Below are 72,089 nucleotides of genomic sequence, written 5' to 3'. Positions count from 1 at the left end.
TTTCAGCCAACCTGCAGTCCTGTATTAATTATAACTGTAAGGATGTGAGGATCACTGCAGTAATCTCATAATATACATACTCTACCCACACACAGAGAAAATCAACAGCAACCCCAGCAGTGACTAATGACTAACACCCACTTGCTTGGTCTAAAGAACACAGTAGCCACTTTAATTCAATGGATATGGTGCACTAATGCGCATTGCTTTGTTGAGTGCAGAAAAAAGACAGGCTGAACACTGGAAAATAGCTGAGCTTCTTAGACCAGAAACCTAAAGCTTTCAAATGCTCATAATCATTCACTAAGTAGTGTCATATCAGTGGGGACCTCAGACCTGTCACTCATGGTTTTACCATTACATTGATTTTGTCTGACACATTTTCATCTAGGTACCCACAATTACAGTTAATAATACAGGGTTCAATAACTGGACAGAGTTCAAAGTATTGCATTTGAGTTTTAGCACAAGACTCTAGTGGATTAGAAGTTAGGCAAACGTTGTAATTGTAAGCTACATTATATTGCCAAAAGCATTCACTCACCCATCCAACTCACTGAATTCAGGTGTTCCAATCCCTTCATGGCCACAGGTGTATAAAATCAAGCATCTAGGCATGCAGACTGGTACTGTGATAGGATACCACCTGTTTAACAAGTCTAGTCATAAAATTTCCTCACTACTAAATATTCCAGTCCCACAGAGTTGGAACAGAGCTTCCACAGAGTGGGAACAATAGCAACTCAGGTACAAAATGGTAGGCCACGTAAAATCACAGAGTTGGGGTTGGTGGATGTGCCACCACTGGACTCTAGAAGAGTGGAGATGTGTTCTCTCGAGTGAATATTCACAATTCCATGTCTGTCAATCCAATGTACGAGTCTGGGTTTGGTGGTTGCCAGGAGAGTGGTACTCGTCTGACAGCATTATGCCAAGTTTGAGTCCAGGGTTTGGTCCAAGTCTGCCCCTTAGTTCCAGTGAAAGGAATTCTTAATGCTTCAGCATACCAAGACATTGTGGAAAATTTTATGCTCGCAACTTTGTGGAAACAGTTTGGGGATGACTCCTTCCTGTTCTAACATGACTGTGCACCAGTACACAAAGCAAAGTCCATAAAGACATGCATGAGTTATTTAGTTGTGGAAGAACTTAATTGACCTGGACAGAGTCCTGACCTCAACCCAACAGAGCACCTTTGGGATGAATTAGAGCAGAGACTGCGAGCCAGGCCTTCTTGTCTAACATCGGTGTCTGACCTTTCGAATGCACTTCTGGAAGAAAATTCCCATAAACACTCTTAAATCTTGTTAAAAGCTTTTTCAGAAGGGTTGAAGCTGTTATTGCTAAGAGTGGCCTGACAGCATATTAAGCCTATGGAATAAGAATGGGATGTCACTCAAGTCCATATGCATGTGAGGGTATGAGCAAAAACTTTTGGCAGTATAGTGCATATCTGGGTTTCGAACGAGAAAAAGCAATGACTGCCAGTACATATATGTGTCTTAAATGTACCAGCCAGTTTTTTTTTGGTCTGTATTTACCACTGCAAAAATACATCCAAGTGAAGCCCTAAACATCTGACTGCTGGATTTGAACAGTCACATTAGCTTGTGTTCAAGCGTCTGCTAACTCTTAACTACATTTAAGTGTGTAAATAATATACTGAAAATAAATCCAGGCTCTTAATAAGGCTGTCTCAAAAAAATAAAGGTTCAAAATGACATATTTACAAAAATAACTTTTATTTAAAAGCCATAACTGGAATATAAAATTTCAGGGACTTTTGACTTTTCTAACTATATTCTTCTAACCTCAGAAAAGTTCCTTTGCCATTACAACATTCAGGATTTGATGTGCAATGTAAAAATGAAATGAAAATTGTTTAAAAAGGAAGTTATTTAACATTTGACCCTCACCTCTTAAATTATGTGAGAAATGATGCACATGCACACGAATCATTCGATATGAAGGTGAGTTGCTTGGAAAACAGCAACACTTACTGTAAGACACAAAGTGTTCTCAGATGTGTTTGTGGTTAATAAACTTAACAAGCGAATGTAGGAAGACACACATTATGCACTTACATACATAAAGCAAGTACTGTATGTTAGTTGTATGAAACACATTTAAAACATCATTGTTTAGGAAAGAGCCTATAATTGGGTCTGAGTGTATTGACTAACGCCTGCATTACGGATAGTTGATGCACCAGTTGTAGCGGTCAAAGGTGAACTTGCACTCCTGCCCAAACCCTCTGTTTCATTTTTCTGCTTGAGAATCATGCATCCATTTGTCTATTACGAGCAAATGTTTAAAGAGATAGAACCACTACATTTAGTCAGCTAGTCCAGCCAAAATTTGACAGCTATTTCTACCCTTTCTCTAAAGCAGTTCAGCTTGTTTAAAGTATTAACCTATGCTGATATATTTTGATGCAAGGATAATAAAAAGCGTTTTTTGTTTGCTTGGATGTCTTATTGTATAGTCAACTTTAAGGATAGCGGTAAAAACAGGTTCTATTTGTCTGAAGTAGATTTCTTTTATATTTCAAAGAAAACTTTTAGCATTTTAAGAACAGAGTTTACAAAAGAATGTCAGTGAGCAAAGAAACATTTTCTAATTACAGCATAAATTAAAGTTGTCAGCCTTAGAAAAGCTTCCCAAATACTACCAGTTCAGAAATGTACCTTATATTACCTTCTAATTAATTCATTTAAAGTTAAAATGCTCCACTTAAAGAACATAAATTTTGCCTGACTAAGCAGCTGCATTATGTTGTATAAATTAAACTTGATGAAAGGAAGATGATTCACATTCATTCACAAACACGTGTTCAAATATTCTAGTTGTTCCATTTGTGCAGCGTGTTCTTTGATCTCATGAAAATAGATCACAAAGCTAAGACTGTTGTTTACTAGCATTAACAATTAGATGGAAATATGCCTCCTCCATGTGTCAAAAAAAAAGAGGAGAGGTGGAATTGCCATTTTGTGTACTATCACGGTGGAAAAACAAACAAAACTAAAACTGCTAAGATGAATAAAAACGCTATGGTACATAAGGGTGTATACATTAAGGTATTCTGCAACACATTTCTTTTGTGAAAAAACATGAGTAGTAACTGTCCTGTTTGTGGTTTCGTCCAAAAGATTGATTCTAAAACGTCAGTGTTGTGCTATTGTATGTATAACGACTTCTAAGCTGTACATTACCCTGTTTAGCTGGTGTGAATCACGCCTGAAATGACCTCTTTCATTATCACAGCATAATTGCAGTCAACAACATGGCATGATTAATCAAAGTGTTTCTCTGAACCAGCTGGAATTGCCTCTCTCTCATTTAGAGGAGCACATCCAATCATGACATCACAGGCACATCACAACAAATTAGACGAGGAGGTTTCCATCTAATGATGTTTATCGCTTGATGTGTAGATGTAGGGACTTAATCACATTTCCTTCACTTGGTGTGAAACTAAGTGTTTATCCTTGAGCCCGGCTAATACAATTGGTTTTAGGGATGCTGTTAGTGCATCATGAGTGGAAACTTATCTACAGAGAACGTTCAATTACATCCTGACAAGTAGGGAGGTTTCTCAAACTCCACGCAATGCTTTTCTCCTTTAACCCAATTAAAGGATTTGACGAAAACACTACTTTCATTATTCATCATAAAGCATGTCAGCCTTGTCAAGTAGGACTGCTCACAACCTGATCTAAGTGCTGTTAAACAAAACATCACTGTGAACAGTGAAACATGTTAGAAACACAGATACTGGCCGCGGGTGCTGCCGGCTTGTTTTCCCCAACCCCTTCCAAGGATTTAATCCTGTGAAGATGGCCTGCTGAGATGACGGTAATTAAACTCCACATTTCCATTGATCTCCTTCATCTCTTCCTACATCCTCCCTACCTCCTCCCTCATTCCAGTTCTTATCCCAAGGAAGGATCCTGAATAAGTAATGGCTCTTTCTGAGTGTGGGTGTGTTAATTGGCCTGTCTTTATGAGCGTTGAGTGTTCGTGCTGACCTTTTGCAGAGATAGCCTTTAGCCCAGGGCCATAGGCTTACAGAGAGACAAAGTGAAAGCTGTTAGCCATGGGATTATATCGAGGTGGTAGCACAGTTTTTCTACTCATTGGGGAAGAAGTCCGACCTTTGAGCTTGTTGTGTTTAGAAAACATCAAACAACCAATAAAAGCTTAGTTTAATTTGTTTTTGATCAGGACAACAAATGATCACATCCATTATTGCATGTATGTGCTTGCTCACTGAGTTGATTATTTATGCTACGTAAAAATACTAATGCTATTGCTACAAAGTTATCAAAATGCTAAGAAATTACTTTTTCCTATTGGTTGGCATGACTCTATAAATGAGGAAAAGCTGTGACTGTAAGGTACATGAAGGGTTTAACATGTTGACATGTGAGAGATGATTTTTAAATGATTTTGACACACACAGAGAGGAATATATCACTCCTTGACAGAAGGCATTTTGGACCATTTGTCAGTTTATTTTTGGGCTAAATTTGTACAAAAATATTTGCGCTTATGTGGGGTGCTTGAGGGTTCTCCACCTCATCATCCTATTAGGCATCAGATTGTATCATATCATCAGATATGCAGCCTTAATATTCTGAAAACTCTGGCAAAGAGAGGACCTGAGCTGTCCATTGATCACCAATGCTGGATGGGGACAATGCTGGATAGACCTGGCACTAGGGATGGGTACCGGTGTCCGGTGCCATGATGGCACCGGTTCTGACATAAACGGTAGTAACCAGACCGAAAAGCAGCGCACATTTCGGTGCTTTATTTTGGTGCTTTTTTTTTTTCCCTGAGCCAATTCTAGCCAATCATTTTACGTTTCCGAGGATAGTAGGCGGGCCCAGGTACGTACGTTCTTTTAGAGCAGAGCTACAGATTAAAAATGCCCAAGGCGAAGCGGTCAAAGTCTGGCTGTACTTCACAGCAAAAGATGCAAACTCAGCAGCCTGCAACAAGTGCTTTAAGCTGATACTGTGATACTGTCAAAGGAGGTAACACCTCGAATCTGATGAAACACCTGGCGAAGCGTAGCGGTTTTTTTAAAGCCGAGAAATGCACCGTATTTCATAGCTTGCTGCCAGACCTCAGACCGTGCGCATCTACTGCGGGTGTGGTGCCTGTTATCTGACCGGAGATAGCAACATCCCCCAAAAACCCGAAGAGTAGAGTCCTGGCCCCTAGCCCTGCCAGTGTAGCAGAAATGATGATGATGATGATGGCAGCAGCAGCCGTTCTTCCCTGCTTGAGTAGCTTAATGTTGTTCGTGTGTAATTCACGTTGAGTAGGCTAACCACGTTGTTACATTAATGCATGTAAGGTGAACTAGCAAACACCGTCGTAGTTACATGCGGCTGTCTTCTTGTTTGATGGCAGATACTCCCTTCACCCTGGCCAAAAAGGCTAAAATGACCAAAGAAAAAGTGGAAAACAGTTAAACATGAGAGGTTTTAGGACCAATTTTGTGTTTTTTCCATTGTTTAAGCACTGCTTCCAGCCAAGAGTGATACCATATATGCCCTATAGCTGAAGAAAAGGCTTTAATTGTTATCTTTTTACAAAAAAACAGGTAAACATGAGAGGTTTTTGGACCAATTTGGTGTTCTCCATTCTTTAAGCACCGGTTTGAGCACCGTTTAAGCACCGGCACCGTTTCAAAAGTACCGGTTTGGCACCGGTATCGGATAAAACCTAAACGATACCCATCCCTACCTGGCACATGTAAACATATTTTAAGGGTGTTACGGGAACACCTGGCAGAGGAGGCTGGAGACATTGCTGAGGCTGCTGCAAGGAACTGCAGTTGGTGCTTGTTGTGGTAATACCCAAATATGTGTATACCAGAGGTGAAGGAAGTCATCAAGCTGAAGAAAGAATCCTATTGGGCTTGGTTACCCTGTGAGACTCTTGTAAACAGCTGATGGGTACTTGCAGGTCAAGTGGAATGCAGCTTGGGTGGTAGCTATAGCAAAAATTCAGGTGTGGGGGGAATTCAGGGAGGCCATTGGGCAAGACTTCTGCCTTGATGCAATTCAGGCAAACCGTCAGGTGACTCAGGAGGGGAAAGTGGTTCTGTGATACATGGTGTATAGTGAGGGTGGAGTGCTGCTGACCTCAGCTGAAGATATAGTTAGGTGGTAGAAGGAATGCTCTGAGGACCTCTTTAATCTAGCTTGACAAGCCTTCTATAGACGAAGTGGAGTCTGGAGATGAGGGGAATGATTTGCCCATTACTGACTGCGAGGTCAATGCTTCAAACAATTCCTTGATGACCAGGTACCTGGGGTGGACAAGGTTCACCTGGAGTTACTGAGAGGTCTGGATAGAGTAGGGCTGTGTTGGATAAAATGACTTTGCAACATCATGTGGAGATGTTGGGTGATGCCTCTGGATAGGGGGAAAGGCCATGCCAGCGTACTGGAAAGGAGAGTTTATCTGTTAGTTGGCCCTTGGATGCAATAGGAACAATGCGGTTTTCATCCTGGTCATAGAGCACTGAATCCGGTCTTTAGCCTCTCAAAGATATTTTAGGGTGCGTGGGAGTTATCCCAACTAGTCTACATGTGTTTTGTGGACATTCATCTGCATCCCTTGGAGTGTCCTGTAGAGGGGTGCTTCAAGACTATGGGGTGTCTGGCGAGTTGCTAGGTGCCTTTCAGGCTCTGTACAACCATTGCAAGAGATTGGTCCGCATTTCCAGAAATAATTCAGACTCATTTCTGGTGGGCGTTGGACTCCACTGGGGCTGCCCTATGACGCCAATTCTGTTCATAATTTTTATGGACAGAATTTCTGGACATAGGTGGAAGTTGGAAAAGGTTTCCACTTTGGTGGCCCCAGAATTTCAACTCTTGCTCATAGGGTGTCATCTTATTGTTGGGGTTTCTCTGTATTGTTGTAGGGTCCTTATCTTACAATATTAAGTGGCTCTAGGCAACTGTTGTTGTCTTTTGGAACTTGCAAATAAAAGTGAATTAAATGGATGGATGGAAATTTGTTCAGTTCATGAATTTGTCTATAGAGTCTTTTTTGTTGGCTGTTATCAGCAATGCAGATTAAAATTCAAGCACTAAGCTCATTGGTGCTCTATGTTCAGAATATTAGAAGACCAGTTGCTCATTCAGAGATCATGTTAGTGTGAGCAAAAGTCCCTATTTCTCTTAGATAACTGCATTGTATATTGTATTTGTTCTGTCTGTTGTAAAATGCCAGCTGGAGTCACTAACATTTTAAATGTCTTCTATAAAAAATATCCTTAACTCACCCTCTTCGTAGAGTGTGCCACTTCTTGGATAACCAAATTGAGATCCCTGGGGCTAAACCCCTTGTGATTTTCTATCAATTTCATAGGCAAAGCTGGAAAAGTGGGCAGATGTGTCATGCCATGCTCAGGGCTACCCAGCTTCCTCTTTCATTTCCTGCTGAGGGCTACTTTGAAGCCCCTTGTAGATGTGCAAGTTCCTTCAAATGAAATTGACTGCCTTATCTGAAATTCATTTGGACAGAGTACCTGTAAAATGGATAAGGAAGATCTGCACTGTATTTCTGGGGGGGAAAAAAACAAAAGACGTATATTTATATGTTCCAGTAAGAGGCTTTTCTCTTTTTTGATTGGAAGAGAAGATTTCTGAAGGAAATGAATAGTTTAGCCTAGACTGGTAGATTACAAACAATCAGGGAAATACAGCATGTTTTGTTTTATTTTTTATTTTTTAGGTTAATCACTGTACAAGGGCCATTCTTTCATGGGCCAGCAATCTTAATGCTCGTGTATTATCTTTAAGCTTAAAGAAGGAAGATCTTGATTCTATGCAAGATTGATTATACTCTTTCACAAACTTTCAATATCCTACAGAAAACTGTTATTGTGAAAGAATTACAAACAGACCAGATTTAAACTGGAACATGCCACATTGGACACGCCATCAGGCAATCAATCTAGGTCTGTACCACACATTACTGATGCTGTACTATGATACCATCTATATATATCTAGAGAGTAAAAAGATCTCATTATATGATTTCACATTATAAACGTAGTAACTGAGTAACACACAAATTTTAATTTTCGACTGAGATGGATTGAGAGATTTTGACTGATAAAGCATACTGAAATAACTTTGTGGTATATTGTGTTACATTTACTGAAAAGAAATGACTTTCGATGGTAATTGTCTTGAGAAATACATGAAATCTGATTGTGCTGGAAAAAGCACTGCATCATTGTACTCCTTGTGGTGCTTTTCCTCAGACAAATACAATGAGAGAGAGGAGAGAGAGAAAGAAAAGATTAAGGTCCTAATCCAATCTAATTCAGACAATGACATCTCAGCTTGTGAACAACAGAAGCTTCAAAACCGCTTGGAATTTAGTGGCAAATCTGAACACCCTTAATATTTTGATATGGAAATGAGTTAACCATTGTGTCTTAACCATTTCCTCTATGCCAGCTGTGGTAGAATCTTAGTGGGATTTACACATTTTAAAAAGAAAGGTGTCTTAGTTACCTAAAATGCCATAACCTGAACATGTCATAAACAGTTTTTTGGGGTTCAGGATAGGTTACATGCAATAGAAGAAGAAAGCAGTTGGCATAATGCTGGTAATAGAGATTCCACTGAGGGAAATGAGGCAAATTGCTTAATTCAATTAAGAGATTTGTCTAATTGACTTTATCTATCATGGAATCATATCAGATTTAGAAATAATCAGGAATGAGAGGGACTTTAAAAAAGAATTAAGAAAGCTTGTTTGTCAGCTGACCTTGTAGTTTTTTAATCTGACCTATATTTACTTGCAATCCAAAGGAGAACAATGTGGCATCTTTATGTAAGACTGACTTGCTGCTTTTTCAGGGCAAGTCAGGACAATTTGTCCTGCTGAGTGACTGTTATACAGTAAAACAAAAAGGCAACATAAAAAGACATGTGTTTGATCTCAAGGGTGGTTGAGTAGGTTGTATGCAGTGACCCTGTACTGTTATATATGACTAAGAATAAATCTCTGTCCTTTATGAATAAAATATGCTGAATAAGTCAGCCTGAGACAAAGTTCTCAGTAAGTACAGGACAGAGCTACTGTATGTGCTCATGTACGGCACATACAGTGAGGAGTGACGGCAATTAAAAAAACAACATTTAATTGTACACCTTCCTTTTTGGATAACACATTACAAGGTGAATGAGTCATTCAACGACATTGACAGTGAGACGCACAGAGATTTTTTGAGTGAAGTCCTTTAAACCTTATTGGATGGATTTTCATACAATTTAATACATTTATGATAACTGCAAGAATATTAGTTACACCTGACTTTTCTAATAGTAAAATCACCAGTTCACAATTATTTCTTCCAGTCCTTTGATTCATGACTCACTACCTACAACATTTATGACACTTCCACCTGCTTCAGTTGCACATTGGTAGTAATAAGCAAATACTAGCATGTTAACATTTCCTCATAGTCCCACCTCTGTGAGCTCTGAGGGAGTGTTACATATTCAATCTTTTCTTTGCTATCAAAGCTATATGCCCGATCTGTGTCTTTTTTGCTGGCTTTCTGCCTTTGATAAAAGGAGGTGTCTTCTGTGGGCTGCTGCTGTGAACACTTTCTCACTACTGACTGCCTTTGTGTTGCAAAGTTGTTACCTCTCAGGACCGTGAGCAGCATGTTTTCCAAGTACCCCAACATCTCATGGAGAGCTGGTAGTTCTGAAGGCAGAAAAGTGCCAATTTCACACCCATTTTGTCTTCCCAAAAGGTTACATTTGCTAAAGGTGAAGCGAGGATAGATCCTATCAAATTCCTGCCAGTGAGAGATTGAACCCACTCCCTGAGCTGGAAGGAGCCATAGTGGGCCCTTAGATTTTCAAACTTTTATAGCAGCCAGGCTACAGCAAGGTATCGTGACTTCTGATAGTTCTTACCTTAAGTTTTAAGTGGTCCTATGAGGTTGGATCTCATTTCTTCAGAGCCCATCCTGAATTCTACTAACACCTCTTACCAGTTTGCAGTTATGTTTGATACTTTACCCAGAGTCATATCATGATATTGGGAACAGAGATTGACATAAGCATCTTTGATTAGATGGGCCTGATCATTGTTTTATTGTTTTACTGTGTGAAGTAAACAAAAACCTTGAAGGAACCTTATTAGGATGTCTAAAAGATTTTAGTATAAGAGAGTTAAACTTGGTACTTTACTATAGGCCTACCTCAAAGAATGGTAAGGTAGACGGGCAAAGAATGATGAGCTTTTTGGAACATTCCAAAAGGTCCTGTGCTGGAGGGGTAGCACACAACAAAGGTTACCTGTCACCCTGGGATACCTTGTGTACCTTTCCTGGTGGCTGACAATGGAGCGGGACACCAGAGCGTTTTTCACAGCCCACCCAGTGAGAGGAAAGCAAGTGACCCATTCAAACTAACGCTGCCTTACCTTTCCTCTTGTGAAAAAAGTAGCACATCACTGTTCATGACCAGCTTTCCAGTAACTGATAGACAAATTTTCTAATTATGCTCAGTGTATTCTTCATTCTATACTGCACTAAGGTAATGACATAGCTAAAGTTCAGATCAGAAGAGGTGCTCTGGCTTCATGTCCTGGCGGCTGCAATGCTGTGGGCTTCAGTTTATCTCTCCTTTCTTTCTGTGAGGGGTTTTCTGTCCACCCATCGGTTCCTACACTCTGTATAAGAATTTCTTTGATTTATGTATTATTCACATTATTTTATTGTATAATGCCTTGGTGCCACTGGATTTTAACATGTCTCACACTCATACAGTTAGACAGATGGTGGGGGTCTGGTAAGGAAGTTGGGGGGAAGCAGACAACTCCACAGGAAGAATCTTTTGTCTCTTCGATGACTCTGGGAGGTAGCAAGGGAGTGCGAACCTTAAGGTGTGAAACAGCTGTGTACTGCCTTTTGTTCCTGGAGAAGGTATTTAACTGAGAGCCATGTTAGGCTCGGTGAGACTCTGCTGACCGTCTGCCCCACGATCATGCAGGCTCTCCACCAAGCTAGGTTTTCTGTTCTTTGTTTTGATTAAACAATGTTAGCTACCCCTCACCGCTTGTCTGCAGGCTTTATTTAAATGGAAAACTTCCACAAAACTCACAGACTTATGTACAGCCTGAGAGGGAATACAAACTGGATTCTACTCCATGGTGTTTTGTCTCCCAGACTCCTGTATATACTCCACACACTTGGAGTAGGCCCACATTGCTCAGCTCTGCTTAAGGTGTATTGCAGTTATTCTATTGTTATCATTGTCAGGCACCTGTGCCCCTTTCCCAGGAGCATGGTCTGAAAGGCACTAAATTCCTAATCATATATGTGGAGGTGGAATTGTACATGATAATGTGCTAAAATGGCCCTAGCATCAGAGACTTGCCAACCACCTTTAATCAGCCACATTTATTTACAAGGCTGTCCAAAAGGGACCTACTACTGTGAGTACTGGCTCATTCCCTGTGGTAAAGCTTAAGCACCTTTACCACAGGGAATGAGGGGGGGCTGGGAGGAGGTGTTGGCAGTCCGACTGGGATCTGGGTTGCGGGGCCTCCCTGCTGCTGCGGAGCCGGGGCGGTCTGCTTGCCTCCACCCCGGGGGAAAGGGTAACATCTCCTGGGTCTAGGTGCCGTTTCCCCCTCTGGGGGCGAGGGTACCTGTACCCGGGGTATAGAGTGTGTTTGGGGAGTGTGATTGTGTGTACAATGTCCATTTGTGTCTATCTTTACGTTGGGTGAGTGCTGAGTATTTGTATATGTGTGCATGAGGGTGGGAATGCATGTTTGTGTCTGTGTGTGCCTGTTTGTCTGTGTCTATATGTCAGGTCGGGTCTTAGACTCCACCTCTCTGGGAACACCCAGGCCCTCCAAAGTGTGGAGGTCTATCTCCCCTCACCACACTCCCTCCCAGTGACTGATGCCCTCAGGGGTTGGTGCGTTGGTGGTTCTTGGTGTCCGGGGCTGGGCGCTCAGGTATGTACCAGCTCACTCCCGGTGGCTACTTGGCGGGGCCTGGCGCCTGTTGCTTGGTCAGGCCTCTTGCGGGGCGTAGGGGGCCCTCGGGCCTCCGGCCTCTGGGCCTGCGGCTCGGTTCACTCTGGCACAGCTGGCTGCCGGCACAGCTGGCTGCCGGCAGAGCCGGCGGGCGCGCCAGTGCAGCCCCCTCTGGCTTCTGCTCCATGGCTGCTGGGTGACCCCTCGTCTGGGGCTCTCCTCAGCTCTTCCCAGGAGGGTGGCACGGATGCCCCTCCGGTGGTCCACCTTGGGCTCTCGCACTCTGGGGCCTCTGGATGTCTGGGGCCTGGATCTCCTCCATGCCTGCTTCATGCCCTGGGGGACGGGGCTATGGCTCCCTACACCCTCTAGCAGACCATTACATGGGGAAACCTTTTGAATACAAGCGCACTGATCCACACAGGTGTGCACACGGGTGTTCACTGTTCATAGACATAAACTACACCTTTCTTGGCTGCTACCTCAAAGCACATTGTGTGCTGTCGGTCCTGCATGCTGCACCACAACATTCAATATTTAGTATTTACTGCTGTTTACACTTAGCTCGATTAATGCGATGGTGTTGTGTTTATTATGTTGCTCTCTTTATTTGCTTGTTTTCTCTTCTTTTTCTCTCAACAGGTGATCCAGGAGATTTTTTCTTTCTTTCTCTTTTTAAGTGCCCTTTCTCACTGTCCCTCTTCCCCTCTGTTTTTCTTTCCCTTCATCTTTCTTTCTCCCTTTCCTATCCCCTAGTCATGTCAGTCCCGTCTGTAACAACTGAAAATAAAATAAATAATAACAACAAAGGTCGATCAAATGGACCAATACGGCAAGGCCGTGATGATCCACTTGGTAAAGTAAATCCATTGGGTATCGTTGTTGGCCTTCAGACAACAATTCTGACGGCTAAAGAACCAAATGGGACAGGCAAAAAAAAAAAAAAAAAAAAAAAAAAAGGTGCTTAACCTTGTAGCTTCCAGAGTCTGCGGGACTATCCTGTGTTCCATGTGTCTTGTGTTGATCCAGTTTTCTGTCATCCCCTCGTTTTCCTCTTTCTTTACCACCACTTGCATGGATCATTGATGACGCGCTTTCTTACTTGTACTTTCCTACATCTTTGATGCTCATTTCAGGAAAAGTTGAATGCCCGGAAAAGTTGAAGAGTTATGTTCTAGATGATGTATTCTCATTTCCCCAATGCAACATCTTAAATTCTGCATTTAAATTTTCACCATCCAGTGAAACCTGGCAGGAGCCTAAAGGTGCTGGATATCTGATAGTATTGCACTAAGACAGTGTTTTTCTGTCATCCCAGAATTTTTGTATAAATGCCATTTGCCTGGTTAATTTTGGATCTCTCATTCTCTCACTCTTACTGCCTAGGGCTGCATACAAACAGCCATTTTTGCTTGAGAAGAATGCTAGCAATAATAAAACCTGGAAATTCTATAAATCCTTGTGAAAGTTGCTTTAGTAACTTCCTTTTTTTCACCTTCCTTAGCGGAGAATTAACTTGAGCATTCTTTATAAAAGGAAAAGAAATAATACTGTTATTTCAGCATCCTTGAGCCCAGGGTTAGATTCGATTTATCATGTTCTCTATTGGCTCCTGTTTTGTTTATATTTTTCCAGTTTAACTTTTCATTAATATCTTGAACAAGTAATTTTTAGTTCCAGCATTTTTTTTAATTTATTTTTTTTGTAATTAGAGTTCCCGAGACTGTGATTAGACTTTATTATTTTCATTTACTTTGTTTTCTTTTTCAGCTACTCCCAGTGTTCTACTGTGTCAAGTTCGTTTTAATTGCTTCCTGATTTACTTTCTTACTTCCTGTTTCTTGGGCCCTAGTTTTATATTTACTTCCTGTCTACCATTGACTCAATTAGTTTCACCTCTGTTTCATTCCTCTGAATAAACGTCAGTATGACTGTGACCATTTAAAACACTGTCTTCTCTTTGTTCTTTGTTGGAGTATCTGTTTGTCCTCCTTGTTTATTTCATTTTGCCTTTTTGCCTTTGTACTGGTATATTTTATGGATTTATTTAAAACCTGAACAGAGGTTCATTTCCTGTTAATTGACGCTTGGTCTCAGAGTTTGCATTTGGGTCTTCCTTTTAAGATTTATTGCATGTTCACAAAAAGATACTGATAGCAATATCTAGGGTGCTACCACAGATTCTTGGAGCATGTGTCAAATTCATGCTACATACTGATACCACAAAAATACACGATGATTTTCACAGTGTTCTCATTTAGTACACAAGTGTTATGATAGAGTTTATCTTGGCTAGTGTGAGAAAGTCATGTTCATTAGCTCATTCAAAAACTGGCCCTCGCTAGTTCACGTGCTGCATGCTTACAGTATAATTGACTTTATATTAATTTAATTTGACATATTTGTCAATATCAAAACCATTTCATACCCATTTATACATACCTGCTTAAAATTATTATATAGTATAAATGGCATGCAAGCCAGCCTTGTCCTACTACACATTTATCCTGTAAAGGAATTCATGCTTTTCATTCCGTATTTAGTGGTGAGTTAAACAAATTACATCCTGGATACATATTTTGGGGACCGTAAAGTTAATTAGGGGTGACATACATTAACGCAAGACACAAAGACAAACAGAGAATGTAATATCGCATTCACATGGGATGATTAAGACGAAAAGCAAAAGAATTTGGATTTATAATAAATCTTTTTTTTTTTTAAACATTCAGATGTCAATAATCGCTGTATGTGTGACAATGTTTGTGCAAAGTTTCGCTGAGATTGGCTAACTCCTTAAGGAGGAGATAAGGAGGAGAAGTTTGTGTACTTACTTACAGGTTCCTACAGAAGTGAAAAAGGTAATTTCACAAGTGCAAATATAATTAATTAAGCAAAAGCTTCTTTTTTTCCATGCCATGCAGTTACATTACTGTGCATAGAGAAATGCAGGAGGAAAAAGCCATGGCTCACATCTGCTATCTTTGCTTATATCACAGTAGACAAGCTCAAATTCGCACGAGAGAGATGCACCAAGCCTGTGTTCATTCAAGCATCACTTTTTCTTTCTGTATCTATCCCCCCAACCCCCCTCCTGGCTATCAATTGAAAAAGAGACAAAATCAAGGTCATGCAACGAAGCACGTGGAGTTGTAGGAGAATAAATTTCCACATTCTTATGCTTTCTCAACTCACTGACAGTCTCAAGGAATGTAGCCTTGTCATGCTAGGTAATATATGACTAGTGAAGACACATGGCATGTTTGCACGGAGACCTCCATTTTCACACTCTTTTCTTGTGCATCTCACACATGACACTCAAATAATATCGGAAATGATGAGTCGGTGGGTGCTTAATTCAGGAGTCAAAAGCATGTCCAAATTGTCAATGTTTGAGCAGAGGAGAATCTAATTAAAACTGAAAATGGAACAAGAAGAGAGAGAGTGACTGAGAGAGGGAGGAAGTGAGTGAATCTGTATAATTACAGCTTAATGCAAACAACTCCACATTGTCTTTATTCCAATGAGTTAATGAGGTTGCACACTAAAAAAAAAAAGAAAAAAAAAAAAACAATTCCATCACCGCTATTGTCTTCTACAGGCCACCAAGGAAAATGAGCTGTCACTCGATCTTAATGGCAACAGGGTTTTCACTCGGGCCAGAATTAATATCTGACTCCAAGGCCTAATGAGCAAGAGCAGGGGGAGCAGCACAAACTCTTTGTCCTGCAAGTTTGGAGAAGAAAAGAAGACAAAGCAAAAAAACATAAAAATAAGAAATGAATGGTGCAGAATCTAATGGCAGTAGCGAGGGAATACATTGCTGTGATTGAATTCTTCTCCTCAAGGGCAATTTCAATTCAAATGTGCCTCATCAGCATGAGGATCAGAGAATTAACAGCATTCTCCAAGTGATTCACTTCACACTGCAAAACTGACATAATTATGTGATAGTTGTAATAAAGTTGATTACAGTTCATTTCAGTGCTGGTGTCCAGCATCTGTGACTGCTGTCCATCAGTCATGTGTGATATACAGTACATCATTGTTGAGTGTCTTTTGACATTTTAGTAATATATGCTTAAACATATTTCCTAGTGATAAACAACTATTGCTTAAGCAAGCATGTATATACTGTGCACACACTAAATAACAACCTTTATTTATGGTTTATGGTTTTGGCATGGTGTCTGCAGACAGCTGTTTCATCTCTGAGCAGCTGGGAATGTAATCTACAAATGTACAACCCCAATTTCAAAAAAGCTGGTAAGCTGTTTAAAATGTAAATAAAAACAGAATGCAATGATTTGGAAATCTCATGTTTTATTCACTGTAGAACACAGAAAACATATCAAATGTTTAAACTTTTACTATTTCATTAAAATGATTTGCTTATTTTGAATTTGACACGAGCAACACATTTCAAAGAAGTTGGAAGAGAGCAACAAAAGGTTGGAAAAATGTCAAATGAGCTTCACCAATCAGCAAAACACTGCCCCTACCCAATGTAGAATAATTTAGTAATAGTGTTAGTTAATGTAAAATTGTGAGAACTTTGACTATTTCCCCATCTACAGTGCATAACGTTGTCAAAGTCTCTTTGCGCAAGGGCAAGCCTGAAAATCAGTATCTGATGCCCTTCAGGCCCTCGGGCAGCATTGCATTAAGAACAGGCATAATTCTGCGGTGGAAATCACTATGTGTGACTGCTCTATCGTCCAAAGAAAAAGCCTTACGTGAATATAATCCAGAAACTGAGGCAAAGTTGAAAACTGTTCAGCTGTTAGACAAAGACAAATTTGAAGTTCTTTGTATGTACGCTGCCTCCTTGACTAATGAGAAGAGACCATCCAGTTTGTTATCCACACTCAGTTTAAAAGTCTGTATCTCTGAATGTACGGGTGTGCATAAGTGCCTGTGGCCTGCAACCATCTGGAAGGGCACCATCATTCCTGAAAAGTATATAGCGCAACATATGCTCCTATCCAGATGATGTCTTTTCAGGGAAGACATCATCTGGATGCTAAATGGCATACTGCATCTATTACAACAGCATGACTACATAAAAGAAATTTTCAGGTACTGAACTGACCAGACTTTTCACCAAATGAAAACATTTGGTACATGATGAAACCAAAATACAACAAAGAAGACAAAAGGGACCAGCTAGAATCCTTTAGACGAGAAGAATGGGAACATTCTTCTCCCAAAAATCCAACAACTGTTCTCCTCAGTTTGTAAGCACTTACAGACTGTGCTGCTAAAAGAAGAGGAGGAGTTATACATTGTCCCAACTTTTTTGAGATGTGTCATTGGCATCAAAGTCAAAATAAGCTAATATATTTAATGAAATAGTAAAATGTCTCAATTTATACATTCAATTGGTTTTCTGCATTCTATAGTGAATAAAATATGAGAATTGGGTCTGGATTTCTTTTATATATCATATCATCACACAAGCTACCTTGCTTTTATTTCTACTTTTTAGTTTAGTTTTTAATTTGCTAAATAGAGTTCCCTAAATACATAAAACAAAGTCTGCTGCTATTTCTTATAGTATTTGAAAGAAAGATGTACAAGTAAATCATCTCTTCACAACGCAATTTCAAAAAAAAAAAAAAAAAAAAAAGTCAGTATATAAGGTAATTCAAGGGTTACATTTTATATAACACCCATTCAGTCATTTTTCCAAGGAACAGAACTAGAACTTTCTTATTCATAATATTTTCCACATACCACTTTTCAAAGTTAAAATGTGTATTTTTAATGTGAAATACACCAATGACCAATTTCAGGATTATGAGACACTTAAAATAACTCTCATTCAACAACTGGTTTTTAAAAAAAGGCAGAATTGCCTTGGATATTCTTTACCTATCATATTTCACAGACTCATACTGTGAAACTCAGCCAGCAGGGATTCTCACCCTGAGGAGGATTTACATTTTCATTCCTTTTCTTTACACATTTTATTTCTTTTTTAGTAAATCCAAGCATTTTTACCCTTCCTAACCTCTGCTGTTGGTTTGGGAAACTTTTAAAAAGCGTATTGCCTAAAGTGACAAATGTACTATTCCAGCTCACATTTAGACTAGCAATGGACAGATAAGGCAAAGAATATTTCATGAAGGTAACCACCCACATCTTTATAACTATTGTAGATTATTTACATATTGTGGAAAACATAAGGAAGCGTTATCAGGCAGGGGAATGTATAAGCCATGGGGTGCCCTAAGGAACCTCCGTGACCTTTTTCAAACTCAAACATAACTTAACAAAAGTATCTTCAAACTGTTCATTCTGTAATCCAAAGTGTGTAAAGGGAATACGCTATAGCTGTCATTCATATACTGTGATTAACACTGGCCCTGCTGTAGTTCCTGTGGCAGTGGAACACAACTAACTTTCCTATTACCAAAGGAAGTCATTTATGCCCCTGTTCTCCTTTTGATCTGTCAGACTTGGGATGAAAAGAATAGTAGAGTCTCAGCCTAGGGATCCACTGCCTTTGAGACTCAACAGCTTGACTCATTTCATTACTGTCATGAATTAAAGATCCCCAATCTCCTTTTTTTTCTATTCGCATGGCAATGATCCACCCTTAGTTAATTTACAGTCACTCGTTGTGCTAGGCCTCCAGCCTCAAAGCTCCCACGACAATTTACCTGCGTCCTTTTCACTTGCTGGTGCATATCATTGTGATATACTGTAATAGGGTTGGCAGAGGACTCAGTAGTAAGCGTGCATGTTGTATAATGAGCAGGGGAAGTGAGAATAATCACTTGCACAGCATCCCTAAGTTCGTAGCACGAGAAGACATCATGACAACTGAACCAAAATAATATTTTTACTGGAAATAAAATTGACTGGGTTTATACTATGGAAATGTCTTGTGACCACGTCAACACTAAATGCTGTGACTTAATTAAGATCTCATTTCATATGCAACTCATGTCTGTTTCATGATATTTTGGCTCGAAGACCTAACACACACTCAACATTCTTGCAGTTCCTGTTGCTGTTAATACTGGGAAATGCAACTTTTTGTCTGCTCATCGTGATTAGTATTATTTTTCTCTGAAAAGCTTCCAAAACAGCACATGAAAAAACAGCACACGAAAAGCATTTTGTTACCATTCACTCAAGGACACAAAAATGCATAACATAGAAGTGCATGGCAGGATTATCCACAAACATGTGTTTGTCCACATGGATGCATTAGGATAAAGCATGAGAGGCAGAGACGACTGTGAAAGGTGACAGCACTTCCTTTCTGGCAGGGTGACCTGGTTCTCAGCGGGTTGCTGAGGCGGCTTTGGACTGTCTCTACTGGCCATCTGGCCCTGACGGTCTCCACTGTGAGCAAATACCAGGCTAGTGGCTCACCGACATATTCTGATAGTGTGATTCAATATTGGTGGTAGATGTAAGCTTGGGATTAGCCTGCTGCATTCTCCATTACACTCAGCTAAACCACCCACCTGGCTGTGGTTTCCATTCACCTGCTCCCCATGGTAATCTTGTATCTTTTATGTCCCCATGTACGTACTATATTGTAATATGCAATGTTTAATCTTGTGCCTGTATGTGCTACGAATCAACAGTTAAACTGCTTTTCCAAATACAAATCTGAGAATGGTATGTGTAATTTTATCAACGTTAATTCCAGAATTTCTTATTGAAAACTAAATATAAGAAATGTACCTTCTACTTTAATTTCAATAGCTTCTGTGCCTGTGCTTACAAATACATTGCCAGTGTGATTGCTTGCTGTATCTAAGGCGAGGTGGGAGACATCATCTCGAGATGAGGCTTCTCTTTCTCTTTCTGTGATGCTGAAAATCAATTTTTGTGTCTGTCGGTAGGGGGCGTGTGATACCTATAGATAATAGCCCGCTGCTGCTCCTTCAATCCTCCAGGGTTTCAGCAAAACCCATCAAAAGTGCAGGCCAAAGACAAGGTGAATTGGTCTTCGAGCCAATCAGCGTTAACAGTGCAGTAGTTAAGTAGTTTAATCCTTTCGTAAAAATAAAGGTTATCACATCCGATACACTGAAAAGGAATTTATAATGTTGGATTCTGTTGAAAGACATGAAAAAATATTTTAATTGTGTTTTCAATAGGCATTTTCACCTAGCACAGTTTTGTTTTCATTTTTCTTTTTCTATATACAAAAGAAAACCTTTCCAGAAGTAGTTAAGGGTCTCAGGTGAGCCTCAGGATTACAAATGTTATTGTAACGGTTCAGTTAACCAAGTGGAACTGAGATCTTTGTTTCTCTCGGCTTTAACAACTACACCTACGTGAGGACAGCCAAACTGTGAAGTCCCCAGGAGGAAGCTTGGGTCCCGCCAGGAAGCCTGGCTTTCAGCCTGTCTTTTGGGGGTGTTTTCGTATGCATGTGCGTGCCTGGCCATGTCCGATCCAAATAGATTCGCCTCACGTCACCTTCCTACCCACCACCAGCCCACCACCCCTGCACATAAAACATTCATTAGAGCACAGCCTAGCACTGTAAGAAATGTCTCTCCAAATAAGTCATTAAGTATCAGATTCACTCTTTAATTCTAGGAATGACACCAGTTACCTACAATTATGATTATTATTGTTATTTTCAGTTCAGTTTTGTTTGAGTCCAGTATTTTCTATAAATAGCCTCGGACATAAAATCCAGTCTTTCTTTTATTTGCCATGATTAATAGCCCATGCACTCAGAATTAGGAGGGATATTTTTTGCAGCGTGATACAGACCCATAAAACATTCATCTTCGAATTCTCTCTCTCCCTCTTTCTGTCTCTTTCCGCCAAACGCCCCTTGCCGCCCCGCCCTCCCTTTCCACCTCTCCGTGGTAAACGCACACTGGCGCGCACCAGTGCGGCCGACATCCGTGCTCATACCACACACTTTTTTTCAGCGTACTTGGGAAATACAGAGGGGCAAGTAATCAGACTGGATATGTGCTGCGATTTCAAAAGATGGATTCAATACTCGGTTTTCGCCTGTGCCGTTGATTCTCCACTTCTGCGTTAACACTTTGAGCTCTTCTCCCGAGCTGTTTGCGCGTCCTATATTTGGGGAGGTGTCGACTGGTGCGTCGAGTCTACTGATCCCAAATTGGATGTTTATTGCTGACTGTTTTTGAATCTCTCGTCCACATGACTGAGCCAGGGTGCAGCTGGAGACGTGGCTCCCCACTCGGGAAGACCTACGGCTAAAGTTTGAAGGGTGCAGGGGTGCTTTAGTCTGCCTGTTTCCCGTCTTGCACTGGATTTGCAATAACCCATAAATTGCAATAATTAGCGGATTTCCTATCTATCTCCGTATACGTGGGATTCATTCTCGGAATTATAAAGCCTCTGGATTTCACTTTCATCTGAATCATGAAGACCGTTATTATTGATGGTGAGTACACATCAGACAGCTGGACACCTTTGTAAAGTTTTCACATATATCAGACAGTAGGATCCCGCTGGGTTACTGCGCACTGATAAAATCCACAACGGTGCAGTGTCACCGCTCTGTGGAGGACAGACAGAAAGATAAATCAGGTGTCCTAATTGGAGTTTACTCCGTTCAACACCCCCGAGGTTTGATTAAAATAAGGTATGGCTATCAGCATGACAATAAAAAAAGAATCGAAAGAAATCGAAAAATAAAGCCTTTATATACAATCAAATATAATTTTATTGTTGGAACGGAAGAAAAAAAAACTAGAAACAGAAGTATCGTTTCGGCTGTAGATGTTGCGGCTGTAAACGACCTTGAATCAGTGGCTCTTAATTGAGTCATAATTCGGATCTTATCTTGTGCGTGTCTTGCTTTCCCTTTTTGTATGCGTGTGTCAGTGAGAGTGCGCATGAGAGAGCGAGAGGCCGTGTACTGTTTGCAGTGGTCAATATGCTCTGCATGATATCGCAACTTAAACCGGGCATCAGCTTCTGCCCGTCTGGACGCTGTGGGCTGAGCGTTTGATGAAGTCTGCAGATGGTCCGCTTGGCGGCCCAGTAATACCGCTTCATTCCCCAGCTCCTTGGCTTATAATTGGTGTTTTGGTGGCATCGTCCCACTCAGGGTGCCGCCAAAGTGACAGGAAATTGGGCCTTGTAGCTTTCATGACTGGACTTGGAGCTATTCTAATGAGGGCAAGAATGCTTTCTCATTCCCGCCAGAAATGGTTAAGAATTTAATTTCTTGTCAGTTGTTTGAGTGTGTGTTTGTGTGCGTGAGGACACTCACGGAGAGCTAGAGGGAGGGTGGGAAAGGAAGGAGGATGCAGCACCTGGTGTGTCATTGTGTCTCTTCCTGCACCTGACTGTAACCCTGTGTTTTGTTTTTGGTTTTTTTTGTGGCTTTTTGTTTGTTTGTTTTGTTTTAGTGATCTAGTCATGTTTACTGCAGTGCAGAGTGTATAACACAGATATGACATGTGCTGTTTGGTCAGCAGCACCGAGGCTGTAACATCCACTTGGTTCAAATAAGATATTGTGGAAAATCTTCATTTCCAATTTGCCCCACCCGTGCATAGACTGCCCCAGCACTGTCACATGCATACACCACTGCCACAGTGCTTATGCAACATGCTGTACACACTCCATCTTCCTCACGTTCATGACTTGGCTAAAACTGCAGGAATAGGGTAAGAAAGCTGCAGATTATTGTGGGGATACAGAATAACTTTGCTTTTCACAAGTAGCAAAATCAAAGAGGCACATCTGCTTGTGCATTCTCTTTGGTATGTCACAGGGTGATGCAAATTCAAGTGCACACCCCTTCATTGGCACAGAATGGCTCTGGGTCCTTCAGACCCTACAGGCAACTTTTCATTACCCAACTGCTGGCATGATTTAGCACCAGGCTTCTGACACACACCTATGTTTGATTTTTATTCATTTATTTTTTGTTTCTGCTGCAATTATAATTGGTATCCATCTCTCAGGCTCCTGATTTGGCTGAGAAAATATGACCTGCCTTTTCTTGTGTTTAAAGTGTCACAGTGAGGAGGGACTTTAATTTACACTCTTTTTCACCCAGTCAGCATATGATCAAATGCCTCTGTGGGAAAGCTGTTGCTTGGGGGTGCCGTCGCTCCCTGTCTACTGCCAGGCAAAGCCAATGAAGCCCAAATGAATGGATAAAACCATTATAGTGGAACTGAACGCTTTCTCTTTGAAACCACTACACATTTAGGGCATTTTTTTCCCTAATTAGTTAACTCTGTTATTTTTTGGCAATGCCTCGCCAAAAGCTCTGCCCCATTTTCAAAAATAGGCCACAAGATGCATCATCTGAGGTGGCAAGATGATTGTTCTGAATGCATTAAGCTATAAGAAAGTGGTGCTAATAAAACAAAACAAATAAACAATAAAAAACCAAAGCTGATTTGCATTGCAGCATTAGGGGAATCCAACATCATGATATAAACTGACAATAAGGCAAGGCATCTTCCGCACCCTGAAAGGGAATGTGAAATTGATCCATCTTTGTGTTTGTATGGATGTTTATACAAGCGCAGGGGGAGGGCTGGAAGGGAATGGAATGTGTGTGTGTGGGTGTAGTGTTCAGTTAGTTTATGGGGAGGTCTGGAGAAAGGAGAGGAAGTTAAGAAAATGAAATAAATGTGTTTTTGTTTTTTTTGGTTTCTTTCATAATGTACTGTATGGATGGTGTGGCAAGTGAGAGAAAAATAATTAGGGATGTTATTTTGAATGCTGTTTACATCCATGTGAGTTATAGAGTTACAGGTTTGTTTGTTTTTTGTCATATTAGTCATTCATGATCAGCAATGAAACCAAACAACACTGTTGTTCTCTTGAGGTATTAAATGAGAAATATGCAAAATCACAATACACCCACTGGTTACATTACTGGTCCACTTTGCTAGTATTGGGTTCTACCCCCTTTTTTCTTAACAACTTAAGCAGGATGTAGATTCAGCAAGGTGGTGGAAACAGCCACCAGAGATTTTTGACTGATATTGAATTGGTAGTGTCATCCATTTGGTGCAGATTTGTCAGCTGCTCCATGATACAGATGTCCTGTTTCACCACTTTCCAAAGATGCTCACTGCATTGAGATGTTGTTTTTAAAGGCCATTTAAGTTAATTTAACTCACTATCGTGTTTAAGAAACTAGTTTGAGATGATTTAAACTTTTTGACACGATGTGTTATCCTGCTGGTCTCCAGAAGGGTACTCTGTAGTCATAAAAGGACAGACATGGTAAGCAACAACACTCAGGTAGGTTGTGGCATTTAAATGATGTTCATGCCCAAATGGGAAAACACCACACCACCACTATGACAGGATGGACCCGTACTTAATGCCAAATCCTGATTCAATGATCTAGATGTCACAGGAGAAATCAAGGCAGTGTTTTTCCCGTATTTTATTGACCAAATTTAGAGATACAGTCAAAAGTCTCAGATCCCTCTTCTTAGCTAACAGGAGTGGTACCTGGTCTGATCTTCTGCTGCCTTAGCCCAATGTGTTCCAAAGTTCAGAGTCTTGTATACCTTGGTTATGACGAGTGGTTATTTGAGTTACTGTTACTTTCCTATCAATTAGAACCAGTCTGGCCATTCTCCTCTGACCTCTCACATCAACATGGTGTTTTTGTCAAGATAGCTGGTGCTCACTAGATATGTGTTCTATTTTACAGACTATTCACTGTAAATGCTAGAGATGCTAATATGGGAAAATCCCATTAGATCAGTAATTTCTAAAATATTCAGATTTATATTTATTAAATATTCTTATTTTGATGTTTTGATGATACACCAGTCCAGAATCTCTCATTTTCGTTCTTTCAGTTGAGATGTGGTGACTGGGATGACCCATAGACAGGGATGATAAGTTAATTCAAACCACTGTAACAGAATGTCCCCCAACAGCATAAAAGAGCCAACTACCCCCTCACTGTAGGCGTGAAACATTGAAGGGTTTTTTTCCTTGAATTCCTGCCCTGTCAGAATAGGAGTCAGAACAGGGATGATAGATCAAGTTTTCATGAATATCTCCACGTCTACAAAATGTTTATGCTCGAAAAGGAGTAGGATGAAGTTATTTCAAAATCCATTATTTACAAATCAGTATTCAGAATTTAACATTATATGATCCATACATGTTTAACTATATACAAGTCTACACTCATATATAATACACACATAAAACAATTTAAACTTGTAAACCAAAACAACAGCAAACTACATTTTTACATAAACTAAGCATAACTGGCAAAATCTGAGCTCTTTCAAAATAATCTCACAAAGCTTAGAGATTTTGCCATAATGATGATAATGATGCATGCAAGAAGTCACTGATTTACCTCAACTGAAGGAGGTAAACAGAAGGTGTTCTTGCCACTTCTTTCACATAGTGACCTCTGGATTGCCACTGCACACAGGGTTTGTGGTTAAATACACTGGTGTCAGCCATTTAGTCATGGTTCCATGTATTTTGGTTGCAACCTTTAGTTTCATCACAAACGAATGTTTCATTCACAGTAAATGAAATTTCAACATTCACCTGTTCAGCCAGATGCATATTTAAATGTCTTAGAAAAATATACTGTTAACTTTTTAATAATAGCTATTTAAATCATGTTGAAAAGACTTTTAATCTCTCTAATTATGACTAAAATTGAGTTGTTCTCTTCATGTAACGCACTGCTGGGTGATGTAATGACATCTTTGGCAGAGTTGTTGAATTAAAATAATAACAAGATTTCACACGCAATTATAAATTTCTATAAGATCTGAGTTTGTGAAACGTTACAATAGATCAATTTTATCATCCAGTTTCTCAACGTCAAAGGATAAAGATGTCAAAGTTTTATGCTACGGAGCTCGGTTGTATTAATGCAATAGTTACAGTGACAGATTCCAGCAGGCTATCTGAAAGTGGATCTGCTATGTTCACTGCATCCTGATGAGCATGCTCCTTGAGGGGCTTCTTTTAATTGGCCGCGCCCTTCAAGTAGATTTGCATTTGTTTATACAGTACATGCACACACACATTCAGACTCCCACTGATGCGCACACGGGCATGCTGGCCTAAGATATCCTTGGAACTATCCGCTCTAGGTTATCCCAGTCTCGCAGCCTTTCACTTCTAATCAGAAAGACAGAGAAACTAAGTGGATAAATGGGCAAAATTCTATTTGTTTATACAGAGGAAGCTAAGGGGCAAAAATATAAAAAAGCAGTTGAAATGAAATACACTATTCCCCCAGATTACCAGTTCTTAATCCTCTCTGTGGGTTATTATTGTACTGTCAGAATGTTTGGCGAGAGAACCAGCAGGAGAAATGCTGCAGTTTTTAACCCCCCACTCTCTACAAGTCTTTTTTCACATAACAAAAAATAAATTAAAGAAATCACAATAAATGTAAGTGTTGGCCCTTGTCTTGAAGATGGTGTGGGGGAAGAAGGAGGGCCAAATGAATTAATGTTATGCGTGTATATGGTGTTGACGCAGGTGGAGTCTTTATGAAGGGATTTAGTTACATCTTTTTACAAAAAATAGAAATCCACTTTGACACTGTATTATAATCCTTTCAAGGTGCCTACGCATAACAGAGCAGATCACACCTTCCACTTTTACTTTACACAACACTTTATAAAATGACAAGTGAAATTTGCACACAATATTCAGTTGTGTTGACCCAGCAGTGATACATACTGATGGGAACCCTTTTTTCCTGAAGATTATATGGATGAAGGTCCTAGTATGCACAAACTGAGCTGCCTAATTTGTTGAACACAGTGCCCATCTCACTCTGCTGCAGTGTCATCTTTCATTCTGTGGTGTCACAGTTGTTCTCGCTGCATCTTTGGAACACACAGTGCCCACTTTTCTGTTTGTGTACTGATGAAAGTTGCATGGATGTGCTAATCCTATTGCAGATGCGAAAGGGTGCGATGAGCTGCTTGAACGTCAGTGACGCTGATTATACCACAATGGGGAGGCTGACTGATGGCCTAGTAAATTGTTAATTAGACAGAGCAGAAGCCGCTCTTAAATTAGACGCATGAATGGAGCCGTTGTCAGCCTTATAAGTCAACCCTCCTCTGCTCCTTTTCTTGCAGGCTACAGTGACATTCAGATAAAGCAGCTGGCTGATCCAAGATGTGAGCAGTGTAAGGCGAAGGGTTAGCATAACAGATCAACACCATAGTGCATATATAGCTAGAATCAGGGTTTTCAGGTTCAATTTTTGAATATCATAGTTTTGAGCTGTAAGAATAACTACAAGGATTGGAGATATAAGTAAAAACATGATAAATCCTGTGGTGAGTGATTCCTGCATGCACAGGTATTGCTAAATGACAAATTCCAGCTCCTATAGATCAACAGCTGAGAGCTTAATTGCTGCAGAGAAGGAGTTCTATCAGTAGGTGTCTTTAGTAAAAACAAACCGACATATAATTAGCAATATTGTGCTTGCATATATGATATGCAATCTGCACACATTCATTACTGGCTGATGTGCATATTCTACAGCAGGACTATAAAATGTAAATGTAAACTCGGTTTTACGATGTAAAAGTTTTAGAGAGAGAGGAGGAACGTCCGATTTCTTTTATCCTGAAAGAATAGATACATTCTTATTTTTCACCATATTCATTTCATAAGCGAGGTCCTTAAATTACCCCTCATCATCCTGATCGAGTCAGCCTGTGTTTGTCATTAGATTGCAAACTTAACAGATGGGAGTTTTGATGCAGAGTCTTACTGAATGTCTGGTACCACATTGTTGAGATGCTTAAGCCAGCGGGGTCACCTTTCTCTCCCTTTATGCATTGTTGGATTTTGTTCTTCCTTTATTTATCTTCATTCAAAGCAAAGTTCTTAACAATCACTCCAGGGTGTTGTATGTGAAGGACAAATACTTTATGTTGAAGACTGCATATATTAGCTTTCTAAATAAGTAAATACGTACCTTGAGTTGACAGTCAGATAGATAGATCGATAGATAGATAGATACTTCTGTTTGAGATAGTGGTAGAACAAAGGCTTTCTGAAATTCTGTGACATATTGTTCTTTACCTTATATTGCAAAACCTTCACAACAGTAATGCGTCTGCCTGTGAGCTTGGTAGTTCACCACTGAAATATGTATGGGGAGCCCTTCAAAAGAAATAGGTCATTACTCCCCGACTCAGGGGAAATTGATCTGTTATAGATGTGAAAGCTCATTCTGTAGGTGCTAAACATATATAATGTGTACCTGTTCTGGCAGCTTTATACAAGAATTCCACAGTTTGGGTTTTTTTTTCGCGTCTGATAACTTTCTTTCATACACAAATCGGTGTCCTCAATGTCTGGTGGGAGTAAAAGGATTTGTAGAGCAGGAAATGCATAATCCTGCAACTGCGGCAGAAGGAAAGAGTTTCTAAACATACTCACAAGCATAACAGTGGAATCAATGAAGATCCCACTCATCTGCTCCAAGAAGAGTACCCTATAACCTTCACTTAGAAAGAACAACACCACTCTTTATCTGCATGTAATTGGACAGGGCTGACCTCACAAAGCAAAACAAAGTATGATGGAGAGGCACCTCTCTCCAAGCTAAGATGTAAGGTCTGTGTTGAAGAATGTTGACAAAGATTTAGGTTTTGCTCTCAAGTCATTTTAAGTCCAAAGTAGATTATTCTTATTAAAATGCAAATCTTACAAGTGTGCTTCACTTCATCTTTTGTTGTTTAGCATTGTGTGCTGAATACATATACCTTTCTATTCCCTTACCTTACGTCTTTCTTTTACTTTTTCTCACAGTGTCTTGGTCATTCTTCTGTCTCTAACTCAATGTCTTTACCGCATACACACTGTGGCGTATATTTCTGTCTTCACTCTCAGGTGTAAATGCTGATTATCTCGTGTAGATATCAGGCCATGGCAAATTAAATGTGACCGCAGCTGGCCTGCTAGGACATCCATTATAATGATATCTGTAATCTGCTGGGTTCAGGGGAAGCGGTGTCGAGGGGTTGGAAGATAGTGGGATGATGATGGAGGGGGATTCAGTATGGTTCCAATGGCTGGCAGGAAAATAGAGCACATGGATTTCCACCACTGATGAGGTTCAAATTGACCATATGTCATCCATGGGTTTTAAGTCCTATGATCAGAATAGCATCCAAGCCTGTAAACACACCGTAAGCTGAGGTTGTGTACAGTATGTTGAATTCATTATACTCATTTGGTCTAAAACTTGTACCATCTAATATATAAATAAATTGTGGTTTCAACTTTTAACTTTTGAATTTTCTGTCATATCGGTCAAGAGTGTATGGACCTCTTTGTTTAACCAAGTGGTCCAAATCCTGATAACCTATTGGTTCCTTAGGTTATATAAAATACAGCATAAAATCTGCATTCTCTGACAGTCAATGGGGAGCAACACCTAGGGCTGAAAAATAACCAAAAACGTATAAATATTTAAATGCAAACTTCCCTAATGACCTATGATCTCAGTTTCTAATTTCAAGTTTAAGTTAATTCAACATGATGGTTATTTCGTAAATAGATGATAAAACAGGCTATGCCTTAGGGCATTTCCACTTTGTGACTGGAAAATTGGTAACATCACAAAATTGCCTAACTGGAATCCAAAAATCAATTGCTTTAAGTAAGTAAATTCATTTTTATGTACATACCATTATTTATTCCAGTTAGAGCTGTTGATAAAATGAAAAAACAAACAAACAAAAAAACCCAAACAAGCAATTTTTTTAAGATTTGAGGAACTGCAAATATTTTCTCTCTACTATATTATCAGTCGGTGAGTTTCCGAATGGAAATTTATCCATCTGAAGGTATTCTTGTTGATCATACTTGGGCACTGTGCAAAATTGAAATAACAGTATTTAAATCCTGCAGTGTTGCATTTTGACACAACTCTAAGTGTAGAATAGAGATTAGATAAGTGTTAAAAAAAAAAGCATGGAGTCCTTTGACATTGAGCATCAGACAGCACAAAGCAAGAATTGATCTGATGAGCGAATCAGAGATATGTCACTTTTGCGGTCACATCAGCTTGGCTGGCTTTCCAAACCCTCTAATCTAAAATGGTGCATGTTTTCACATGCCTGTACGTGTTCCCAGCAAAGCCTATCATCACTGCAATTATTCCGGGGGGAGAGATGAGAACTGCCAACACTCAATCTCCGAGCTGTAAACAAATTATGCCGAGGGGTCTTGATGATGGCTGTGTGAGAAACAAAATAGTCTAAAACCAATCTTGATGGTCCCACTGTGCCATCTTGGGTCTTCAACCAGCAAGAGTGTGCCATCGCTAGAAGGAAACTGGCTGGTTATAGCACTGCCTTCGGAGGTATGGTGTATCTGTGTAGTATTTTTTTTTTTCACGATGTATTTTGCATCACTCATCAGAAGTACAGACCCCCTCCACTTGCTTGGATAATGAGTTTTGACAGATCAGTCCTTTCCTTTGTTAACATAAATCAAAGCTTGAAATTTGCACCTAGCACTTTCAAGAAGTAATTAATAGAGATACAAATTGCCATATGCTTCCTTAAACATTATTTATTTTGACACAATGGCAATAAGTCAGAGAAGGCTCACATCACTTTATAATTAGTTACACAGGTGGTGCCTTGTATTTTGATCTGTCACGTTTAAGCTCTTTTGTCATGTGGAATTTTTTTCAATAAATCTTCCTGCGGTTTTGCTATAGGTAATTGACAAGTTATGTTTTCTTCCCCTCCAAAGCTCCCTAGGAAGGCATTAGCATATTGAGTTTCGTGCCTGACTATGAAGTGATTCCCACCATGCCTTTAAAAGGCATCGCATGAACAGGCAGCACATTATACCAAAGAGAAATATGAGACAAGAGAGAGAGCATGCTCTTCCTCCACTTTTTCTCTCAGCTCATACACACTTTAGCGATACAAGTTCAACACTTGCACACATACATAGCACATACTTGCATGGACACATGTTTGCTGCTTGAATCCCCCCTCCCGCCCCCGTTACTTGCTGACTCACACAAGGTTTAGCAAACGGACCATATTTTCGGGAAGGGTGAGTGGTACATGTTACATTTACATTTCCCACAGTTAACTCTGGAGAAAAAGCCATTAAATAGTTTCACCTTTCTCTCCAAGTTAAAGACACCTGAGCCCTCCCAGGTTTTTCCTTTGTTTATTGTTGTTTACTCTACCATGACACGGAAATTAGAGCTGGAAACTCTATAGACTCCATCAGCAGTTCACAATCACTCAGGATTTATAATACTTGGCTACTGGAAATGCACAGAAATTAAAGTGCTGTAGTACTTTCCGAAAGTCAATATCACAGTTAAAATCTAATGTCAACAGCCCACAGTGTCACAAAATACATTATTGAGCAAGCTAAATACATTATTTCTAAGTGCATGCAGTGTTGGTTTTTTTTAAAGCTTAAGAGTGGGACTTTTCCATTTTACACATTCATATTAATGAATGTTCTTTACATTTAAAGCATTGCACAATTAGTACACACAATGCTGATTGAGTCTGTCAACACCAATAAATCACTAAAATTTCTCATGCTAAGTCTAAAAAAGAAAGTAACAGATAACAAAGACAAATGTGGGCTTTCCTCATTATAAAAACACTTTATTAGCATTTGTTTAGAACTCACACTGCCAGAAGGAGCAGAAGGGGGTGATAAAAAATTCCAAACTTTTAGGATGTCAAGATGCTTTTCAGGGTTTTCACTCACATTAACATGAAGAAAAAAAGAGATGTACTCTTAAGCAGGAATTATACTTTCCATGTCCACGAGGGTCTGCTCAGGTCCTAGTTACGTAAGTTTAGTCAACAGACAGTGCAAGGGTTTGTGCAGATGTCCACGTGCCTGCCCTTTTTTTGTGATCTCGCTTACTTGAATTGCATTACAGTTCCCAATTACACATGCTACCTAGGCTGCTGACTTCCACCAGACACCAAACAAGTATAACAGGAATGAATGCCTGGCTGTCGAGTTTTCACCTGTCCATGTCCAAAATGGAATATCAACTAGGCTTTGCTTCAAATACAGTTATCCTTTCTGTAAATATATTCTTCTGGAAAACTATGAGATGTTTTTTACATTAAATGTAATGCACTACATTAGATAAAAATAACAATGTGAATTAAAACAATGAATGCAACAACAGAATAAAGCTGTGAATAGTTTTCTGTTGAAGCATTTTAGTGGGGGGGGAGTCATAGCTATGTGCCCTCATAATAAGATATGTCCTGCTACATTTGTGATTAGTTCCTTTGTGAGATTTTTAGTCTCTCTTGCATTTAAAAAAGTAAATAAATAATTTGTCAGTGCATGTAAATTACTCTTCATGCTTTGGCTAGCAGCTTTTTATTATCGCACAGGAAACTAGGTATTTAGCTTTGGTCTTCCAGGTTTTATGTTGAGCCTATCCCAGCTACCATAGGGCGAGAGTTAGGGTATTCCCTGGACTTTTTGCCAGTATGCGTGCATAGCTAACACAGACAGTCACAAATACAGCCCACATGTACAGCCAATTTAGAATCACCAATGAATATAACCCCACTAACTGCCTGTCTTTTTGACTTTGGGAGGAAACCAGAGTTCCTGGAAAGAACCCACATACACACAGGGGGAATTAAATTTCAATTCAGTTCAGTTTTACTTATATAGCGCCAAATCACAACAACAGTTGCCTCAAGGCGCTTTATATTGTAAGGTAAAGGCCCTACAATAATACCAAACAAGCATACTCCACACAGAAAGGCCTCGGCCAAATGATGGATTCTAACTCAGAATCATCTTGTTGTGCGGCGCTAATCACTGCACCACCGTACTGCCCAATAGAAGTAATAGTACTTTTTATTCATATAGCACCAATTCAAGTTAACTCAGGGCATTTTGAAGCATTATAATACTTTACATAATTATAAAGGAACCCAACTATTCCCTTTGAGCAAGCTCTTGACAACAGATTAATAAATAGAGACCTCCATCAGACCAAGACTCAGGTAGGGTGGCCATCTATCTTGATTGGTGGGGTAAGGGGAAAGCAAAGAGAGAAATGATGAGCACAAGCAACTTATTAAAAAATCAAATAGTAACCATCCCCAGATTGGGGAGGCCTATAACTGCAGATTAGGAACATGCAGCTTCAGAGCCAGACACACTTACAGAAAGGTACAGGGAGACAGAGGAAAGCACTACAGAAGAGATAATAACACGCAATAGTGGCGATTAAAGGTTTTTATATAGGTTCAATAAGAAAGGTCTATTCTGTCATATTCTATCTCAATTCCTTTTTGTAATATTGACCATTTTTGCTGCTGTTTTTTAACTCCCATTTTTCCATTTAAATGAGGTTGAATTAATCTCTTTGAAAATGTCAACATTATACCAGGTATTGAACAATCTATCTGCCCTTGTTCTCTCAGCCCATCAGGCCCTAGTCTCTGTTAAATTCATTGTTATCTGTCGTGCTCCCTTTCGAGCCATCTGTCATGCAACCTTGCTGTAGTGTTGAGAAGATACATTTCCTAGTGTGTTCTTTTCTTCCCAGTCATGTTACGCAGCTATATTTTTGGTAAACCAGAGATATTTGGGGAAAACACTGGGGCATCTATCTACTAAACTCTTGAATACTGGAATATTACTTCAGAACAATGGCAGATTTTCCAGTCTTCAGCAGCTAGTAGTTAGTATTATTAATCTAGCTCGTAGTCTGCATTGTCAGTTCTCAGTTCATTCTCAGATTCTGTCAATTCTCCAGTCCTTTAAGAGCCCAGCAGTTGTGTTGAACTAGCTCAGAGTTCCCAGACTAGGTTTCTTAGCATCGAAGAAGACCGAAAAATTCACCCTAGCCAAAGCACAAATGCCAAAGTATGAACCACCCAACATCCTGGGCTACCCTTGCCCTTCCACCAGTAAAGCTGGCATGGCACCGTCTCTCTACACCAGGGGTCGGCAACATGTGGCTCCGGAGCCGCATGCGGCTCTTCAGTCCTTATAGTGCGGCTCCGCGTGGTTTGGGAAAATAAATTAGAAGTATTTAGCTGAAGTGTATTTTATTTATGTTAATTCTTTTTTAACTTGTAGTTCTAAATTGGAAGATTATTGTGATATTGAAATAAAAAAATAAAATTATATTCTATTATTTTTTCATCGCTAAAAATAAGCGTCACACTAGCGGAAGCCGGTATGCCCGCCGAAACGCCATGCATTTATCGAGGCTTTCAACCCCAGGTAGGCCAATTATGGCTCTTCGGATCCACATTATGTCAGCAGCTATTCTCCACCGTGAACTATGTTAAAAACAAACACCGCTCACGCCTCACAAATGACAGCTTACAGTCCTGCGTAAAGATGAAATCCCCGATTTGCAGACGCTGTGCGCAGAGGTTCGGGACCAGAAGTACCATTGTAAACATATCACGGCAGACCCGACGATGTTTGCATGAACATGCTTTTCAGCGTCTCTTTATTGATCACTTTTCACACACGGTTGCTGTACGCATACAGCCAGCTGTAGCTTTTCAGCTCACAGCCCGACACATACCAACACAACAGCATAGATAGCACAGACGTAAAGGCAGCGAGGCGTGATTGCGGGTGTCGCTCAGGTGCGTCTGCCTCCCCTGCAGCGGCGCTGCAGACCACGCCCCGCCACACACATTAACCAGGTAAAATACATATTTAGGCAGAATTTTGCAAATATCTATTTTTCATTTTTTAGCAGCATAGTGCTTTTTTCCAATTATTTTTTAAAAGTCAGGTCAAGGCTCCAAAAGCCCAAAGGCGATATAACAGTTTTTGTTTGCTACATGGATCATTTTAGTTCAGCAGGGTGTCTTTCCTTTTGTTATATTTCTTAAAGAGTTCAAAATGTGTTAATTACATAAATAAAATGTAATTTTCTCTGTAGCACTTCATGGATTTCATAAGCAACACACCTTAGTTGTTCACACAAAGCATAAAGGTAAAAAACAATATATACAGTGTTATCTTCATTTTAGATATCAAAAAGTATTTGCGGCTCCCAGTGTTTTCTTTTGCGTGGAAACCGGGTCCAAATGGCTCTTTCGATGTTAAAGGTTGCTGACCCCTGCTCTACACTGTAATGGCATCTGCCCCACTCATCTGGTGATTCTTATCTATGATGTATGATTTCTAAAACATTTCAATAATAAAGGGCTTTCTGTCTTATCTTTCAATGTTATCATTTTTAAACTCTATCTCAGACCTTTTATCGCCATTTAATCATAGTTTGTCCAAATCTTAGTTTATCAGTATTCAGACTGCTCCATCAGAATAGGTGCTGCTACTTTAGCAGCTACACAGGAAATGTTATTCTAATCTCTTAAACATCTGGGTCACTGCTGGTCATGTGTTGCTAACATTTCATGACTCCTGATTCTGATATCAGCCTCTAATCACAAGATCTTTCAGGTTTTAAGATTCCTGGGGTAAGATCAGCATATATTTAGTTGATGTTTATTTGTCACATTTGTCTATTTTCATCATATTTATTTTTGTTTGGTTCACCTGTTTCTCGCTGTCTTACAGTCCTTTAATGACTAACCAGTTACAGTCTCTCGTTCTTCTATCTGCTGACAACCTCTGGGCAAAGGCTGTCATTTCTTTTTCTCTGGCCTCCGACAGTCAATCAGAAAGCTTCATTTTTTACCCTCTGCCTCCTGACATCCTCTAACCAATCAATGGCCTCTTTTCTAGCCTCCAATGGCCACCAGCCAATTAAAGGCTCTAATTTCTCACTTTCTTTGACCTTAAACAGCCTCTGGATGATCAAAGGCTCTATTTTTTTTCTTTCTGGTTTCCAACATCCTCAAGCCAATCAAATGCCCTCATTCTCTCTCTGGCTTCTTTTCAATCAAAGGCTCTTATTTCTTTCTTTCTCTGTCCTCCAATGACTGCCAACCAATCAGAAGCCTACATTCTTCCAATCTCTCTCTCTCTCTTTCTTTAGCAGCCTCTAGCCAATCAACGACTCCCAGTCCTCTGCCTGTGACCTAGTCAGCTAGCCTTCTTTGCAAGATTTCGTCTTCGCTGTCTTTAATCTATTTCTGACTTCTTCTCTCATCATAATTGTAACTGTTCTTTAACTGTCATTTCTCTTGACTTTGCCTGTTTCATATCTTTTCTACTCTGAAGATGAGATTTCCATGCTATGTTAAGACTGCCCCTGCTGTTCTCTTTCAGGTCCCGTTATAATCTCCTACCTTCTTCTGGGATTGTACACTATGATCTATCAAATTGTCAGTAATATTTAAAATTTTGAATCTTCACATTTTTGCTGTTAATATTGCTCTTTTTTTCCAAATGAGCCCCCTTTGCTGAAATTAAGTTTTTATCTATCTTAATTGAGGAAGACCTGTACTCTCACATATCTCTTGGTCATATCTACAATGCTTCATGGCTTTTTTCTCCAATACCTCTCTTTTCCCACAAATTTGAATTGAGCTCTAAATTTTAATGTCACTACTTATCCAAAAAACAAATCTATCTGTGAGCTCTGAGCCAATCAGCCCCTACTCCCACTCAATGCTCCTCCTCATTTCCACCTTATCAATTGTCAAATGTGCGTTGTCCAAGTCTCCATCAGCCATCTGCTTACTCTGCTCCACCACCCCCGTTTGTTTTATTCCAGTCTCCATTGCCTGTCTTCATCTGGGATTTGACTGCAGGATGTCACTTCTCATTGAAGTATAAAATTTTGCATGCTCATATTTTTTCAGCGAGGAAGGGAGGTGGTAAACGAGTTATGAGTAAATGTAAATGAACAGCCAAATTTAATGTAGGGACGCTATTCCCTTAAAGACTCATAAACAGGTAAGAGAGCAAGTATACGTTCATAAATGCTTTGGAGGTCAATTGTAGCATCACAGCATTTCCTGATGACAAATTCTATCCACACACAACATTATAATAGAGAACATTTTATTTCAAAAGCTATAGCATCATGCACTAGAAACCATAAACAGCCATTAGCTTCTTCCAGTGTGAAAGCACTGCACCTCACCACTGGCTAGGCAAGGCATTACTCAGCAAATGGAAACTGGAGACTGGAAACTTTATTGCAGATGAGTGGATGAAAGGAGAAATAGTTTACTGACATGAACTTTATGGGGCTCTTTTCTTCAAGGCTGCCTCGTTTACTGAATCTGCAGGATTTTTACAGGGGAGAGCTTTCATTGGGCAAACATTGTCAAGCAAAGCTGAAATTATGTTGACGTGTTTGACTTGGCTGTGTTACTTTAGATATCTTTCCCTCTTGAAATACTGAAAATATATGCTCTTATTAGGTTTTGTTCAATTCTTACACTTCTGCTAAACCCCTGTTTTTTGTCTTTCACATCATTCCAAGGATATGCTTACTTTATAATTACATGAAGATAGCTCCTTTTTTTTCTCTTGATAACAAACCCTTTCAATGTTTCATCTGCTCCAGTAAAAACTTCCACATTATGTAAGTGACACTGAAACAGCTCTTCTGCAGTGATTTCTCTGCCAGTACAGGAACGCACTAATTGTTATTTTCATATCAGTTCAGTGATTGAGCGCTGTCAGTATGTGATTTTTTTAACCTCACAATGGGTTTATCCAGCCCACTGCCATTACTATGCAAACTATCCTCCTGTGCACCACCTTCTCAGTGAGATAAAGTTGGAGCCGTGCATACTGGGACTATATTACATTATCGACTCCTCATCCACTTAACAGGAGAATCAACTCCGTTTACAACTAATTAAAGCCATTAAAGGGGGCACACAATAATGCATTTTTTGCCAGATAACAGAAGCACGGGTGGCAGTGGCAGCTGGGCTCATTCTACCGGCAGGTCAAGATGAGAACAATTAACTGCATATTAAAGTCGCAGCGTGACATGTTTGAGACAAGTGAAGATGGTGAATTGGGTACAGAGTGCTGATATGGGTGTCATCAAAACTGTAACTGATTGCTTTTCTACTTAGCACCTTTTAGCTCAAAAGCCCTATGTTAGGATCCATTAAAGAGATTCTACATCTGTAAAGAAACAGCATTAAATGTTTTGCCAATCACAGTATAAGATTTGTGGCTCGCTGTGTAACGTCAGTGTTAGTTAGTTTCCAAGCATTAGCAGCCATACTTTTTGAACACTCAGATACTACTGCTGCTTTTGTAGCAGTACTTTGGAGCACGAATAGCTCTTGGGACAAATTATAGGTTACATCCTTACCATTTACATAAAAATGCTTGGCAAGTTTTACCATGCATTATATGTTTCTACTTTATAACATTTTCATTATCTACAATTCTAATGGAGGCTTATGCAGGTTAAATGCACGAAAGACTTGCATAATAGCTGTGACTGTCCACAGACAGATGCTACTTTTCAGCCATTACAACAGTGTTCTATATAATCTACTTTATATATACAGTACATATTCCCATCATAAAAAACTGTGGTGAAGGTGAACATTTTTAAGATCCAGTGGGAAAGGCAGAGTGTGTCTCTTTACAGGGTGGGATGTAGGAATAAGCAGAAATTACATAGGTAAATATTCAGTGTCCAGATGTCGATTAAAAAGACAAAACAAAGCCTGGTTTCTAACATAAGGAGCAAGATGAAAGGAGAGGCTTTAAGAGTTCCTCCACCTAAGGTAAGCTGTTACAAAGCTGAGTCTGCAGTTATCTCATATCCACTGTGCTCAATACAGGAAGAGAGGAAAGGGAAGGGAAAATAAGGGCTCGGCATTCTGTTGCCAGATTGACTCCATCTTCAAAGAGATATTAACATAGCACCAGTTTCCTTTTATCTTCCTTTAATTTCAATGATGCCAACCCAAATTAACATGACTGAAACTCAAAATATCACAAACACAAACGATGGAGAGAAAGATTAGGAATAACAAAGAGAAAGGTATGCATTTTGAAGACAGTGATCTGCCTGCCAAACAGTGTCTTACTCCATCACTGAGCAATCATAGGTCATATTGTCTGAAATTCATCATTTCGTTGACCTAGTCATGTCAAATGATGTTTCTATGATGACATATAAACTATTATTGGGCAAATACTTTTGTATTAGTAAATTCCAGAGGTTCTAGTTTTTTTTTAATAGGATACCCTGGTGACAGTACTGTTTTATTGGTGAGGAAAATGTGCTACAAAAACACTCCAAATAACTGCTGTAATGACTGTTTTCCATGTCGGGGACATAGACTACAGTCTTGCAGCTGTTCTCTACACAGTTTGTTGAAAAATTATCTTCTGATGAGGCAATGTTTCATTCCAAATATGGTGTGGAAATTAAAAAAGACTTAAGCAACTTGTTTGGAATACCAAATAGAGATTTTAAAGAAAATTGAAATAAATCAGTGCAGGTTTCCTATAGGCTGCTTAGATCAGTGGAGAAAAGGAAATACCCTTTTCTGCATCAACTTTCATTGCACATGAAAACATGTCTGCGAGACAATCAATCTCACTATCACTCCCACTCCTTATATATTTAATTGCCCTTATGTGTCTTGGAAAATGTCCTTGAACATTCTGCTCTGTTTGCATCTCAAAACTTGCAGTAAATTTTAAACATGTCATCTCAGCAGGACCAAATGTCCTCCTTCCTTCACTGCGGAGCTACCCAGCAGCATAATGTTAGCGATCGAGTGCCACAGCAGCTTCCTAAGCCTCTCAAAAGAAGATTTCGGCTGCTCTTTCCCCATGCTACATTGCTGTCGCAGACATTGCATGTTTAAGATAAAAACAGGGAATAGAGGATCTTGGAAGATGATGTAGTAGGGCTGGCAATGGCACAGAAGATCAGACTGCAGTGGAGAACTCTGGGAACTGAGAAAGACAGAGTGAGGAAAAGCATGCATACTAATATAGCCCTCAGCATTCTTGTCTCTCTTTCACTACTTTGCATAGAGGTCTTTACTTCAACTTTATATTTCATGGTTTTCATTTAATGATGCCTCCTACACTATATTCCTCCTTTTGTATAACTTCCCCACTGAAGCAGTCATGAATCACAGAGCTGGGGCTTTTTTCCATTCTATGTCATCAATATGTCATCCTAATTCCTATACAACTACCTATACCATAGTGTCAGCCTGACAGAGATGTTGGTACTGCATAGAAGTAATTTACCTGAGGTATAATGTGGGTAATAACTGACACAGCATATTGGCTAGGGTAATTAACTAAGAAATGATGGTAGTCACAAGATAAATGACAGTGTGTCTGTGGTATTTCTATAATTAGTTGCATACTGTACTATAGTGGCAGTCTGAGAATGTGCTTAGCGTGGCTTATCTATCTGAGAAATGATGATGAAAGCAGATGAAAGTGATGGACGCTGGCTCCTCTGTCAGCTTGAAGAAGAATGATGTAAAGTTCAAATGCTCCTATGGTCATATATAGGCTTAGAAGTTTTAGATAAACTCTAGTTTTTTTTATTAATGCCAATATTATCCACCCAGCCATTTTTAGCAACACTGGGGCTAAACTGAGATTCCCAGACCTCCCTGTCCCCAGGTACCTCCTCCCCCAGTTCTTCCAGGGGAATACTAAGGCCTTCCAACACTAGAAAAAAGAAGTTGAGCATGCATTGAGTCTTCTAGTTGGCCACATAATACATCACCTAGGATGTATCCAATAGGCATTGTGGTCAAATACTCGAACGACCATAGCTAACAGCTTTAAGTGTGGAGAAATATTGAAAGAGCTCTCTCTAGATGACTGCACTCCTTATCTTATCTCTAAGTTTGAGCCCAGACACTTTCAGAGGAAGCTCATTTTTGACGCTTGTATCTATGATCTTATTCTTTCCGTCACTAACAGCAGCCTGTGACCAAAGGTGAGGTTAGCAAAGCAAAGAAAACAGTAAACTGATTACTGTCAAATGATGTTTCTATGATGACATATGAACTATTATTGGGCAAATACTTTGGTTTTAGTAAATTCCAGAGGTTCTAGTTTTTTTTAATAGGATACCCTGGTGACAGTACTATTTTATTTGTGACAAAAATGTGCTACAAAAACACTCCAAGTAACTGCTGTAATGACTGTTTTCCATGTTGGCGACAAAGACTACAGTCTTACAGCTGTTCTTTACACAGTGTGTTGAATAATTATCTTCTGATGAGGCAATGTTTCATTCCAAATGTGGTGTAGAAATTAAAAAAGACTTAAGCAACTTGTTTGGAATTGATTTTAAAGAAAATTGAAATACAGCTTTAAGTGTGGAGAAACATTGAAAGCGCTCTCTCTAGATGACTGCACTCCTTATCTTATCTCTAAGTTGAGCCCAGACACTTTCAGAGGAAGCTCATTTTTGACGCTTGTATCTATGATCTTATACTTTCCGTCAGTAACAGCAGCCTGTGACCAAATGTGAGGTTAGCAAAGCAAAGAAAACAGTAAACTGTTAGCTGTCAAATGATGTTTCTATGATGAACTGACAGCTCTGCTTTATGTTTAGCATTCTCGTTACCAAGTGCCATGCCAATTCATCTGTCAGTCTTCCATACTGCTCTTCTCCCACTTGAGACAGGAGCTCTTCCCCAATCCAAAATGGACAATCCACGTAATGTTGATGAATAATAGATAATAGAGCAATATTATTATATTTCGGTCCATAACACTGATACAAAAACACCCATCACAATATTTAGAGTAAAAACCTTGAAAAAAACCCCACTAGTACTGGCAAATATAAAATATACAGTAAGGAACTTCTAACCTAGCAGAATAGCTGTAGCCTATCGCTTTTTATAGCTGTTTAAGTTTTAAATAAAAAAGTTGTTTTCAGCTGTCGATGCCATTCTTTATGATATTATTATATAAACTGCAGTTTTGGCCATCGATCTTTAATAGTAACATGTTAATACATATATTAATAATTTTGTAATTCATATTTTTTTATTTCATAATTTTGTTTTCTAAACAAACAAAATTAATTTAAAAAAAAACCCCAGTTTTGTAGAGCCCACGGTGTCCTTTTTGGCGATTAACAGGTAAAAGCTGAACTATATAAATATAGTTCTGTTATTAAGGAAATATGCAGACTCTTCAAACATTAGTTTATAATTAGTGTGCCATTGCTCATAATGGTTCATATGTTTCTGATTACTCAAATTCAGCCTGTAACAAATGTATTTTGATAGCCAAGTAGAAATAATCCCGATGACAACATTTGTCAGTTTTCCTTAGAGTTTGGAGCAAAGCCAGTTCAACTGTTTGGACACGCTGAGTCGTTTCTCAATTTGGTATCAAATGCCCATGTGGAGGATAATCAACATCAAATTGTTAAGCATACACACAAAGTCCACAGACAAGATAACAGTAACATTTAATAATTTGCCTCATTAACAATGAATTACTTTCACTTTCTATAGCGATTCTTCAGTGTATATGATTTGTTATATTGCGTTCTAATGACTAATACGCTCTAGTAAAAGCAAAATTGGTGGAATGCACCTTTATGTTCAGAAGATTCACTTCTTTTTGACACACCTTTCAGGACTCACAAAGTCCCATTAAAGCACTGAGTAAAACAGCAGTACTGTACTATGTTTACTAGTAACTTTCATATTAAAATGCTTTGCCTATTTACAAGTAGAAAGAAATCCAGCCTGTGAAAGAAGGATGGTATTTTTGAAATGATTACAGTGTGACAAGATTTAACTTGACTTGTTTAGGGAAAACAAGCAAAATCCAAATGGCAGTACTTAACTATTGGGTTTGATGTTGGATAGAAAATGTCAAAATATGGCCCTGAAAAAGAAAGTAAGTCAGAAGATGGCTAGATGGATATCTCAGGCTAAATATGTTCACACCACCAACACACAGTTCCAGAGTTTCCCAACATCATAAGGCTGGCTTTTACGTCACTCACAGGCACATATTCAGATTTTGGTTGACATGCGTAGTCAACAGGTGCAAGAACGCAACAGCTGCTGCTTGCCTGCAATGATGCTGCCCTGGGGAGCCCACTGCCAGAGCTGGTTTGGGTTCATCACACATGCTTTTTTTCCCTTTTCTTTTCCTTTTTTTTAACCAACTGTAGAAGCCATGATTTAAAAAGGGAAAGCAATAGTTTTGTTCCCAGAGATGGGGTAAGTGAACTGATCTTTTGTTACTTTCATTTATTATTCAGGCATCTACGTGACATTTTTTCCCAAAGGCATGAGCAGATATTGGTTTTTGTAAGTGAAAAAAAAACAACTGAAATAAAAGAGTTAATGGCAGAATTCAGCAGATTTTTGGTTTTCAGTAGCAATGGAAAACCCAAACATTAACACCTCTTGACCTCCTCAAATAAGACAGATGGATATGTTCTCCACTTAGCTCCTTTGGTGCCTATTTAAGAAGCCGCCAGTCTGTGCTCCCTGTTTCATCTGAGCCATGGAGGGACAATGGCTATTCGAGTTCAAATGATTGATGTGGTCTCATCTCTCAGACTGTCACACGCTCCTGATGAGCAAATACTTTATCGACTTCATATTGGGGAGTGTGTCTAGTCTTACTCTTTTAAAGACCAGAATCCAAATGGTGACCTCAACCCTGATCTTCAAAGCGTTGATTTAAGTGTAATGTCCCATCAGATAAGTTCTCTTTGTAGGAGAACATAGTCTCGAGGATAAGGTAGAAACCATAAGAAATAGTCCTGTACAAGATCACTGACAGAAAAAGAGATACTAGCGTTTGAATAATAGCATTAGCTAAGGTGACAAGATTGCACTGATATTTGCTTTTGATGTGGCATCTTATTTTCTTTTTGGCTCCTTTCTGCTGCAAAATATATCTTGGTCAGCTTACACTGAACAGCAAGCTTCTTATAGAAATTGCTCTCTTCTTCTATGCACATATGAAAAAGCCAAAGTAGAAGCTATTTCAAACACAAACAGGCCTGATATTACATTTAAATATACAAGAGGATTTCCTGCTGTTGTTTGCTTATCCTTGCTTTGTGCTTCAGTTTAGGAAAAAAAAATTAAAAACTGTAATCCACAAAGTCTCTCTTTCCCTGCAATAAGGTGATGGCTTTGCATTTTCACTCTTAAGCTCTGTCGGCTGTATCAGAGAGTGGCCTCTACAGAGGAAATTGTACAAACCCATGTAATAGCCCACTTCGCTTATAAAGGGCAGGTGCTTATCTTGTCCGTATAAGATCCTGGTCAGCCTCGTCTGTTGTACAGAAAATAGGTCATAACCTGCATGTTCAGCTCTGTGTCAACCAACCATCTCTGGGCTGGCGCAAGCTCTCAAGTGGAAAAAAAGAAAAGAAAAAAAAACTGAGGGAATAATGTGGAAAAATCATTAAATTCAGTGCTTTTTAATATGAGTATCATTCTTTTCTTTTGGTGGCTTTCTCTCCCATTTGTATCACGTACAGTGTGAGACAGTTATAGTTGAGACAACCAGTTTATTCCAGTAAGTGATGCAGAAAATACTTCGATAACAAAAAGACTAAAACCTGAAGGAGCAAGGCAGCAATCAGCAACTTTTGATCAGGATTGATTAAGAATTTTGGTACAATGTGCTACCAAAGCATTCGGTTTGTATTTCCGTTACTATAAAGATCTCTCACATTCCTTCCTGTATTCGTGGCACTGCTTTTCTTGTCATTTTAAATAATCTCTTTTATTTTGGGATTTAACCTAACACAACTCTGAATCGTAGAATTTTAATTGTGAAATTATACAACCGGAATAAGCAGCTTGTTTTAACACAGGCTGTTATTGCATGTAGGTGTTTCCTGCCATAAACCAAGAATTGGCCCTCGTGAAACAAGAGTTTTGATTGGAAGCCAGCATAAACAGTCAGGGTTTCCAGTGTATTTATTCACAGACTGCAGAGCCTTGGGAGAAAAAGGAAGAAGAACTATTAAAAACACCACAGAGTAACATGGCAATAAGATTGCACCATTTAGGCCCAAAGGCATATGTATTAATAATCAGAAGAATTATGACATTCTGAAACAAGTGACAGGAGCAACAAGGTAAGGAAATGAGGCAAAGAGCAATGCAGAATTGTATCCGCGCTAGAGATTATCACAGCGCTGTGCTGATATGTTATATGATGCCTATTTTGTTCAATTATATTTCAATGATTTCTAATGTAGTGCTTTATGGTAGTTGAGTCACATTAATCTTACAGTGTCTCAATCTAATTTTGTTTTTATTAAACAACAGTATGTCATTTCTGTAGTCGGAGCATGTTCAGTGTGAATGGTTTTGTGTGTTTTCTTTCTTGGTGCTGGCATTTCAGTGTTGAATCATCGCACCTTATTAAATCAAATCTGCTGCTGGCAATACAAAATGGAGAATTTCGAAAGACGAGCGGAAGAAGGTCTCATTAATGGATTGCATTCTTTTTTTATCTTTCAAATAATGAATCTTTCTATTAATGTAGTGCTGACTTTGATGTCGATCCACAAGCGTATACACCATTAGTCATGAAACTGTCTACTTCTCACCATATTTTGCCTTTTTTCCCCCACTTTCGCACATAGTTTTTTCATGGCTTTGATTACAGACTGCTTTATTATTTATTAACATACATAAACCCAGTTACAGAAAATATCCAGAACCTTGGAGTCAAATTGTAACAGCATGTGTGCCTGCATGCATCTATGCAGACAATTCCAGTGGCTGCCACTACAGTACATCTAGAACCAAGAAAGAAAAAGGCACAAAACAGTAATCGAAACAAAAGAATGTTTCTTTGTTAAATAAGTATCTTGAAACAATATCTGTTAAAACAAATTAATAATAATAAAGGAATATTGTTAGATTGTATTTTAGTGGGTTTAAGAAACTGAATATCTTGCTGTAATTTTCTAATACTTTCCAGTGTGTTGTTCTGATGTCATAAGGGAGTGGAATGAACACTAGGGGGCAAGCTTAAGCCTTTCTCACATGTCCAGAGCATTTGAGTCTCTTCTTTTCTCTTCCATCCTTTAACACCTCATGTTGTGTGTGTGTGCACCACGTACGTGTTTGCTTCACAGAAGAATATGCTTGTGACAGCCCGTGAACTCACGTTTGTTTGTGTGTTTGTTTGTGGGTTTGTGTATGGTGAGCCAGCCACATTAATCTTAATCCAAACCTAACGTTCGTCACTTAGTATTCTGATTGAAGGACATTGTTCGAACGTCTGGCATCTTGGATTAAAAATGAATTGCATTCCCAAATCTTTCCTTCTCTCTTTCTTTCTGTGTGACCACACGCAATGTCAAGTCTCTGTTGTTGCCAGTTGCGTCTTCAGACGTTCTAGCGTTTCCCTCCTTATTCTCCTCTGCTTGGATAGTCTGTCTTTGGTCTTTTCCGTTGCATAGTGGCTACAATCTTTCTTTCTCTCCCTCATCTCCTGCCTCATCCCACTGGCTTCCTTTCTCCTGCTCCTTTGCTATGAAGAGTCTCTCTTATTGCACGGCAGCTCCTTTGCAGTGTCTGCCTCAATTTGCATCATTCCTTGATGTGCAGTGTCAGCTCAGGCCTCCTGATCAAATTCTAACAGCTGATGACTGCTTTCATCCCCTGTTTAACTGCCCTGCATTTGTGCAGTAGCCTCCCTGTTTCCCACAATTCTTTGCTAATGCAGGAGTGGTGGCCGCCTGTGTCTGCTGGTCTGTCTGCTGTGTTGGTCTGTCTCTTGTTTGTTGCCAGGGATTGGGGAACAGATGGTGTGCTACGTTTTCCCCTGCAGAGGGTGAGTTCTACAAAGTGCACCATTGTGCAAAATGGGTTTTGCTGCACAAATTTCTTCTACACAGTGTCATATTTGAAAAAAAAAAAAACAAAAACAAAAAAAAAAAAAACATTACCACTCTATTATATGCTATATACAACTTTGTCTTTTGGTTTCTTTACAGTGCAGTCTTTTTAACTTGTTTATCCTATTTATTGTATTAAGAAACATTTATGTCTATAAACATCAAACAGCAACATTTTTTGAAGTCTTTGAGTGAAATCTTAAAGAGCTGAACATCCGATGAAAACTCAAGATAGGCTTGGGAATTTCTTTGTGCTAAAGTAATGTTGGATCTACAGTTATTTGACAATTCCAAAGTTCTTTAGAGATTATATACTTCAGATGATCTCCCTTGACAATACTGCTGTACCAAGAAATACATTTACAGGAAACCAGCACCAGTTCAGTCATGTAGGCAGGACTCCCCTCTGGGAGGATGAGTGGGTTTAGAATGGATGGTAACTCTCAGGAGGCAGCACTTCCTTAATACTACCAAGGTAGATTAATTCATTTCCTACTAATGATTGTTGCCACTGATATTACCAAAGCACACAAATGGCAGTGATTGGCAGGATTGGGTGATGTAACCTGTAGGCCCTATCGTACAAATGGTCGGGCCAGCTGAACCGTGTCACTCATCGCAGAGTGCGTTTTTACGACAAAAAAAAATCAGTTGTGTCTGGGCTAGTGCCAGGCACTGTGAGGCAAAGATTAAAACTCTGCTTTCGCTAATCATAACTTAAACCATGGGATTAGTCACTGGAGATAGAGTCAAGGTCCTTGCCCACACAGCTAATTGAGCTCTTATCTTGGCATAGACAGTAATGCCATTAATCACACATAGCATGTCATGTTCACATGGATATGTGGAAACTGCATAAGCTCCCAGTGAGCTCTGAAAGTCCATGGTGCTTTGTTTTTAAAAGCCCCAACAGCTTTGTGAATGTTGTAAATGTGTATGAAGATTAGCATTTTGGTTAAGTTGAGTTTGTGTAAAATTGTAGAACCAACATTGACACATTAAGATTTGTTGATTTGTGTTTATATGTTCAATTCATTGCAGCGCTCTTGCATTTTGCTTTGCTAGCCAGACTAATGGCAATCTCATAATTTCTTTCTTAGAAAAGACACAGAGCATCTATTTTCCTGTTTACTCTGCTTCACTGGAGGTCATTTACCTTAGTTGCAGCAGAAGTGAAAGCGCAAACATAATCTATTGTTAACCACTGCAGTTGCTGCACATCTGCTATTTATAGATGCCCTGGAGAAATGCACTGCCTACCTGTGAAGATGAATGTAGTTACAGTACTTTTCTTTGCTCTCTGTCATACCTGATTCAAAGCTATTTTGTTCTTTGGAAAACGTGCATAACCATCTTCCATTGTCTTGTCAAATTTTCCTCAGGAGAGTGCAAAGTTGTTCTTGTTTCTATTCATATTTCCTTTTTCAAATTACACAAAACTTTAATTGCCAGCCAATGATGGTGTCTGTGAGAAAGCCCTAAAACATGAGTGCTCACATCAGTGTGCACTAGTAAATTAGCATGACAGTGGCAGGTGGCTGCATTGGGAATATGGGGGAGGTGGTGAAGGAGGAAATACAGATATGAGCCAAGCACAATGATTGAAATCCCTGCTGGCAGGCGATGGCTGCTCAGGTAATGTGGCACCGCGCTGAAGCTCCTCTAAGCAGAATGCAGTCAGTAGGAGAGTCGACTTTAGAGGTTTTCAGATGAGAGGGGATCAAGCGGTATTTTGTCCAGCGCCGTCTGTCTTTCTCTTTTTCCTACTTGTTTTTCTAACAGGGCCACATGTTCAGCAGCATGCATATGTGAACAGAATGCTAAACTACCAGCTAATACAATTGCATAACATGAACAGAACCCGTGTATGTAAACACAAACAATCAAAGAATGTTAAATAGAAATGAGGATTAACTTAAGAGACTTGATGGCTTCTTAGGAGTAGATTCTGGGATGTGGAAATGCCAAAAGAACAACTTAGAGCCACAGTTCTCAAAGTGTGGCCCAAGGACCACTGGCAGCACTTTGTAACATTTTCCGTGACACTTGACTGTGACAAGCAAGAATGCAGTATGTAAATTATAGTCATCTGCAGTTCACATTCCTGCCTTTCAACACACATAAAAAAGATATAACAAACACTGTGCTAAAGTATCTGTGCATTATTGTACATCATTATCACATCTTGCACCAGTTGATCTCAACAAGTCGCATGATAGGGTGAGGCAAGGTCTCACAATGGTTTCACCCCAAACCCCTGCTAATAATGACCCACACTCTTTTTCACACCTTGGCTCATGTGGTAAGCCACATGATCAATAGTGGATCAACGACCCTCTTAAGCGACAGCTCCCACTAGGGCTTAAACACCTGGGGCTCTCCACCATTTAGACTTAGAACTGAAGAAGCTTCTCGGATGGGGAGGTGAAACATCTTGAAGAAACTAGTCCAGTTGCTTTTATTTCCAAGCTCCTTAAAACCCACGGATCATAAGAAATTCATTTTCACACACATCAAATTCCCGTAAAGATAACATGTTGTATTTAGTGAGTTTTGCAGCAACTTACTAATAATTGTTTGTCATCTTTGGTGAAGTGACTCAAAAAACTAAAGTAAATTTGCAGGTGTCAGCTGTTAAGATATATGGTGTGAGATTATATAAGACAAACACAGACCTGGGATTGAGGTGGCTTTTGAGTTTTGCATATATACAAATTGAACCTACTGAACCTACAATGTGATGCAATTAATCAGATAAATCTCAACACAACAAAACAGGCACATAATATAACACAATATGAACATTTTTCTCACTAAAATCAACTTCTAAAATAATTTACCAGCTACGTTCAAATACACTCAACATTTGTAGTATTCTTGCAGTGGTAGATCAGTTAATTCTAATCTAAATATTTGTGCACTGTTTAATTTTGGGATGTATTGGCCATCTCATTTTTATTTTATCCAACAGCTGCCTCAAACTCATTTTCTTATATTTCGGTGCTGTGGGATTCTAAAACTGAGACTAGCATACTTTCTAAAATTTATGTAACACATAGTGTTTGCCTCGCTTTTAACATTCAAAACGCTGGAGTGTTATAACCTGAAAAAACGCTAATAGCACTGGACTACTGATTAAATGGTAATCTCACATTTTGCTGCATTGTGTAGAGCATTAAATCAAAATTGTTGGGGCATGGATGTACCAAGAGTACCATTAAAAGGTCTGCAATGCATTTCTATTATTCAGACATATCAGGCCCATTAGCACAAGAACTACAAATGGCATTCGTATTACAAGCCACCGAGAGCTTACAAGATGGAGCTCGAGGGAGAAAGGAACAGCTGAAGGATGCAGTTTAAAAATACCAGATTGTTTTTCTCCAGGGCTGGAATGACTCATTACCCAGGCAGCAAAGCAGGAAGTCTTGTCAGTTGGGTCATCCCACACTACAGTGACACGCAAATTGCGCCAGCGCATCATTTACAGTGTTATAGTTATTTTGGAACTGTGACAGCAACAACAATACACACAAATACTTGTATGCAATTTCATATAAACAGATACACACACATACACACCTGTGTTGGAATCTGGTTAAGTGATGTGTGCAAATTGCTTTAGGTTTTTGGATTCTGGGAGGCAAGCTAAGGTTTCAGGTGGCCGCCATATGCTGGCGTGTTTATCCCCTCTTCTCAACTCGTGACTGTTTTGTTCAGAAGGGAGGGGTGTAGGCTGACCAACCCATTGCTCGGACACTGCAGCATCACTGTGAGCCACTAGTGGTTCCTTACTCTGGTCTTATTGGATAGTGTGATGTGATGCAAACTTGTGTGCATATAACCAACTTTACACTTCCTCTCTCTATCTCTGGGAGCAGCCCAGAAATTGAAGAGGTTAGAGGGCGTATTGGGGGCATTCTGACATGGCACTCAGCCTTGGATCATCCCTCACCTGGGAGATAAAGAGCAGGGATGATGAGTTCCCAGCATGAACTGAGCTTTGGGCCAATGCTCGACCTTTTCAGTAAAAAAGGTTACTGATCCGTGGAGGCCTCTGATGTAAAGAACTGCCCTTATCAGGCCAACAGGGAGGATGAGGTGGAGATAGTAGACAGGCTGATGTGAGGAAATTTAACTGATTCTGGGTTTGGCTAATGTCTCTCTGTTTTCACCCCTTTTTTTTGTTTTCTGTCCTTCCTTCCCCGTATACTTCTTATCTGAGCTCCCCTGCAGGAAAATCCATTTTCCTGCACTAGGCCGCTTTGTCTACGCAGGGTGCGGCGGTACTGAGGCGGGTGGTAAATAATGCACATCTCTTTCCCCTTTCATTATTCCAAAGGAGCGAGTGCTCGCTTTAAGACGCTCTGTGAAGTGCACTTATTAAACGAACCAGGCTACAGCCATTTCTTTTTGTTTTTAGGGGTCGAGGTGAGGAAAAAATGTCCCTAAAAAAATATCTGTTCGAAAGGCCCATTATCCCATTCTTTCCTACTCATTGAAACTAAAGAAGATTCTAGATGAAGGCCTTTGCAGAAGTTGAGATCCTAGAATCAACAAATACCTGATCTGTTTCAGAACAATAAGATGGCTAACTCAGTGTTTTGTGTTATGAGATTTACATCAGAAAGTTTGAAAGGCTTACTTATCCTTTCTGTCTATTTTGCTTTCTCACAAGCAAAATATTCACTTTGAAATGAAACACTAAGAATTTATTAGAGAATGCCCCTTTTAAGCAGTTCCAGTCATTCTGTTCATATGCAAACAAATGTGGTTTTATTATTCACCTCTTATATTCATAAAGGCCTGCAACTCCACTCCATTTGTATTCCATTTTCAAGCAAATTGCCAGTGGTTGTCATTTTTCTTTTAAGCACAGTGAGTTTTCTACCGTCTGCTTTGCCTCAGCATATACTGTAAGTGGTGAGTCGACGGATGCTGGCCAAATTCCGCTTCAAATCTCCAGTTTTCACATGCTTTGGGTTTAAGTGGAAGGTCTAGGATGAAGAATGAATCAGATGTATGCGGAGGCAGGGGAAGATATGAGATCCTATACCTCACAAATGTCAAAATCCACCTACATCTGCTCACAGACAGTATTGCTGCCTCCACAATTATTTACCGGGTTTTCAATAGTTTTCATTGCGCAACTAGATTCCAGTGCATTCCTCTGACAACACTATTTTTGAAAGAATGGCCGGTAAAAATCCAATGCGATAGGTGCAAAACATTGCTAAGAACACTGCTGTTGTTACAGGGCAGAACAGCAGAAGTAGGCCTCGTGATATTGGCCGTAATACATTTGCTTGCAGGAACTGACTCAGAAGATGAAAGGAAGGGAGAGGTTTGTCTTTTTCAGGTCAACATGCCTCCAGGGCTGCCTACACATCCAAAATAGATGGATCTACAAGGAAGCTGGACAGAATTAGTTAATGCTTGCAGTCTTCCACAAAATTTTTGTATTTCATCATTTTCATTTTCCTGTGATTTCTTATGACTCATCAGACATCTCTGTAGTTCCTTTACTGTGTGTCTGATGAGTCATACAGAGGGAATAAAACAAATTAAAGAATAAGTGCTTGAGATAATGGATACATAATTCCTACCCTAAAAGATTACATGCAGTGATTGGATCTGCTGTAAATGATTGGAATCAGTTAACCTGCTGACATTACGGTATGATTCAATAGTGTAAATATTACATGCCTACATACAATTACACAAACCCAGTGTTTTATATCATGCAGCAAACTGGACATTAGCTGCCCTCCTCATCTTATTTTCTGGAACTCCCATATTCATCTTCTTCCTCTTGGGGTCTCATTGATTTCCTTTACCTAGAGGGCAATTAAATGTCATTAAAATGTTATTATAATGTCATACCTTTTTTAAGAAGGCATGGATCTTACATACCGCACGATTGCCTTTTCATCTCTTTCAAAGGTATACTTTCCTGTGTGTCATATAGGTAAACAATTTGTTGCCAGATGACAGCTTGATAACTGCTGTGCTGTATGACAGATATCACAGCGAGCTCTATTATTTTGTCTGTTGAGCAGTCTGTGATTTTACTGAGAAAAACAACACCACCCGACTTACACTGTTTTGAATCGTACTGTTGTGCTGTGGTTCAAACATGCTGGTCAGCTGGGGCCCTGTGTAGGTTTTTTAAGTTCTGTACCTGCGTGTGGCTTTCCTCTCACAGTTCTAGGGACCTGCTGTCAGCTTATTTGGTGACTCTAAATTGGCTGTAGGCGTGGATCTGAAAGCAGGTATTTGTCCTTCTGTGTTAGCCCTGTGTTTGAATAATGACTGATAAAAAATAAATATTAAAACACAACAGCATTAATTCATTTTTATAACATAGTGGAAACAATTTATGAAAAAAGACTAATGTATTGAAAACCTAATGATGATATTGTAAATATGCTGTTAAAAATACATTTGTACATATTCAACAACAGCATTAGCAGTCATTTGTGTGACTTCAAGTTATTCGCCTGGCTATCTATTGACTGCAACTCCAGTTATTATTCTCCTTTTATCTGCCTTTTGCTCTTCACCAGCGCCTAAGGGAAAAATCTGTCTCTTAAGCTGCTAAATGCTCTACCATGTTCCCAGAGCCGCCTACTGTGACTAAAAACATTGCTGATGAGAGAAGTGAAACTTAACAAAAACAGATAACTTGCAGACAAACTATTTGAATTTGCTGAGGAAAAAAGGCTTGAATACTCTGAGTCGAAGGGGGAAAAAAAATCAAAACTCAGTAATCATATTCTCTGGGAGCATAACAACAAGAAATTCTTCACATTGTTACACAAAAATGATTTATATTACTTCAAAATCTAGAACTCTGCCTCCAGTACCATTTCTGAGGCTTCAGTAAAGCATCTCTAACTGATGAGACTAGAAGATACCCCTGCCTCAAAATGAACGAAGTGAAGCAAATGCGCTGTTTATAGACAAATGTTTTCATTAGATATTGATAGTTTTCAGTTTAATTATATCACCACCAGTGGAGTGTAGGGCACATGTAACAAAAAGCAAAGCATTTTTTAGTAGCTGACAAAAGTACCAAAAAGATTTAACAAAACATGAAATTAACAGTAACCAAAAAAGACAAAGAATAGCAATAAACAATGTGACAATGTAGTTGGGAAATCGAAACCTCAAGAAATAAACAAAAACAAAACTAAGAACAAAGAATCACAATGAAACCAAATAGAAAATGAAGTAATAAAGACAGAGCTCAAAGAGCACACACTAAACATGATACAAAAGAACACAGAGACAGTAAACAGATTTTTAAAGTAACAAGAAAAAACTCAAAGCACTGTAATATCCATGAAATTGGCATCATGGGAAATCAAAACTTAAACTAACATTATTCGGACATCAGCAATAATGAAAACAAGCTGAAATTACCAAATAACAAACCAGAACACAGAACTCAAAATACTAGTACACAAGTAAAGGGGGCAGGACAGTGTACCATTTCAGCTTGAGTGCCTGACATATTACTGCTGTGATTAACTTTTTTAATCTGCTAAAACCAAGATGCATAAGATCATTTTACATGTAGTTACTAGCAATTGTTTGCTCAAATCTTCTTCTATGTCTTAATAGGGAGATCTAGTCCTGGAGACAACTAGTGTGATGGGGAACTGTCACAAAGTTCTTTGACTGGTATTTAGATGTCTAAAGAAATTCGTACTGATTAGTCATGTAATGATGTTGCAATGTAGTGATGACTAATGGATTGTGAAATATCAACATCTTGACAGGTGTTGCAACCAGTGTGAGATGGTCTGTAGTTCAAGCAGGCTGTAGAGGCTAAGCCTACGCTTGAAGCCACTGAGGTGTTCGTTGGCGGGGGTGACGCGATATCACTGGTATGAATTAACTTATTAAATTTGCTACAGCCCAATAACTCCAGCTGTACTTATCTTGACCTTTAGAATCTTTATTCCAACACCATTTAACATAACAGCGCAGCGGTTACAACCCGTTTGCTTCCTCCCAAACAAAAACACCTGCCGTTAATTACGTGTGTCTACCTTAAATACCTACACATAAACACACCATACCAAAAAACACAAAAGGTGACCTCTAGCGGCACACATAAGGTATCAACCCAAAAATGGCTCCTACACGGGCCTTTCTTCTTTCCTAGTTTCAGTGCGAGGTGATTGAAGAGGACACATTTGCAACCAGCCTGCATAGTCAGCAGGCCAGTATAGCAGAGTGCAATATTGCAAAAATGGAGAAGACTGAAGAAGGTTAGATAACACATTATGGCAGTAAAAAGGGGTGTCAATAATGGTTTGTCTTTAGAAGTATTTTCAGCCTCATTTTCTCTACCTATCACCCCTAGGCATTGAAATACCTGTGTCATTCATTGCATTTTCACATGAATGAGAAATCTGCCAACTGAAAATACCAGTCTCTGCTGTACACCCACCAATGAATTACCTCAGAGTGACTAATGTATATGCTTGCAATTTTTCTATCATTGATGCAAGGGTTTTGCAAGGTTAAGTTGAGCGCCTGTCTCAAGAACAAAAACAACAAGGTGGTAGGAATTCTGAATTCCTTGCTGGTTTTCCCTACAGCTACTCGTTTCTTCAAAGCAATTCTCCCAAACAACTACATGGATTACTCACAGAATGACTTTTGTTTTGTCTAGACTGGACAAAGATTAAGCGCTTGTTTGATGCCTTTTCCCCCCAATTGTAACTCACACAAATGCAACAATTTATCTAGAGCTTGTTTCTCTTCAACAAGCACAATCATTGCTTGTATAAGAGGGCATCTGCCAAACATAGGAATTTTGTAGTAATGAAGCCATCAGAAAAATGTTGAGTGGTTAATGTTTGCACCCACTTTACTTCCAGCCCTGCTAAACACAGTATACTATTCTTTGAGAGCTCAACTTTGCCCACAGCAAAGACAGGCTACAATGACATCAAGCTGTGCAACCACTTATTACCGCATATTCTCAGCTCGACCAAACTGTGTTTCATCATCTTTAGATGCAGCAATATACAGGGTCGCCTGTGGGGGCTGTCACTGCTTTGACACTTTCAGAGCAGAGCAGAAACTTTCTGTTTTTAACACTTAACATGTGATGGTGTCATTATCTGAAGCTTTCGTTTGCATGGGCCGTTATCCTTTTCAAATAATTGAGAATAATATTACTAGTCATACGTTGTTTACATGCCACGGCAATACATTAAATGTGATTGTAGCAGTCTCCATCAACTTACATATGCAGGACCATGACTTGTTTTTTTGCAGTGGTAAATATTTTATTGCATTCAACATGATGTGCATCCACAATAGACACTCTGGAAACAACATAACTTATTTAATGTGAAACATCTATGACTCAATAAATAGAACTGGTTACATTGCAAACAATTAAATACAAAAATCAAAACAAACACAGTTTGGACCATGCAAAGTACTTTCTAAATCATAGTGGCAAACCTTAGGAAACATCCATCCATCCATCCATGATTAGATGCATTTAAGAGTAGCCTAACCTAACACCCATGAATGATAAAAAAAAAATATATAAAAAAATACTGACAAATGCAATTAAACAAACACTGCACTCAGTGTTTTATTAGTTTGGCTCTAAACTGATATTGTTGTTTAACCATTGTTTTGAATTTCATTGCAGAAAAGATTTTCACATTAATCCTCTCAGGTACTTCATGTTTGCTCTGTTTAAACCCCCCAAAAAAGAATGCATCGTAAATGTTGTTAACACCTGCGCTAAAGTCTAGCTCAGAGCAAAACAACATCCAGACACATGGGGCATGTACTGTAGCTGCTACCCTCATTTATTTTCTTTCCAGCTATGTGCAGATAAGGTAAAGCCTCATACACTCTGTTAAGCAAAAAACTGCACTACTGGCAGTCTGCATGGCACAAACCCTAAAGTAGGCCATTCTGAATTTTTGGTCTTCTGTGGCTCAAGGAGTGCATCTGAACTCCTTGAGTCCCCCAAAGCCAACCCCACCACACACACAAACACGCACACTGCTAGCATTATTTTCAGTTAACATTACTTGAATTATGCATTTTGCATGGTTTCACACAAGAAAATTGTCCATGTCTGTGACATGTGGGGGTGGGCATAAAGCTGAATTTGAGCCATTCTGCAAAACCTCACGGGTAGACTTGACTCCTAACGCCTTCCATGGAACATTTCATAGTGAGCTGTAGAAGCACTGAAGGCCACTTGGTTTGCTGCCAACATACAATAGAGTTGTGAGAAATATGCCATTTCTGCCCCCTAATCCAATGGCACTTTGCCACCACCTCACAAATATTTCATTTTAGTGGCATTCAAGCATATCTAACTCTATTTTAGCTATCATTAATGCAACTTGGAAGAAAAGGCAGTACCATTTAGTAGATAAACTGACTGATAGTTGCAGAAGCACTGTAGAGCTGCACAATCGCTGATGCAAGAATTATCCATCATATACTAGGGGACATCCCACCAATTGAACATGTCATTGACTATTCAGTATTTATCCGCAAGTGAACACGGCACTGCTTAAAAAGAACTGAATAATGTTTTTATGGCTCTCAAGGAAACATTAAGTCATGTCCTCTTATAGTATTACATTTTGTTGCATAAGCTGATGTTATAGTTTTGTTATATGTAAAATGTTCTTGGCATTTGAAGTACAAAAAAGCATTAAATAAAAATAGAGGTAAAAAAGAAATGCTTGAAAATATTTATTGTTATAGTACGTGTGCACATTTTTAGTTGAGTATTTTTATTTATCAAGTTACTTCCACAGTGGTATACAGCGCTAACAGTTTGCAAATGTTGAGCCTAACACAGTCTCGAATTATATCCTGTTGAGTGACGATTTGAGCAGCTGTGAGGTCAGTGCATCATTGAAGGGTCGATGGTAATTTGATGGCAGTTGTTGAAAGGGAGAACTCTTCACCTCCACTTTCCCTTCCACTTGCTTGCCAGTCAAGCAGGGATTCGATCCGACGGCCCTCTGATTGCAAGCTCAGTCTCTAACTGTCAGGATATTGCCAGCCCACTGCCTTTTGTTACTGCTGCCATTTCTCAGTGGTTTGACATGACCACCTATTTGTCTACCACAGAAGTATTCAGTGCATGATGCATTGCCATTTATTTTAAATTTCTCCAGGCAATAAAAGAATGTATGTAAATGTATATGCATGCAAATCTATGCAGGCCCACCTTTTTACATACACACACCGTTGGCTGGCTCAGTTTTTTCCTCTGCCTGCCGACCTCCGGTTCCTTCAGTTATTCATGAGCCATCTGCTTGGGCAAGTGCTGTGTCAGATGTGTGTCAAACAGGACCTCATCTGTCCCCATGTTCGTCTTCTAATTGTGTGCTCATCTGGTTGCTAAAGCTGCCACTGGTGCCCCAGCAACACTCTATGGTTAGTTGAGAGACTCCAGCTGAAGTCTCTGGTCCATCATGCCCTAAATAACCTGTTTGATCTGATGTGTGCATCTTTATTTAAGATTATAGCATCTGGTTCATCAATATTGTAAGGACAAGCACAAATCTGTCTTTGTGTTTGTCTGTGTATTTGTTTTGAGTTTTTGTGGACATTCTTCTGGGAGGTTGGTTGAAATTGAAACAGGTCCACATCCGGATGCAGAAAGAAAGAAAACTTTTTCAATAATAAATACTAAATTGCCTTTTACAAAACTTTAAAAGTAAATGTTATACTATTTACTGCAGGTTATGTGAAAAAAAAACTTTTGGAATATATAAGTGAAGAACTTGACTTACAAGTAAGACTAACACCAATGAAAACCGAGTAACAGATGAAAAGTGACTCTTTTGAAAACTATACTTTCAGTGACAGAGTGAATATAGTAGCAATAAAAAGGTCAATGTGGACTTCAGATCATAACTTTTTTCCATATGAATATGCCCTTCCAACCAATTCCTCTGAAATTCAGTGAAGCTCTTGAAAGTGAAGACCATTTCTTCTCCTTAATAAAACTTTTCACGGGCTTATGAAGGAAAAGAGGTTCAAAGCAAACTTAAATGGAATATCCTCCGGTTCTGTCATGACCGAGGGACTATAGGCTACCCTGTAATTCTTGCTTTTCCTAAAACACTATTTTGTAAAAATCTATACAGCAATGAAAGTTTTAGAATGTATCCAAAGTTTAAACAGACAAAAAGAGAAGCTTTACAGAGAGAAATGTAATTAGTTTCTTCATATAAACGTTTGTTCAGGTTCTTCACATTCATACCAGTGTGCTGTACATCGGTCTTAACCATCAAATCGTGTCAAGTTACGTTATTTATGTAAAATAGTTAATAATGATGATAATAATAATAATAATAATAGATTAAAACAGAAACCACTTATTCCATGATACACTGGGGTAAATGTCAATAAATTGAATGTGAATGTGAATCTTTCACAGCTTTAGCCATGTTAGAAGATTAAGATGGTTATAGCATCTATTGAATCAAATAAATGATTTGCTGCCTGGAAAAAAAGAGTAACAACAGGAAGGCAATAAAATAAAGGGCAAAGATATGTTGATTACAAACATTTATGATAAATCTCAAACAAATGTATTTAAGAAAGAAATTTAGTAGACAGAGCTGTCATATTGTTTTGTAATTAATACCAGAAGGAAGGGAACACAGAACAAAAATAGTCAACCCCTGTGGATAAATTAACACAGAAAGACGTAGTGTCATAACACTTAGATAAAAAGTTGATACAGTAGAGTTCCAAAAGTCAAGATACACTTTAAATGACAGAGGGAAAACAAATAAACGCATAAACAGCATAAAAGTAGTTTTGTCTTTAAAAAAGAAATAATGAATTCGGAATGTTTTCTTAGTGGTACAATATAGTTTCATATCTATATGTTCACTTCTCATAACAGTTTTCTGTTTGTGATTTGTGAGTATGCAGTGCCTCAAGTTATTGCCCTATATTACTCTATAGCTCAGATTGTCAATTCTAGTTGCATAGGCTTTGCTAAAATTGGACTTCATGCAACTGTCATATCAACCCGGTATCCTAAAAAATGTGTTCCCATACAACAAAACTGCATTTTCAGTTTCCTTTTAAGGGTAACATATTTTCTCCCTGCAGCAGTATGACTTTCTGCCAGAAAGGTAGCAGTTCTCATTATAAAGACAGACAAATTCTGTATTCAGAAGAAAAGGGGATGGTGGCGGCATCAGTAAAAATGCTGAACTTTCTCCCAGATCATTTTTTTACTAGGCACAGACACCAAAACTACTTGGTTAGATTTTGGAAAATATCATGGTTCAGGTTAATATATACACCCTTTCACAACATTAACCACATCTTTAAAGCTTCTTCATAATTTTTATCATGTGGCTTAAGACAGAGATACAGTACGAAAGCAAGAAAATGTTTGTCAAACATTGTAAATGTATTTGGAAGTGAGAATTTCATTGGGAAAATGTATCCGTGAAAAAAATCTGCATTCAATAATATAAACTCTTAAATCAGCAGCATACATTTTTGCAGAGTAAATGGTGAAACCTCTGACTCTAATCCCACTCTAATGACATCAGTTATTTGATTATGGAAGCAGTTTATTTTATGTGAACATAACCCTACTGTAATTTTTAGGAAAGAGGTCTAGTAGTATCATCCACAGTTTCTCTTCACGTTGATATAAGAAAAATATGCATACAAAGAGGGATTCATGGAGCATACATGACCTTTCAGTCAGGGACCATTGCTCTCATAAATGCAGTTCTTCTTCTTCTTCTTCTGCTTCTACCTTTCAAAACACAATAATGTATAATTTCAGAAGGAGGCCAGGAGGTCCCTCTGGAGAACTACTGTGATTCATCTTTGACAGAGACATCACTTTCACTTTGGGCCAAGGGGATAAGACTGTCATGTTAGCTGTCCCTGCCCAATCCCCAGCCCTTCAAAGCAAAGCCACCGTGATGAATCTGAAGCACTCTGAATTTGCTGTCCCAGTATGCCCTCTGTGTTCCTTGGAAGGTCCAGAGCATTTAAATGCATGTTGTATTTTAAGACAAAGGAGCACCAAGAGCTTGGTTAAAACTCCAAACATGCCAGAGGCACATGAAAATGAGTGAGAAGTCTGGCTAAGTGACTTCTCACTCATACAATAAGTAAACAAAGCAGTCTGCACCCACTCATACCTCTCTTGCTGACAACTCTCTGTTTTTGCATTCCAGTATTGTATCCTCTAGCTACTACTAGGGTACTGATACCAGTATTTTTGGATGGGAGTTGGCTGCTGATATTGTTTATCTACAACACTGACTGTTTTCACGATTTTCTTTCTCAGAATATTGATTTTTTTTTCTTTTATCACAATCCTGAAATTCAAACAATAAAAAGTATGAAGTATTTTTTGCATTTCTTAATACGTTTCAGTCCAGGTTTTAAAGACTGCCATTCAAAAAGATGGGTGAATAAAGTGATACTTTCACCTATAGAATAGCAGCCGGTGAAAGAGAGACTGCGAGACTAGTTTTTGTAGAATACATGGATCACCCCAATAATGAAAATGTAAATAGAGGTGCTGGTCTTGGAGGAGAGAGAAGTGAAATGATGTACTTGACTCGGGTGTCTCTCAAGAGAAAACAAAGAAGTTTGTCCTCGCTTAAACAGACTAGAAGGTTGCTATTGTGCAATAATATAGCTCTTAGAAAAGAGGCTACTGGCAGGGTATGAAAGCGGGAAAGCTGTGCTCTGAGCCATGTTTTGACAAAAGAGATAGTAGAAGATTAAGAGTTGAAACCAAAGCTGGCAGAAGCTGATAAGGAATGGATTTTTCACCATAACCTTGTTGTATTTTGTGTCAACAACTCAACAACTTGAACTCAACAACAACATCGGGACAGCTCCAAAGCATACTTTTTTATGTAACGTTTCAGATTATTGTGTATGACTCTCTATAGAGTGAAAGGTGAAAGGTCTGACACTGATACACTATGACATCAAATACTTGATTATGAAAGTGTAACATAATACAAAGCTGCCAGGATGCTATGACTGTCAGATTTCTGGTTATAATGTAATTGGTCTGATCCAGTGAAGATGTGTTTTGGAGTTCTTGACATTGTGTGGCATATGCTATCTTTCAACAGATGCTAACAAAGACAAGACATATTTTGCAGAGAGCTGAGGAGCCCAGGCTTTGACATGCAATGCGTGGGTGGAAATAGCCTGTTAATGAATAGACAGCAGAGAGAAGGAAAAAAATGAAGACGGCATGGGAGATACACGAAGCGTGCTGTGCGATAAAATATTGCTATTGTTAGGCAGTGCTGAGGGAAAAGTGCTGCGATGCAGAAAGAGTGGAAAGCCTTGACAGCTTTCCGGTGGCAGTCTGACGGCTGAGCAGGGAGATTGCAAGGAAAGTGCAGCAGAGGGCTGCTGTCAGGCCACACCAGAGCTCCGTTTAACAAGGTCCAGAGATGAGCTGCACCACAACACATTGCAAGGGAATGAGAAGAGGGAGAGTGAGGATGGAGGGAGGGCTGACTAAGGCTCATGCATTTTCCAGAGGCTCACTACCTGTCATGCCTGCAAGCCTGGGATTCCTCACATGTGCATGAGAGCAGAGATTGGAAATCCTCAGTAAGAACAGGAGCTGAAGAGGATTCAGAGATTTAAAGGAGTACCTGCCATTACATGATGATACTAGACATGCTTGTGACACTTTGACACCTTTATCGCTACGTGAAAGATATATCAGCCCCAATAGATACTTTATTTTTACCTCAGCTGTTCCTACAACAGAATAATGTCAAAAGTCGTTGTTTACATGATTGAGCCCACTTCAGTCATTGTCGTGTTTAACAAGTTCATGCTAACAGTGGCGTCATGAATATGCATTACTTTAAACATGGATTTTTACAAACCTCGCAGTGTGTCATATAATATGTCTTGTACATTCCTGTAGCCCATTTCCACCATGGCACTTGGCATCAATCCCTGGCATGAAAGCTTCTTTGCAATCTTAACGTTAAATGTCAGTTTCTAGACGATCAAAACATCTTTAGTTGTGTCCCCCCCTATTAGAGCAAGCTAATTCCATACAAAACACACCCACCCAATTTTAAATGAGACTTCTTCAGCTGCTTAGGTCTTTAAGTCATCAGAGTCATCAGGGAAGCAATGTGTCCCCAGATCCAAATAACATGACTGTTGAATTTCATGCTGAATCTCTGTTACGAAGAGGATTAGGTATTCTGTAGTAATGTGCTGAATATTATACTTCATGCAATTAAATATTTTGGAATTCGTCTGTTTTGTAATTTGCTGGTGTGCACTGCCACATTAACTGGTGGAGTCTTATGTTGCTTATATAGTAACATCCTGTCACAAAACACAAAATTATCAAGTAGAAACTTCACAACTGTTTCAGCCACAATTTTCATTGCTCTGCATCAGGCTTGTTTCTACATTTGCTGTGTGATTGAAATGTACTTATTGATTCAAGGGTTTTTGTATGTTACAACCTGACCTGGAGACATTTGTTTTTACCTATTTTAGTAAATCTTTCTGCCTACGTTAATTACTAATCCACTGATGATTTTCTGTCTCCTTAGGGGGGCGACTCCTTTTTCTGGTGATGTGGCTGAACCTTGTGCCTCAGACTGACAGCTGCCCTGCCAAGTGTGTGTGCTACAGAGAACCCAGGCCCACTGTGGCTTGCCAACAACAAGGACTGTTTTCCATCCCTACTGAGATCCCAGCACGGAGCCAACGAATATTTCTCCAGAGCAACAAGCTGACGGTGGTACGGTCCACCAGTTTCAGTTCTTGCCATAATCTTACTGTTCTCTGGCTGTACTCCAACAACATCAGCTACATTGAGGCTGGAGCCTTTTATGGCTTAGAAAAACTGGAGGAACTGGACATTGGAGACAACAGCAACCTCCGCACCATCAGCCCAACAGCCTTCCGGGGCTTAACTAAGCTGCATACCCTTCACCTGCACAGGTGTGGCCTCTCAGAGCTCCCTGTCGGGGTTTTCCGAGGAATGTTCTCTCTACAGTACCTTTATCTGCAGGACAATAACATTCTAACCCTGCATGATGACACTTTTCTGGATCTTGGTAACCTCACCTATCTCCACCTGCACAATAACAAGATCAAGATAGTAACAGACAACATGTTTCGAGGGTTAATCAATCTGGACCGGCTGCTGCTACACCAAAACCGGGTTATTTATGTCCAACCCAGGGCTTTTAGTGACCTCGGTAAGCTGAAATCCTTGTTCTTGTTCTTCAACAATCTTACCGTCTTGACAGGGGAGACCATGGACCCACTGGTTTCTCTCCAGTATTTGCGTCTAAATGGGAATCAGTGGATTTGTGATTGTCGGGCCAGAAGCTTGTGGGACTGGTTCAAACGTTTCAAAGGTTCCAGCTCTGAGTTGGAGTGCAATGTCCCCGAGTTCCTGGCGGGAAAGGACCTTAAACGACTGAAAAGCCAAGATTTGGAGGGATGTGTGGAAACACCTCAAATCCAGACCAATCTCTTTAGCTCCAAGCCACAGTCTGGAAAATTCCTTTCCACTGAAAGCCCTGTGGGGGACACCATCCCCAGGTGTTGCCTTGGAGATAATGACAAGTCCTCTATCCTGTCTGGAAAGAGTCGCCAAATCACTAACAACCCCCTTAAGGAAAAGGAGAACATGTCCAAAACTAAATATAAGGATCCGGAAAGAACAAAAAATGAGACCCAAAACAAGCAGAATGATGGACCACTAGGAACCTTGTCGAACACCCTGGAAAGGTCTTTGGAAAACTTAAACCCTGACCTTATAGACAACCTGGAATCATCCACAGCATCAAACAAAAAGAAAAAGAAGTGTTCCAAAAAGCCAAAATCAGACACCCACTGCATCAAAGGTCGGGGTTCTAATTTGCAAGTGCTGCACTTTCTCGTCATTCCCATGACCTGGATATCTCTAGCCATGTCTTAGGACTCCCGCTTTCCCTCAGAACACTGGACTTAAGAATGTTGATGCTCATGACAATGATACAGAAGATGCAGTGGCATCTAAAGCTGGCAGTGACTAAAAAGAGAGGAGTCACTTTGACCCAACATTGCTGAGGAAAAACAATAATGAAGACGTTAGAGTACATTTAACAAAATGGATGCCTTTACAGAACACTACAGATCTAATGTAAATAATGAATTGGTGCCCAAAATTGTTTGTTCTCTATGTACTCAACTGTACTGTGTCTAAGCTACACTTTGGAGACTCCTCCCTTTCCCTCTCAAAAGCTTTTACTGCTTAGACAGACCACTGGAAGACGAAAAAAAAGACAAAAAAACATAAGAAGAAGAACACTCGTACAGGAAATCAGAGACAGAAAGCACACAAAGAATGTTTGGTCTGTTTCATGAAGATAAACAATCTCTCCCCATTATTTATTCAAAGTCATGCATTTGTTGGGTAATGTTTTGGTTTTTTATGTTTATAAAAAAAATGTTTTGCCTCCCCTGATTTTAGTTATATTTTCATGACAGAAAGGATAATGGATAGCATTTACCAAAAAAAAAAATGCTATCAGTTTGTTCATGGAGATTGCAATGGAACCATAGATATGCATTTTATTTTACTTGTGTACAAGTATGAATATATTATGAATAAAAGTTCTTATTTCTTAGATGTTGTTATTGTGTGGTGTTTTTAAACATAGAGGACAATTACTTTCTATCCAATATTTCTAGATCTGTTTTAAGTGAAGTTTTAAGCTATCATTTGAAAAAAAAAGAAAGATTTTCTCTATTTATTATAGATGTTGGGAGGGGGTACAATCCTTATCAAAAAAAAAAGAGTCAACTGAAAATTTTATTCAACCAGGTTGTGGTTGTTTTTTGCTCAGCTTCTTCAAAGTTTCAGCATTGTGATGCTCGACACAGTCCAAAGAGAACCTGCTAGAGCAACAGCAAAATTATCCTGTGAGTGACATAGTTTTCAGACTTTTTTCACTTTATTTTTTTCAGGTAATGGGCCCGTGTATTTTGACTTTGCTCTCATAATGATGAAGAAATATCTTTTTCAAAAAGTAGTTACAATGGAAATTAATTTTTACACTTTTGTTCCACAGTGTGTCCATGTACCTACGATTTTCTGACAAATCACACAAATCAGTGGATAATCTAACATACATGCATGCAGTATATCTACAAGTCTTTAATGATTGCGGCACATGTAGTATGATGATGTTGAATGATTCGCTCCAGGCAGCTTACAAAATTCAGAATATGATTAGACCTAGTTTTGTATATTACATTGCCACATCCCTCATCATTTTGATTGAATTATTAAGCAATGTATGAAAATGCTGCAAGAATATTTAAAAAGTGACTCCTCACATCACAACCGTGACTTTGAGAACAGAAGAGACCCTCAAGGCATCTTATTAAGAACTGCTTTGCTTTCTTCACATAGAAAATACAGTATGAAATATCTGCATACAGAATAATTTAAGCTTTGAAATGTCTCCTTGTCATACAGCTCTGCTGGGGCTAGTTGCCTGTGGTAGGCCCATGGCAGCTTATGCACAAGGCCAGGATAATGTGGAGTTATATTTATCACTAAATTAAGTCAAGATCTTATCATCAGCCCTACATCTCTTTTTTGCAAAGTAGAAAAAGTAGAAGGCAGGGACTCCTGCAGCTTTCGGCTGTCATTGATTAACCCTAAAATCTAAAAGGACTGAAGGGGGGAGGTGAGAGGATATTGATCTTAAATAGGAATCAACAGGGAAATCAACAAAGTCTTTCCAAAACAAGCTGGCTTCCCTATGCTGATACACAAGCAGCTGTAGGCTGAAAGGGTCCCAGTAATTGTACGTGACTTGATCAAATCTCATGTGTATATCTAGCCAGACAATAATCACAAACAAACAAAACAAATAAACAAAAAAATTTGGCATTGAGCTACACTGTAAAATCTAATTAGTTCACAGAACTCAAAAAAACTATGCAAACTCGTTGCCTCAAAAGAAATTGAGTAAAGTTTAATTAAGATAATTAAGTTAGGGCAACTTACTCATTTTGAGTACACTGTACAACCTCGTTAGTTCCTAGAACTCAAAAAAACTATGCAAACTCGTTGCCTCAAAAAAATTGAGTAAAGCTTACTTAAGATGACTGTTAGGACAACTTATTCATTGCAAGTCTGCAGTATTAAGAATAACTTGATATTTCTGACTGTACAATACTAATTGTTTACCTACTGACAAACATTTCAAGTTCAACTAAATGAAAAATCAATTTGTGGTAACCTGAATATGATTAAAAATAACACACTAACACTTTCTGTAATGATGTTAAAATCAGCCCAACTTTTATTTTCAAATGCAAAAAAGTATAACAGCCAACATACTGGACACTATTCTCATGAACAACAAGCAATTATATTGCCATCACTGTTATAATCTTACAATGACACAAAGTCTCAGATTTAATTATTCTGAAAATAAGTTTAGGCCTACCACAAGTTTGTTTTGTACTTACATTACTTATATAATCAAAATAAAATATATTTGTTGTTCTGTCACAAGTGCAGTCTCTAATTTAAACAACACATTTGTTTTTCATTCCAACACAGGAGCTGGAATGTTGTAATATTTTAAGGATGGCTTGTTTCCAGTCCAGGCATTACTGCCTGAATGACTGTCATGGATCGAGGTGACCCAAATGTAAGTGCAGAAGAAAGTCTTTAACTTCCCTTAAGTACAGTGGCAGTGGATGTGGGTTGGAGATGCAATGAGCTTGAACCTGCAGGCGACCATCTTCACTGACCATCTGTGACGGAGGACTCATCTCTCCTCGTGTCCTGCAAGCAAACAATCATATTTTTTGGAACATGAAATGCTGAAATGCTTTCTTAAAACATTTTTTCTGCATTTGGTATAGAACAGACCTCAATTTAGACAATCTCAGGCTCCCTCCCCACCGGAGAGGTGACATTCAATGTCCCACTGTCAGTCTGGATAGCCCTGACCACCACCCGACACACAATAATGTCATGAAAGCATCATTTTAAAAAGGGCTATGCAAACATGGCCAATAACTTCCATTCTAATGATCTGCAAAATGATTTCGGCACAAAAAAAATTTTGCTGTTAGAAAACTTGCAGACTTCACTATATACAGTGTAGACCCTCTAAACTAAGTTTGGGGGATGTGATCTTTCAAGAAATGCAGACCAAACTGTTGTTGTTTGTTTACCTACACAGCATGTCTTGTAGAATTAACTGGAGTCAACAGCAACAGCATAGTGCAGTCATATCTCAAGTCTAATAACAGAAGACAGGAAAAGATCAGTAAAGATAGAACTTCCCCAAAACAAAGCACAAATAAAACAATAAGTAAAACAGGCTGATCTAAAGTATGATTAAAGTTCAGTCTGATTAATATAAATGTCACTGACAATTGCTAATATATTGGAAAACCAAAATACTTAGCACTGAGTTGATGTCTTTCTGTCCAACAGCAGGAGTGTTGGTCCCGAGCCTCAAAGACAGTAAGAAGCAAGCAGAGGGAGAAAAAACAGAAATTTTTTTAGAAGCTGATTTGATCCTTAATGGCTGTGCAATCATTATAACTTATAACACAGAAGGTCAATGTAGACCCCATACAACCAAATTAGACTAACACATATAGTATTAAAAACACCATCTACTACTGTGTCTGAATGTGTGGTATTGACAATGTCAGTTTAGGCCTAAAGAGATATGTGTTTAAAAAAAGACCACCTAATTTAAATATAATCATTACATGCTTGTTAAAAGCTAACTTCCAATATCTAAAGTTTCTAATAAGCAAAAGGACCAGATCTAACATATGGCAGGGTTTATATGTAACATAATGTTTCTTATGTTTCAACTGTGGAATTCAACTTAATTTTTTAGAAGGACAAGCTATATTACTTTATTCTCAATTATAAAGCCAACCTAGACTTTAACCATTTAACAGGCCTCTAATCTGGATTATAGCTTATACAACAAAACTTGTTTTTTAAACACATTTTTTAACAAAACAAATACTACTGTTATTATTATTATTTAAAATGTAATTAAACAGAAAAGTGGTTAAGTATAAAAGCAGTTTGCTTATGTTGTTAAAGAAAGGCTAGATTGGACATTAATAGATGCCACAGATGTTCAAAAGCTGCCACAAAGCATTGAAAAAAATAGACGTCTCCGAAAACGTCAGAGCATTTTTGCAAATATGTGATGTCTTGATAAATCAAGCAGATATTTGAACTTTACACAGCTACATTCTCGCCTGAAAATATCTTAAAAGTTTATTTTGTGACCCAGAAAAAGTAATATTTAAAAGTTTTTTAGCTTCGCTCCTCCGCCATTGCCGCGTTTGAATTTTGGACGAATTGCATTCTGGGATGTTTAGCTGTACCACGTCCCTTGCAGTCCACACAAGTGACCACCAATACATGCTTGATAAAACGGAAGGAGCAAAAACACATCCCGGAATTTTTCACGTTCTCGGTTTCATGTGCACTTTGAATTGGAGCAGCACTTGGTCTCCAATGTATCACAAGTCCACGAGACCACAAGTACGCATACACAGGCTCCGACAAATGCGATCCTCCTTTTCCCCAAATTACCCTTTCTGGGTCACAAAATAAACTTTTAAGATATTTTCAGGCGAGAATGTAGCTATGTAATGCTCAAATATCTACTTAATTTATCAAAATATCACATATTTGCAAAAGAGCTTTGACGTTTTTGGAGAGCTCTGTTCTCCACCAGCGCCATAGCTGACCGTGAGGTCAAGGCTCGCTAGAGCCGGCGAGCACAGCTAACTCCTGGGGTATTGTTTTCAACCCCCCTGCGGTCTTTTGCTACTCAGGTTAAACATGATATATATAGTTAATTAGTTAGTTATGGCTATGGATTGAAAATACCACCCCCCCCCCCCCCCCCCCCCACACACACACACACACCCCACGCCTAACAGCTGCACCTCCCAAAAAATTTTGTCTGGGCTCTCATCTCACCTTTTTATTTCAAACAATCAACAGAAAATTTCACAGACATATTTTTATATAAGGTTTTTAAGGCTATAGTGTTAATTTTTAAGTAACATGAGGCCAGCGGCAGCAGCAGCGCTAGGCTAACACTAACTAGCTAGCAAAATTATAAACCTGGCGCTAAACTAAGAGAAGCCACAAAATCAGTTTGAAAAAGAGTAAACATTTACTCACCAAGTCAGTGTATCAGGTAAAGATCCACAGCAATGACAACAATAATATCTTGAGCTGAAGCTTCTCTAGGTTTGCTCAACATATTACAGAAAAAAATGCTGGCGCCATGAACATGCGGACTGATCCGTGCCAGGGAGGAGGATGGTAGTGACGTGGCATTTTCAAAACACATCTTTCATCCTTCCGCACTGAGAAGCAAAATTTCCAGCTTACTTAGTTTTTCTAAGTTAAGACAACTCAAATAAATTGAGTTGATCAGCGTTTTTTTTTTTTTTGCATAAAAAGTACTTGTAACTTACTTAAATTGAGTTTTAATAACAAATTGATAAAAATTGCTTTCAGCCTACTTAATATTTTTAATTAAACACAATATTGGATTTTACAGTGTACCGACCAAAGCGGCAAGGAGGTTTTTGATGCAGCACCATACATCTCTTTGTGACCAATTCCACCTACCAATCTCAGACCAATGTTGAAAGTGGACTTTTACATGCCAGTGAGGGGCTGATAGCTGATGACAGCCATTTAAATTGCTCAAAGGGCCCTTCTATAACTAGAACTCTAACATCTAGAGGCAAAGTTGGTTTTTTTTACAGATAAACTTTTACATTGGCAGATAATGTTTTGTATCTTTATAGTTGATTAACAGTAAATGTTTTTAATATTTCAAAAGGATTTTGGACATTTGAAAAATACAAGAGGTCATAAGGCAGCTACAAGGCCATTTTAATAGTATTTGCTTTTATGTAGCTTAGTTTTCAGATATTTAAAAAAGTAAACATGCATCCCAGATTCATCTCCATGCATATTTAATAAATACAAATTTACAATTAGATATACTTTTGTAAACATTTTCAATCCCACAATAAAACCTTTAGTACTTGAATTAAAGGTCTAAACTGGATATTTGAACTTGCAAAATCACAGGGTGATCAAATACTTATTGACCTCACTGTTTTTACAGTCCCAGTTTCTGAGATTTTGGCTTTCTGTTTTCAAGGAAAGGAATGTAACCTAAATTCTACTTTGAAAATCTGTTTTCACTAATGTCTTGTGTCATTAGCTATGATTCTGCTTTGATTACAAAGCGCTGCTCATGCTAGCACATACCACATAAGTACTAGACGGATTTTCTTTAAATCACAATTTCTGCTTTTTCAAACAAAACATATCTAGTGCCCCAGAAGGAATTATTACTTTGATATGAGTCCCCTTTTACTTAAAAGGCATTACTCGAGTAAAAATATGCTTCACATCAAGAGAACAGTTGTAAATTAGCTTGATCATCAGAAGCATTTTCATTCTAGCAAGCACCACGCCAGTGGATTGGAGATTTGAAAAAGAGACTCATGCTGAGAGGAAGCTGGAGTTTCTCGGAGCACAAAAATTTGGAACACTTGACAAGATATGATCCACCCTTAAAAGCTCATTTCATTTACATTCTCTCTTATCCCTTTACATTTACATTCCCTTTAGAATTTTTCTGTTTTTCATTCTGTTCTCTCTGGATTTCCCTTTGTGATTTTGTTTGTTGTAGCAAGATTTTAAAAACAAAGTTCAAAATTTGAACTATTGGACTGCAGCTGTATATAGCCACTCAAGACGGGATCATTCCAATTTTATTTCAGCTGCTCGCCAAGGGGACTAAAATCCCATCAGCTTTGGACTCTTTACAAGCCCCTAAAGTTCCCAGTAGAGGCTGTGAAATCTGCAACTGTGGAATGTTGAGGCTGTAACTCCATTTAACAGTGTCTAGAATCATGATGACCCAGGCCTGCAGGCTTCTGCTGGACGTCAAGAACTTTTTCATCAGATGCTGAAATCCACCCCTGAGACCGACTATATTTCTAGGTCTGAGTAACAGTTCCACCCTCCTTTTGCACTGATGAAGGGAAATGAAGCTAATTATGGGCACTCCATCTGCAGCGAGGGTCCGGATGCAACTTGTATTAGCATCTTGGCTGGGAATCAAAATAACTGCAGGCTATGCAAAAAATTCTG

At 39.1% G+C, this 72,089-nt stretch overlaps 1 protein-coding gene across 1 annotated transcript; it reads left to right on the top strand.

Annotated features, from left to right (window-relative positions):
• Window positions 1–20,888: 20,888 nt before the first annotated feature.
• rtn4r (reticulon 4 receptor) lies at window positions 20,889–65,514 on the top strand. Its single transcript, XM_063490492.1, has 2 exons — window positions 20,889–21,451; window positions 63,442–65,514. Exons 1-2 carry the CDS (start codon window positions 21,430–21,432, stop codon window positions 64,821–64,823), a joined length of 1,404 nt encoding a protein of 467 aa, XP_063346562.1. The 5' UTR covers window positions 20,889–21,429; the 3' UTR covers window positions 64,824–65,514.
• The last annotated feature ends 6,575 nt before the right edge of the window (window positions 65,515–72,089 follow it).

This window comes from Pelmatolapia mariae, linkage group LG12 (assembly GCF_036321145.2).
Source record: "Pelmatolapia mariae isolate MD_Pm_ZW linkage group LG12, Pm_UMD_F_2, whole genome shotgun sequence".
Classification (NCBI taxonomy): domain Eukaryota; kingdom Metazoa; phylum Chordata; class Actinopteri; order Cichliformes; family Cichlidae; genus Pelmatolapia; species Pelmatolapia mariae.
The sequence above is the reverse complement of the archived record's forward strand: the minus strand, read 5'-3'. Positions and strand labels throughout refer to the sequence as shown.

Bases quoted from the DNA above. Each gene is read 5' to 3' on its own strand.
- rtn4r (XM_063490492.1), top strand. From the start codon at position 21,430: ATGAAGACCGTTATTATTGATG. The intron at 21,452-63,441 runs GTGAGTACACAT...CTGTCTCCTTAG, and splicing joins GAAGACCGTTATTATTGATG to GGGGGCGACTCCTTTTTCTG.